The following is a 72,089-nucleotide window of genomic DNA, read 5'->3' on the forward strand; positions in this document are numbered from 1 at the left end:
AATGTGTCATTTAAAGCTTGTGTGTCTTTATTTATTTTCTGTTTGGATGATCTGTCCATTGATGTAAGTGGGGTGTTCAAGTCTCCCACTATTATTGTGTTCCTGTCGATGTCCCCTTTTATAGCTGTTAGCATTTGCCTTATGTATTGAGGTGCTCCTATATTGGGGGCATAGATATTTACCATTGTGATATGTTCTTCTTGGATGGATCCCTTGATCATTATGTAGTGTCCTTCCTTGTCTCTTGTAATAGTCTTTACTTTCAAGTCTAATTTGTCTGATATGAGTATTGCTACTCCAGCTTTCTTTTGACTTCCATTTGCATGGAATATCTTTTTCCATCCCTTTACTTTCAGTCTATATGTATCCCTTGGTCTGAAGTGGGTTTCTTGTAGGCAGCCTATAGAAGGGTCTTGTTTTTGGATCCATTCAGCCAGTCTGTGTCTTTTGGTTGGAGCATTTAATCCATTGACATTTAAAGTGATTATTGACATCTGTGTTCCAATGACCATTTTCTTAATTGTTTTGAGTTTGTATTTGTAGGTGTTTTACTTTTCTTGTGTTTCCTACTTAGAGAAGTTCCTTTAGCACTTGTTGTAAGGCTGGTTTGGTGGTGCTGAATTCTCTTCACTTTTGCTTGTCTGGAAAGCTTTTGATTTCTCCCTCAAATCTGAATGAGATTCTTGCTGGGTAGAGTATTCTTGGCTATAGGTTTCTCTCTTTCAGGACTTTCAGGATATCCTGCCATTCCCTTCTGGCCTGCAGAGTTTCTGTGGAAAGGTCAGCTGTTATCCTGATGGGTTTTCCCTTATATGTTGTTTGTTGCTTTTCTCTTGCTGCTTTTAATATTTTTTCTTTGTGTTTAGTTGTCGTTAGTTTGATTAATATGTGTCTCGGTGTATTTCTCCTTGGGTTTATTCTGTATGGGACTCTCTGTGCTTCTTGGACTTGGTGAATTATTTCCTTTCCCATGTTGGGGAAGTTTTCCACTATAACCTCTTCAAATATTTTCTCAGACCCTTTCTTGTTTTCTTCTTCTTCTGGGATGCCTATAATTCGAATGTTGGTACGCTTAATGTTATCAGTGAGGTCTCTGAGACTGCCTTCTAATCTTTTTATTATTTTTTCTTTTTCCTGCTCTGTGGCAGTTATTTCCCCCATTCTATCTTCCAACTCACTTATTCGTTCTTCTGCCTCAGTCATTCTGCTGGTTATAGCATCTAGAGTATTTTTAATTTCCGTTATTTTGTTATCCTTTGCTGTTTGTTTTTCTGAGTTCTTATGAACTGTTTCTTGTACTTTCTCTATTTTGTTATCGAGATTTTGTATCATTTTTACTATCATTACTCTAAATTCTTTTTCAGGCATTTTTCCTATATCCTCCTCATTTATTTGGTCTTGTGGGTTTTTTTCCTGCTCCTTTGCCTGCATGGTGTTTCTTTGTTTCCTCATGGTTTTCCAAACTTTTGGGGTTGCTTGTCCTTGGGTTTTTTTGCATTATTCTGTGACCAGCAGAGGTTCCTTTATTGTTCGTCTGTAAGCGTCGGTGTGTGGGGAGGGAGAGGGTACAATAGTGGCTCCTTCTCCTGGGAGGGAGTGAGCAGTGGCGCACTGATGTCTCAGTCAGGCTTGGAGGTGCCTGTTGCAGAGGGCAACGGTGGCTCAGGCGTAAACAGAAAGTCTTAGAGTTGGGCCTCTCTCGGGGGTTTTTTTCTTTTCTTTTTTTTTTTCCTCTCGGCAGCCTCCCTGCTGCTGGCGTTGCAAAGGGTTTTAATCTAGTCCCACCCGAGTGCCTGAGGGTACTTGTTATCCCTGAGCGCCTTAGGTGGCCCGCAGGGGGTCTCTCCACTGCCTGTTGCAGAGGTGCGGAAAGAGAGGGAGAGGCTATGCGCGTGGCTCCTCCCAGCCGCCAGTGAGCCTGCAGCCTCCAGCCGCCATCATGGCCGGGCAGCTCTCAGGAACGGGCACTCCTCTCCGCGGGCCTCCTCCCTCCTGTCCTCTCGGTCCGTCACCCTACCGGCAACAATGTTTCCTACACTGAACCAGCTCTCCTGCTCCCACACTCCCGCTCTTGGACCCTCTGTTCAGCCGCGGATCGATGTTTCGGTCGGGGAACGCTGAGCTCCGCTGCGGACCCTCTGTATGTTTCTCACTCCCTCCCGTCTGCCACAGCTCCGCCGCTTCACCCTCTTTCAGCCCTCGTAGATGCCTCCCTACCGGCTATGTCGGGCTCCCCGCAGTCCCATCCGGTGTCCGAGGCCGTCTGCTGGTGTTCAGCTGGTTCTCTGTGAGAATTACTGCGTCCTTCCGTGCATTCCCAATGCATCTGTGGGGAGGGATGCACTCCACGTCTCTCTACTTCGCCGCCATCTTTTCAAGTTCCAATGTATGTTCTTTTTAGGCATGGCTCAAAGTAAAGAAGAAGGAGAAAAAAGGAGAAATATCCATGACATTTGCGCAAGGTTGTGACCTTCAACTTGCTGACACATCTGCTGAAGTCATAGCTTGACATGTAGGCTTAGCTTCATTGACTACACCCATGACCATCCTCTAGAGTCCTTAAAAGGTAACTTCTAGAAAACTATAACTTTCCTTGCAAAATCATAAACATTAATAATAATATCAATAAGTACTATGGTCAGTTGGTTTCATAGATAGCTTGATTCAATTTTCTAACATGTTGTGTTCTTTTATCTTAAATTTCTGACTTCCTAGAAATAAGACTATCTTATGCATTTATTTTCCAGGTAACATCATGCGGACATACCATTGTCTAAAAACTGATATTTTTATTTTTAAGCTTCATAAGCTTCCTAAACATTATAAGTCTTCTCTGAATTACTGTTTTATAAATGTCCTAGCTATTTGTTCCCTGTATTACAGCCCTTGTTAATATTTAATACTGAGTTTATGTAGTAGTAAAGGGATTAGGATAAAGAGTGTCAGCTATTTCAGGCAAGGCATGAAATGTTTTGAAATCGCCATAACCAGAATTTGTTCTCAATTATTAAATAACAAAATATAATTTTCTTACTCAACCCAGAGGTAATCTCACTTTAGAATGCTAACTCCCACTAACTAACCTCACAAAAGGCTGATAGACATGACTCAATGTTAATTACTAACTTACATTGAAAAATATAAAGATATAAGTATTATGAAATTTAAAAATAGATTGAGATAAATTCCAAGCTAAGCATTACTAGAGTATAGCTAATATAATGACTGTAACTTGCTCAATTTTAATACACATCTAAGGCAAGATTTTGGTCATACTAACACAATTCTGTATCTGCACATACAAACTCATAAGAGATGTGAATTCCTATTTATTATGTTTATAGAGAATATTCAAGATTTTATATTCAAGTATAAAGAGGTTGTTCTGTATCTAATCTTTAAATCTTTTCTGGAAAACTTATCATTGAAGTTATGCCCTGAAGGGTTTTGAAATCCTTCAGGTTTAGGTACAGTTGTGCCCGTTATCTTCACCACATTTGCAGGACATCTTTATGATATCCTAAAAGTATTGGACAATTGCTTCCCAATTGGATATGTGGAGTATGTAGAGAATAACAGCACAGTCCCCTAGGAATTTTTTCAAAATATACATATTCCTCATTCCCAGGTAGCAATATGTAACTATCATAATCCCTGGGGTTGCAGAAGATATATATTTATTTTGGGAAATACATGCAGATTGTTCTGATTTTCTATTTCTTCCCAGTTGAAAACCAGTTTATTTGATTGAATTATAGATGCTCAAATGCCCACAAATGACATCATTTGCTCATGTCAGAAAAGGAAGAGAAGTGAGAGAGAGAGAGTCAAAAAAGAAGGAAAGAGGGAAGAGGAGGATAGAAAGAGGGAGGGGAAGAGGAGAGAGGGTGAGAGAGAGAAGAGAGGAAAGGGAAGACAAGGGAAGAAGGACTTAAGGAAGGACAGGGGAAAGTAAAGCAAGCAACGGTGTGTTCTTCCAATTTTAAAATACTTCAGCCATCAATAAAAATAAATTTTGTAACAGAGATACTGAATAAGAGAATTTAAATTGTATCATACAATATATCTCATCTTTATTATGTATATCTGAATTTTTCAGATAACCACTGGGCTATTTACTCATTTAATGTAAATCTTTTCCTTTATATCACAATGCATATTAACATGATGGCACTAAGTAAAAAAGAGTAGTGGCATTACAGCTTCCTGGAAATTGGCATACACTTGTTACGATAAAATGATTAAAAATGCATAAAGATGCATTATTTCTTGAACATTCTGAACTACAAACGTTCTGAAAGCTAAGAACAATAGAAACAACCAAAAAACTTTATTTTGCCAATTTAGCCTTTCTATATCTCTATGATATAATGTCTTTAAATAAAATAAAAATTATTTTGTGAACAATATGTTGCCTGGCAAGCTGAAGGCCCCTGTCATATTAACAGTTCTGTCAGAACTTCTGCTAAAAGTGTTTCTGACTTTTACAGCATCAAAGAGTATTTGAAAGAACACTGCACATCTAAATATATATCCAAAAGTGCTTCCAGTTTGAAATTAAGATATCACCTGTATTAGTTCAGAATTTACATCGTTAATATTTAATTTGACATTTGTAGAGGAGATGTGCTGAGTTTTTTGTTATATATTTAGGTAAAGGAGTCAGCAAACCACAGACAGACAACTCTCTCTTGGCTGTATCTCTATATTTATTTCAGATAAGCTTCTTTCATATCAAATTAATACCAAAAATAGATAACACATTTTTAAAGTCATTATATTTTTCTTTACTTGTCATAATATTTGTTTAATGTTACTTTTGCGATATTAAAATGGTGATAATATTACAGCAGTCAGTCTTCAAAAAGTAGTTTTACTTAGGCATACACTAACCTAAATTGTTCATTTTTCTCAAGCAGTACCTTACAGTAATAATGACGACAAACAATGTACATTTACTAATTGTAAATTCACAATTAGTTCAAACTTGAGTATGAGCTTCTGATTTATATAAAGTTTTTCTTTTTTGGAATCTAAAACATTTATCTGAGTTCTGTCATACATGTTCCGCTCAGAACGTGTGTTTCTCCCATTACCTTTGTGATGAATTTTAAGCTGAAATAAATATACTAAATACTATCCATGCACTTTACTAGAAAGAAAGAATAAAGGAAAAACCAATGACGGTCAAAACTTAGAAGAGAATGGACAGATACACGTCTTGAATGTAAAGGAGCAAGAAACATACAGAATCTCATAGTTTAATATAAAATGTACCAGACATTTAGCCCAAAATATAATTTTTATATTCTTCAGATGTCTATGTCATTTTGGTAAATTTTTAGCCTTTTATTCCCACCAGAGTATGTTATTATGTAGCCCCATATTTCCTATAATAAAAACATACTCAAGTGAAATGGGTAATTTATTTGCAAAAATTTGAACCGTACCTAGAACGGGTTTCCATGAAGTAGAAGAATATATTGAAATCTGCATGTAAGAATTGAAAGAGTGTATTTCCAGCCCATCATTGGATTGGCTATGAAAACTTTGAATTGCTTTTTGTACCGTGAAATTAGAAACTTTGTTTTTCCTTTCTTTTTTTCCCTTCTTCTTTGAGTCTGGGAAAGTTTATTACTAAGAATTTAAGAAATAACGCAGCTTTCAATTTTGATACTGAATAGCAAGTTTTATCAATCATTTTAAGGTACGACGTAGCCATTTCACTGATTTAAATAGATGGCTTGTTTTTACTGAGCTTTAAACAAAAGAGATATATTGATTTTGAACAAGAATTTAAAGGGGAAAAAGTATATTTTAATACAAAGTTGACAAGTGTAACTTTCAAAATCTTTTGTCAAGGGGTGTCATGGTTAGGAGACTGGACTCTGAAACCAGGCTGTCTGGGTTCAAATCCCTGCAATGTCCCTTGCGAGGGGATATATGGAAAGGCTCCTTAACCTCTCTGCTTATTTCTGTATCTGTAAATATTGTGTTGAAAGTGAAAGTTTGCATGAAGAATGTCTGGTATGTAACATATATGCAATGAGTGCTCATTACTGGGAAATACCAAAAGTGTGTCTGTGCTTGTGTGTGTGTGTGTGTGTGTGGGTGGTAAAATAGGATGTGTGGAAGAATAATATCTGAGAATCGCTTTTCCATTTTTCCAATGTATGAGCAGATATTAATTAAATAATCATGCAAATTGTGAAGGGATAGTTCTTTTTAGATGTATAAACCCAGTGACTGTAATTTGATCTCTGTACACTTAGATACATACTCATTACATACATATGAATGGCCTGGCATTTTTTTCCCAGAAGGGTATTATTTCAAATAATGGAAAAACATCTTTCAGGAGCTTTGAGATCCTATAATGAAATGTTTTGTGTATTTTCAAATGGTCTTACACAAAAGGAAACAAATTTTGCAAAACATTTTGCTTTTGTGGAGATAAGCACAAAAAAACCCTTTGTTTGCTTTATACCAATTTTTAATTTAAATTGTATGGAGAATACTATTAAAATTTGAAAGTTAGAGAAACTGTATTCATTATGAAGTGTTTTTCATATTAAAATGTAAAAACATTAAAAAGAAATGAAACAATGAAGCAAGTATTGCCTTTTTGTGCAAAATTAACTACCCAGATTTTACCTTTTTTTTAGAACTTATAAAAACTAATATAATGTTAATAGTGAGTTTAAATGAATTTGATTCTCTCTCTATATATGAATAACAAGATAATGAATTACATACTGACTTTTTAATTAATGAGTTACATATTGATTTCTTAATATAATGTTGAAAATAACATTATATTATGCAAATTCTTTGTCCTTCTAACATTGAGGATTGGCACCTGTTTAAAAATATCAATTTTTTTAGGAGAAAAGTCATTACTGCACATTAGAGTAATTTCAGCCACAGTAAATATTTGTATATTTTATAGAATATTTTTATGAACATATTTATATTAGAGTGCATATATTTTGAAAAAAATACAGATTTTTCTACTTTATAATTGCATGTATCTGAAATAAGCCCTCAGCTGATACAATTCATAAAGCAAAAGCTCAGTAGCTTAACTGCAGCAAGTTATTTATACCCCAAAAAGCCAAATGACAGTGATTGCAAGCAGATAATTGATGAGTTAAATGAGTTTTATGTTCGCAAAACAATTTTAAAGCTGAGTAACCCAAATTTATTGGCCATATCCAGATGGAATATAAAGTCAATATATTGCTGTTTATGTATCAAGTCAGAGAAAATTATTAAGGATGATTTCAGCCATGGATGGTTAGGGTGGGAGACCTTGGTTAAATTCTGAGGCTATAATTCAAGGAAATTTTGGTAGCTTCAAAGCTAGTGTAACAAATAAGATAACTGTGCAGTAATAGACTTTAGCTGAATTATTTTCTTGACTTAAAAAATGTACAACAGAAGTTGAAGTAGCAACTCCATAAAATATTTCAAAATATACTGTTGCAAAGAAGTATTTTATTCAGGCTTATTAGCAAATAAGATTTCACATTCATGGAACTTGTAAAAATTATATATAAACAGATATTTTTAAACAACTAAAATAGAAATGAGCTATTGGCAAGTACTTAAAAATGATTCTGTTTTAGCGCCATTTTATCATAGGAAATTGGAAAGATATTTTTTCCAGAATGATGAAGCACTAAATGGCTTTAGCTGAAAATAATAGTATGCATCTTGATCATTAATAATCATATAAACATGAATATAATCCTGGAATATCAAAAGATATTAAAGGGTATATGCAAAGGAATATTAAAAATACATCTTTTCATAGACGCAGGTTTTTCCTTCTAGTTTTAAATGATATTAAATAGAATACATGGGAATCAGCCCCCCAAATTATTCACTGTAATTGTGGAGAAGATACTTAAATCCTCCAGACAGTACATTCAAGCATATTTTACCTCAAACCATACTTGCATAGTCCATTAGTATGTAATTGTCAAGAAACGTGAAGATTTGAGATTTTATCCTATAGTAAGGTAACAAGTTATCTTGCAAGGGTTTCATGAATATTTGGAGAACGTATGAGACTCCGGGGTCAGAAAGGAAGGACCGTGTTACATAGAGCACTGCAGGCAGCATTAACATCAGCATATTCGTGTCGGTTTCCTTTGCTCCCCAATTCCACAAAGACAAAGCAGATGGGCCCCGATGGATGTCTTCACATACAATGGGCTGTGTTTTAGGAAAAGAATCCTGAGCATAAGCATGTCTATCTTATACTCTGGAGAGAAAATTATTTTAATATACGAGACAAAAATCATGTCTCCCCTTTGCTTCAAAGGAAGACACTATCTTCAAAGGCTGTTGACTATACAAACAGCCTTGAAAAGATATCCAGAACAAAATGGCAGCCAATGTCTAATGCAAGATATGCAGAAATGTGAGAGAACCGTGAAAGTGTGTCTTCCAACAGTAATAAGTACCATTCATTTATTCAAAAAATATTATGGAGTACTGTATCTAGACACTATTCTAGGAATTCACAATACAGCGATAGACAGACCAGGTCTCTGCTCTCATGAAGGTCCCTTGCTCTCATGCCTTAAGCAAGGCAGAGAATTTCAGTAAGTGTTTAGATTAATGGCACTACAGAACACCCAGTGTCTGTAAGAAAATCATATAATGGGGTCAGAAAAGACTTTTTTGAGATTGCTTTTGAGTTGAGACCTAGATTATAAGATCTAGGGAAATAAGAATCATGACAGATGGAAAAGTGAGAAAAAAAAAGGCCTTGAGAATTGAATAAAAATAAAGATGGTTATGTTAAAGTTTGAAATTAGACATACAAATTTCTACAAAAATATATTTTTACCTTTTTCAAGATGAAATATAAAGCATAAATACCCCATAGCCATTGAAGAAATTTGTTCAGTATTTTTAAAATTTTCTCACAGAGTAAATATGTTTGACAGGCAAGTTTTAGAAAATATATAATCAACAAATATATCTGAGAATTCTAATATCATAGAAACTTCTGAAAATAAGGGATAAAAAGAGAAAGAAACATTTCCCCATACAGTATACAAGCCTGGTGTAAATTTAATACCTAAATCAGAGGAAGAGAGTGTGAAAAGGATATTAATGGCCAATCCCTATTCAGGAACAGAGAACCAAAAACTATAAATAAAATATTAGTAAATAAAGAAGAGACTTTCTAAAAGAGAAAGTGGCCAGCTTGTTTTGCATACTGTTGAGAGCTCATGATTCACGATCAAAATTCTCAGTAATTTGTTTCCTCGTGACCTTAACCAAGAGTGTTTTCAATGAAAAGATTGAGAAGAAAGCCCAATTAAGGTGGGTTGAGGAGGAAACAAGAGTATCAAGTGAGATCATGTATATCAAACCAGTTCTTTTATTTTAAAGTGTTAAGATGCAGCTCAAATATCTCCTCTCTGAAACCTTTCTTAACTCTTCAAACTGAAGAAAATGTCTATACTTTGAATTTTAGTGCATATCTTGTTTGTGGTTAATGAGGTGTCACTCCATAGATGTTGAGCGTATTTCTCATCTCTTCTTTCTTCTTTTTCCATCAAAACAAATCTTTGTATGTTGAAAGTGATTGGTAGAAGTTTTGCTAAGTCAAGTTGAATTGAATTGAAATGTAAGGTAATACTAAAATTTGTTGAGTTTAATAATTGTGCATATCTTAAAGAGAAGATTCACATTATTCTTAATAAGACCTAGATTCATTCATAACCAGTAATACTGTAACAGTATGCCAGCTACTCCAAATATTTGGGGGAAGATATCACACCACATTTAGATATGTGTTCAAATGCAAGTACATGAGTTAAGCTCACCATTGTGATGTTTTCCTAAAGATCATGTATTACTTGGAAGCTATTTAAGCTGTCAAAGCAAGGCAGCGGGAGACTGTGTTTTCACACTACTTAGAAGTGTTAAAAATATAGCGTATGTGGGGCTAAGCGTGTAAACAACTTTAAATAATAACATTTTCTCTGAACTTTATTTAAGCTTGCATTGCAACTTGAAGCAAAACTAAATATAGAACTGAATGTGACTTTTTCTGTCATCAATAGCATGCTTTCTCTGAAACTACATTTTTCAATTTGGCTTCTCTAGAATAATGGTTGATGAGACTACTTGTTCTTGCTTCCTCATTTGGATGATAAAACATACATCTCTGGAGATGTGTGGTTTTGTTTATATTTTATTTTGATTCCCAATAATACTCTTTTGGCAAGACCACGGGATGTTTATGAAGTGAAAATGAATATAGTTTTTGTTTGACTATCCTCTCTTCTTTACATGCCTGAACAAAGCTCCATGAAAGTGTAATATTTGATACGTATGAAAGTGTGATTAAAAGTTGATTTAAAGAGCCCTATCTCATAAATAATTTCTATTCTTTATATATTTTTATTTTACTATATTCATATCAAATATAAAACTTTGAAGATGGTTTGCTTGTAAAGGCGATTGCAAAGGAATGCAAAACATTTCTGTAGGCAATCTAGGGAAATATTTTTTATATGTATGCCTTGCTACAGTATCTTCTGTAAAATATCTGAGAGAAATTGAATAGGTGCTACCTGATCTGTGCTTCCATTTCATAGTTAGTTAGCCTTGAGGTACTGGGCTAGTTTAAAATCAGACATTCAGGAAAAATTATTGAAAAGATATGTATATACTTGAAAATGTCTCAGCTTTTATAAAAGTTGAGGTCTTTGTTAATAAAGATGAATGCAAATCAATCAAGCAATGGTTTGCAGATGCTAATTCAACTCAGATATATAGATACTCCAATTAAAGTTTGGGAATTCTGACTCACTGGAAGGAAATGCTGAGATTCACAGTGACTGAAGTCATTTTTCCTTCAGTCTCACTCCTCCTTCTGTTTTCTGCCCCACACCTTCCTCCTTTTTCAGCTAACCTTCTCAGTTTTCTATTTCCAAAATATCTTCTCATTCAGATATGATTTTCATTCCACCACTACCTGAAAGGGTGATTACATCTACTCTGCCTACTCCCACTGCCGTTTCTCAGTCCCCTCCTCTGACTCACTAGCAACATTTTGAAACCCCTTTATCTTTGAAACATTATCTCTGCTTGTCTTCCAAATCCATATTTTCCTGCTTTTCTTTCTCTCCTTACTGGGCTGCTCCTGTCATTCTCTTTTAGTGGTTTTATGTCATCTCCCAAAATCATAATGCCTCAGCAATGAGACCTTTAATCTCTTCTCTTTTCCATCCTCGTTCAAGCCCTTAGTGATATCGTCCAATTTTATCATTTTAAATAGCATTTTATGGTAATGACACCTATGTTCATATCTCTACAATTCTCTCCTGAACTTTAGATTCATATTCACCTAATTAATCACTGTTTGGGCTTTGATTCTTACAGACATTTTAAACTTAAAATCCCTAAAGCTGAATTTTCAATCACTAACCATCCCTCCCCATCACCACTACTCAAACTGTCTCTTCCCAGAAAACTGCATTTTATTAATGGCAGCCTTATCCTTTAACTACTCAAGCCAAAATCTCGGGTAGCCCTTCAAGTCTCTTTCTTTCCACCTCGTTTCCAATTTCCAGAAAACCTGTTAGTGTTTTCTTCAAAATATAGGCAGAATCCTACCACTTTTTACTGTCTCTACTGCTACGTCTCTGGCCCAGGTCACCAACATTTCTCTCACGATTATTGTGATTTCCTTGAAACTGGTCTTCTTCTGTCTTCCGTGACCACATTTCCAGCTGCTTGGCCACTTAGCAGTAAGATAATCCTGTTAAAATGTAATTCATAAAACATAGAACCCTTTCGTAGGCCTCTGTTTCACTCCGAGTATGTGTCAAAGATTTTAGAGACGTGTATAAGCCAAATATAAGATTCCCACTCCCACCAGCACCAACACCTTTCTAACTTAATTACCTGTTAACAGATATTTCGGCCAAACTCACATCCCTGCTGTTCTGGACTCACCCCAGGCATGCATCTGAGCCACTCCTGCTCTACCTGGAATTCTCCTGCCCTGAATATCTACATGGCTTGACATTTAATTTCTCCAGGTCTTTACTCAAATGCCATTTGACTTAGTGAAGCTTTTCTTTGCTATTCTACTAAAATGGCAATTTACTCCTTTCTTTGTTTTGATTTTTCTTCATAACGTTTATCACCATATAATGAATGATTTATTTTACTTACATATTCTGTTATTTTCTGTTTCACTTCACTAAAATGTCAGCTCATAAATGACATTTCCGTAAAATTGTGATTTTGAACATTTCAAAATTTTTTTTTTGTTATTCTGATACTATTTGATTTCAATAAGTAACAAAGCAGACTTTACCTCATTACTTGATACTGATTAGTTTTTTTTCTGTTTACTCTCTCCTTCTTGAAATTAAGAAAAATCAATGTCTTAATGTGGAATATGAATACATTCTATTATAAATTTGAAACTAATGTGCTTCATGATTTCTTTTTGAAAATACAGAAAATATATTTTGGACATGAAAATTATTTTCTCTGGCAAGTACTTTGATTACATATTCTACCTTTTTTTCATAAAATTATATAATCATCCTTGTTGAATTAGAACTCTTACACTATCTCTTCAACACATATTCAATCCTCAGACAGTATAAGTAGAAGAGAATAACTTCTAACTTAGCCTTGATATATTTTAGAAGAAATCCTTCCAGATTTAAATTACTTATCTTAAATCAGCCAGTTCCTTGCTCTTAGACTCTTTTAATTAATGATTTGAGGTGTCAGACAATTATGACATAGTAAAAGCAAAAAGCACATACTGGCATAATCATTATTAAAAAGCACTGTAGGGATAATGTAGGTTAAAGGGCCTGCTGGTCTCACTGTTCCTTCTGTCCGGTGTGTCACTGACATTTCACCCTTCTCCTTATTTGTGGCAGTTAGTTTGCTTTTGCATTGTATGGAATATACTCTAATTTGGGAAGTCGTACCCACTTTTGCACAGACGTGGTGATGAATGACACTAAGCATAATACAGTTGCTTGGATCAGTAAGGAATAGGGAAAACAGGAAATCACAGGAGCAAAGCTATCAGGAACAAAGATTTAAGTAATTTTTAGTGCTTTGGTTATTAAATGGAAAAATAATATATTATTCAGATGAAATGCAAAAGCAGGAAAATGACATTGATATAAAGATTAGGATAAAAGCTACTGAATATAAAGGTAGAAAATTTAAGTGAAAATAACTCAAGATCTCTTCTTCTACCGATGAAGACCCAAATATTTCAGCAAATTAGATATAAATGAAGAGGGAATGAGACCTATCCATGATCTTATTCTTTCATTTACTTAAATATTCCTATGTGTATAGAATACAATGTTTTTGAATATTTTAAGAATGAATGCAATTATAAGGAAGAGATATCACTAGTGTTTAGGGACCTAAATAATGAATGTTGCTTTCTTGGACATTTTTGTTTCACTATGGAACCTTAGAAGATGACATTAATATTTATTTCTCTCTATGCTTGGGTCTAATTAAACATAATCAACTATGCCAGATTGTCTTTGATTAACAATGTCTCAATTCCCTTAATTATAAATACTTATAATAACCTTCTGCCTTAGAGGAATATTGTGCTATTTACTACAATATTCCAAAGAAATCCCAAGAGAATTGATTTACTAGGACAGAAGTCAAAATACTAGGTAGAAATATGTATTGAATAATTTTGTATGAATGTCACTGTTTCCCTGCAACCGTTATGTTTTAACTTTATTCCAGACTAAGGAGACATCTTATAATGATATTGAAACTTCTCGTAAAATTTTCTTTCTTTTGGTTAGACAACAGTTTTATTTAATGTAAATACAAAGATGTTTCCAAAATCAGAAATTGAAAGAAAAATATGTATTTAATATTTAATGCAACCTGTCAGCTGAGGAAAAATATAGGTGCAGAATGATCCCAATCATCCTATACACTCATTGCAATTCTGTTTACACATCCCTGCTGTGATCATGCTGTATCCAGTGGGAAAAACTATACTAACCTCAACACACACACATCGCTCCAACTTGCCCATTCTTATTACTGGCAGCAGTGACACGAAAAGGGATGAAACCTGGAAACAAAGTGAAAATGGGTGAGGAGATCAAAAGAAAGAAAGTTGTTTGGGAAAATATCTAAAAGTGACAGAGGAAAATCTAATGCACCAAGAGAAGCCATGGAAGTACTTTTCTCACAGTAGAGTTTTATGACTAAAACAGGAAGTAATGAATAAGCAGACCAACAATATTAAATACAAAGTTGTATAAAGTCTAACGGCTAAAGAAATCAACAATTAGAGAAATAAAGATGTATGATTTAAAAAAGATGGACCCAGGACTTCATAGGTGGTGCAGTGGTTAAGAATCTGCCAGCCAATGCAGGGGACACGGGTTCAAGCCCTGCTCTGGGAAGATTCCACATGCCACAGAGCAACTAAGCCTGTGCATCACAACTATTGAGCCTGTGCTCTAGAGTCTGTGAGCCACAACTATTGAGCCCATGAGCCACAAGTACTGAAGCCCATGTGCCTAGAGCCCATGTTCCACAACAAGAGAAGCCACTACAATGAGGAGCCCCCGCTCGCAGCAACTAGAGAAAGCCTGTGTGCAGCAACGAAGACCCAATGCAGCCAATAAACAAAATAAATAAAAAAAGATGGACCCAGCAAAATAATTTTCATGTGAAATTTCACATGAAATTTTCAAAGTGTAGGCAACAGTAACCAAGGAAAAATAGAGAAAAGACATTGATAAAGATTTTATCATATGTATGAGTGAAAGGGTCTCAGTATTCCTCCAGTGTGGAAAAGGTTTAAGTGATCTCAAAAAGTTAGAAAACTAGTTCCGGACCTCTGTATCTCTGGCAGTAGTTTGAGTCAGAATAAAGAGTAGCAAGTAAGTGACACAGTTTGGTATGTCATTTAAATGTTCCATTTTTCATCTGTAAATTAATGCTATGGGTAATATTTTGCTATTTTAATTGGGATTTTGATGACTTCTATAAATTGCGCATACTTTTTACCCACTGATTATCCATCTGCATTTATCCATTTGTGAGCCACCTGTTGAAGTCCTTTGTCCAATTATCACTTAAAGTTTTTACTATTCCCTCATTGACTTGTAAGAATTTTTATATGTTCTAGATACTAGTCTCACATGAATTTAAAATGTTGCAAATAATCTCTGCACAACATACTTTCTCTTCTATTTTTGTCAATGTGTAGAATTTTATATCAATTTTTACCTTATGGTTGGTGCCAGTTGAATACTATTCAACCCATCACCGCCCTAAGGTCCTATTTCTCTCCTACTTTCTATTTTATTAACTTTCTAGTTATCTTTGTCCTATTTTGGTCTTTAGCCCAGCAGAAATCCACTTATACACAATTTTGTTTTTCTCCTTAAAAGGTTTCAAAACACTACTTACTACACAATTAATTCTTCCCCTATTAATTAATGGTACTATCTTTATGATATATAAGTTTTCCAAATATGCAAGTGTCCATCTTTGAAGTCTTTACCTTGTACGATTGGTCTTGACTTTTCTAGTAATATTAACAGCAAGTTTTACTACAGTGGTCCTATATTTATTTTACTACCTGACAGGGCAAGTTCTTCCCTATACCCTCCACTTTGCACTTCTCTCTCAGAGTTGACTTAACTGTCTGAGGACTTTATTGTCCTACATTTGTCTTAGAACATGTTTTAGAATAATCAGAATAACTTTAGAATTAACTCAAAATAATCTATCCACAGAATTTGATTGGAATTACAATAAGTTTAAGTAATACTTCTAAAAAATTGACATTTCAAAAATGTCAAATCATCTTGCCTAGGAGTAGGAAGTATCTTAATCTGTGTCTTTTAATAAAATTTAATCACTTTTCTCAATTGGAGTTCTTATATATTCTTTTCAAGGTAATAATTACAAGTTACACTACAGTTCCTGGGATTCTGGAAATTATATCTTATTTTTGCATTTAATTTTCGTTTTCAATTTATTACTGTTGATATAAGTAAATACAATTAATTTTTGCAATCTACTTACTAGAATCACTCAGTAAAGTGTTAAAAATCACTGGGAGCTGAAACTTTCCAGTTATGGTTAGCAGATTTAGCAAGTAAAAATACAGCCAAATTGTGATATCAGATAAAAAACGAATAATGTTTTAGAATAAGTATATCCCATGCAAAAATAGGGACTAAGAAAGTTATTCATTGTTTATCTAAAATTCACATTTCACTGGAAGTCCTGTATGTTATCTGGCAACCTGTCCCCAAGGGATTCTCTTTCATAGGCAGTACTGAGAATGACTCATGCAGCTGATTATATTGCCTACAACTAATAACAATTTTATTGCTTGCCTTCAAATCATTACACTTCATTCAGTTTCAAGTAATTAATAAATTTCCTTGTGATTCGTTAAGCCAATGGAAGTGTGTAAGATGCTTATTGGAAATGTGCTGGTCTGTTCCATTAATTTTGGCTCATGCATTACAGATGATTCAGTTAGGTGTCCATTTTTAGGGTGATCATCCTCTTTTGTGTATAGCTCCTTTCTCACGTGAATTCCTTCTGAGACATCGACCTACCTGTTTGTAATGTCAGACTCCATCTAAGTATCTCCTGTGGAAATTTGGAACCATATTCTGGGTGTGCTCACTGCTATCCTGCTTCAGATGTTTAGAACAATGCTCATACTAGATGTGAATTGTGAATGAACACTAATTAGTCCATATTTGCTCACTTGCCTTGTTTGTGTTTGTTTTCAATTTCAGAAAAATTTACAGCTTTATGTAAAACTGAGAGGAGAACTCAGCAGAGAGAGAAACAAATTGCATCAGAGAAGAAAAAATTAGTTTTTGCATTAAATTAAAATGTGCTAAAATACCATTTCACTAATTGATGGAAACAGGCAGCTGTAGTTAGGGACTGCATCACATTCCCCAAAGTGAGATTAGGATTGCAGTGTATTATGCAGTAAAATGGAGTGTGTATCTCAGCTCCCCAGAGGTTTCAAGCTGGGGATGAGGCTGGAGATCTGAGAGCATGGTGGCAAAGCTTTCTAATAAAATTTAGTTCTGTGTAATATTCAAACTTTCACTGATTGTAGGTATTATAAAAACTATTAATATTAGTAAAGAACGAAATATCTCCTTTATAAACTGATTGAAGAGAGAGAGAGAGAGAGACATAATACCTTTGTCTGCCAGAAAGCATGAGTTGATTTTCAAAATCAAATTGTTTGAATTGCAAAAACTCTATTTTGAAAACTGAACACAAATAAGAGTGAGATTAAAATGGGATAAGAAAAACTGCAAGCTATTGTTAACAAACTAATACTATTGAAAATATTTACTTTAAATATACTTAAATTATACCCCCAGAGGTCACTACTAAAGATATTATATATTTGAATATGCTGCTAAGTTGATAAAAGCAAACATTTCGAAATATAATATTTTCCCAAAAAGATCATGTGTAAAGAGGAAAAAATAAAAATTAAGATAAAAGTTGAACATTGCTAATGTTAGAAAATTACATATGTGCCAGCTGCTTCCATTCTGACACAGGCCTTATTTTGCTGTCTCTTCTATACCAATATGAGGTTTACTCCGACAAGACATTTACCTAAACAATAGGACTTACTGTATGAAATCAAACCGAACTCAGTGTGACTTTTACAAAAGCTAAGTAGTCACGTACATGTATAGATATTGTAGACTGACTGACTTCTAAATGTGAACCTTGGCTCTATTTCTAATTAGCTAAGCAGGCTAGAGTTAAGTGACTACTCATCCCAGATCTTTAGTGTTCTTATATGTAAAGTAAGAATACACATAAGATACCTTGGGGATAATCCAAAGTTATGACTCTTATTGATGTCCCCTGTCCACCCTGTTCCTGTCCCTCATTTCCTTGATCTCCAAAGCCTTCCATGGCACCACTGTCCTTTATGACTTGTCCCTAATATTTCATGTGTCTTGCTTCAACAAAAACTTTGAGGGCATTTTATTCTTCCATTCTTATGCTGCTATCTCTTCAGATACATTTTTCTAAGTGTTTGTTCTTTATCTTTGCAAAGAGCAGAAGAATGTATACAAGTAGAGAGGCAAAGGTATTATGGGAGCTTAGGTGGAGACACTAGTGTATAAGGTTTATCTCACAACATTTTTCATTATCCTCCTTTTTCCTTCATTTCATTATCGACATCACCATGATCTTAATTCAGGTATAATTACACTATTTTTTCCGTACCCAAATGAGCTGTCCAGAAGTTGCACAGCCAGTTGAGCACAATAATGTATTCTCTTCGGTCCTGCCTCTCCTTCTTTCTTCATACTGGGTTGAGTTCTGCAGGGAAGCCAATCAATTTTCGTTAATACACTATTACAAACCTTGAACAAAGGCCATAAATAGTGACTATACCCAAAACACAGAACATAATCCAGTTTGAGTTTGTCAGTACAATAGTGTTGTTAAAATCCCTAATTCTGGAATAAAACTGACCTGAGTCTGAATCTCATTTCTGCCACAGGGTGGCTCTGACTTTGGATAGGTTACCCAATTCTATGAGACTCGTTGACACGTGCAAGATGAAAGTAAAAATGACACTTACTGTATTGTTTGTGGTAAAATTGGAACTGGAATTTGAAAATTTTGTATGTGCTGTCTGTGACCGATTTAACATCCTGATTTCACAATTTCTTGACTTCTCAAATTTTATTCCAGACAAAATTTCTATATTTTTATCTGTAAAGCATTCCTACAACCAAGCTCTAAAATTTTTCAATACCTAATATTTACCTTTAAAATTTTTTCTACTCAGTATTTTTCTCTTGATACAATGCATGATCCTTTCAGCTTTTAAAACTCTTGTTTCTAGTTATCTTTAATTTCATCAAGACCATCCATTCCATTATCATTCCCGTCCTTTACAAAATATCCACCTTCTTATGATAGATTCACCCAAATCTGAATATTTCAAAAATCTAATTTCTAAGCTCTTACTCTGGCATGCAAAAGCATACTAAGAAAATGAGCTACGGTTATAAAACTGTGCCAATACAAATGCCATCCCAACAGTACTGCAGAACTTCATGCTAGTCCTACTTCAAGACTATCATCTGTCCCTTATGTCAATTCTCTGTCTAGTCTCCAAAATCCATGTCTTCTCATCTCTGGTCTCTCTTCAGGTATACCCTTCTGTCATTTCTCCCACACTCTTGGTAGGAGACCTTGCCTCAAACTTCCCTGGAAATTAACAAGTCAATTCTGTCACATGGAAATCCTCCCCAATTATTTTTCTTATCCTGCCAGTTACATTGTGCTCTCTGTGCCCAGTGGAGCCATGTGCCCTTATCTTGGTTACGGTTATTGTTTTCTTATGCTTTGGGTTTCAAACCCAAGATTACTTCAGGGCTCTTGAGCCATCAATCATTTCTATCTCTTCTTATCTTCAAATCCTTACTCCCATAATATAAAGCATAGTCAAATCACTTTTTATAAAGAAAAGCACAAAAATTTTTCAGAGTCCACACGTTGCCATCCTCTCCTTTATACCAGACTTTCTGAGGAAATACAAAATCTGTGTTACCTTTAAGGCATGACTTTCCATTCACTCCTCCAAATCCAATACGTGGCATCACTCTCACTACTGCTTGGAAACTGCTCGTGCCAGGTTCAAAACAGCACCTATGGTGCCAAACATAATGGGAACTTATTTTACTTTTCTTGACCACTGTGTACATTTGGTGCTAATGACCGTAAAACCCAACTTAGGATTTCTTTTTTCCTTTGGCCTCTGTCACTTCTGGTTTTTTGTTTTCTTCTTGTCTTCTTCTTTCTTCTTCTCCTTCTCCCTCTCCTTCTTCTCCTGCTGCTCCTTCTTCTCCTTCTCCTTCTTCTTCTTTTTCTGAGACTCCATCTCAGCCACCATTTTGGACTATTTGTCCCTTGTCCTGAAACACAATATGACTTAACTAAACTCTTCACCTTCAGCTCTTTTCTCTTTAAATGTTTTCTTTTGGTGAGGTCATCCAGCCTATAGATTTAATAAGGAAAACTTAATCTGTTTATTTAACAAATATTGTTATGGAACTGTGATACCCCAAGCGCTCTTTTAGGCAATGGGAACATAATGGAGAACAAAATTGAATATAATCTCTTTATAGAGTTTAGATTCCAGTGAAGGAAATAGATAACACATATAAAATACTTCTATCTGCTACAGAAAACAGTGAAGCAAGGTGAAAGTGATAGTCGGTGTCAGGGGCAGGAAGCAGGGGCTGGTGTTTGATAGAGGTTTGTAAGGGAGAAACTTTAAATCATGTTTATATCCCAGTAGTCTAGTTGTGGTCTCTGGCTCCTATATTACGTCCTGTGCCTTAGGTTGTCTTTGTTGCTAACTCAGCCTGACATCTAGTGTGCCCAATGTCAATGAAGAGAAAACCGTGGCAATCAATGAAACCGCACACTGTTAAAAAGTAGGGTAGGCAATGTGATGTGTTAAATTTGTGAGATCAATGTCAGCTCACAACCAGGAAGGAAATATTTTTCAAGCTCTTTCACTCATAGAATTGCCTCACTAGCAGCAGTAGGGGCAGAACACTTACCCACCACCAGGTCATCAGTGAGCCTTCAGCCCTCTGCTAATATCCTCCAGCAAAGGAAACCAAGACTCCTTTGAAGGTGCCCAGTTTCCCGCCTTGGGACAAATAAAATGAGGAAGAGTTGACAATATTCTGTTGCCAAAAATGCTAGAGGAATGAGTGAAAGGATAAGAAGTCAATGTAAAGGGGCTCCTGCTAGCCAAATTTGTACAATTTAAGCATTTAGAAATAATATTACTTGTTATTTCACTATTATTAATTTGAAACAAATTGAATCTGAGAAAGCTTATAAGTGTATCCAAAACAGTTATTATGGTCAATAAAATGTATGCTGTATAAAAGAAAAGGCAGAGTTATAGAGAGTGATATTTATTTATCTTTTTAAAATATGGAATCTAAGTGTATTTTATTGTAATTTATTAAAAGCTTGTTTATAAAGCATAGCTATATACTTGTTTTGATCTGTATAAACAAAAATTACAACTCCTAATTATACCTTTCCTGTTTCCAAGTCCTACCCAAGATGTTAGGAAATTAAACACTGACACCTCAGAATTTTTTTTGCATACATTCATTCATTTGACAAATAGTTATTAAGTGAGACTATTTGACAGACACTCTAAGGCACTGGAGATGTAATAATATACAAAACAATACAAACTCCATGACCTTATGCAGTTTTCATTCGTGGAAGAGAAATCAAATCAACAGATTAAAAAGTGAAATATATATTAGGTGATGTTATGAAATATTTAATAAAATTTACATTCTTAGAACTCCTTATGCAGTCACAGTGCTCTAAAGGACATTCTGTCTGACATTTTTAGAGGGTATTCAGTTGAGCAGTGGTCATATATACTCTTGAAAGAAAACAAACACAAATCAATTTGGGAGCTGCTATTTCATCAAGATTTGCTATTAAATCAAAAAACCCTAGATATGTATATATATTTTGGTAGTAACATTTAAACTATCCTACTTTGGTTTCTACAGTGGTCTCCTAAGATCTTAGGGTATCATAGTAATCAGACTTTTGTGTATATATCTATAAATATAGGCAACATTTTATAAAATATTGACACCAGTTTATCAGCCAGCAAATTAAACCATCTTCATGACCATCACATATATAATGTGAATAAATTACTCTAGAAATAAAGGAGAATGCGAAGAGATAAAAAAAAGGAGCAGAAATCATTCTGGGGTCACAGTCAGCGTTGTCAGTTTGCAATACATTTGAAGCCAACTAACATTGCTCACCATCGCCAGAAATTCCTCTAGTCATTGCTGAGCGTAACATGGGTCCCTCTCATTGGAATACTCTGTAAATGGAAAAAAATATACAAAAGTCTACAGCAGTGAAGTTAAATGACTTCCAAATCATTAAACACAAGCGAGATGGAGAACTGAAAATAGACCTCAGATATCCAGGGTCATAATTGCATCACTAAGCCACATTCTCCTTTTGACAAAAGCCTTAGAATGATTAATAAGCTTATGGGTTAAAGTGCACAGGAGAAACTTCCTTTGTAGACCAACAATAAGGAGATGTATTCTCATTTTATTTTAATATCTTAGCAAACCACAGATAAATATATTAAAATCACATTATGCTGGATGATAAAGCGCTTTCAGAAATAAGAGATTTGTTGCTGACTTTTACTTCAACAGGTTTTAATAGAACAGTCCTTTAGAGTTCTTGGCTTAAATGCTGATGTTGTTGATTATATTTGATTTGACTTAGCTTACCCACTAGAATTATGTAGACTATTTGCCTAGAAAATTTGAAAAATTATAAAATAATGAGATGTCCTTGTCACTTCCATCCACAGGAATCAAATGATTAACATAATATATGAGGTTTAATGTGTTCCAGTGAAATATACTTTTTTGCACATGGCCCACAGTAAAAAATAAATTTTACATTGCGATTCTTCAACTCCTAATTTGGAGATATATTACTGAAAGTTGTTATTTACTACTTGCAGTGTATTTTGCTATTTTCTGTTTCATTCAATAACATCTGCTTTTTTTTTTTAATGCTGAACAAAACATAGATTTTAGGACCAAGTTCAGTTTGGTCTATCCATACAGTCTCATTAGAATGACTTCAAATTGTGTAAAAGATGTATACATGTATTCTTTCCACTGATATAACTATTATACTGTGGATAATAGGGTATTGTAAGAAAGATGCTGGTCAACTGCTTTTCAAATTCCTGAGCAGAAAACACACAAAACTATGTTTCATCTCCTTCTGTACTATTAGAATACAAGAAATTTTTCTTTGTATCATTTCTTCCCACTAACTCTAAAACCAACCATGATTTCACTCTTGCCTTGATCATTTCAATAAAAGAGTTCTCACCAGGGATACAAACTACTTTATACCAACCATTCAATTGACACAGTTTCAATCCTGATCTTATTTTTCCTTTCATCCATACGTGTCAGTGTTGACCATCTCTTCTAAATCCATCTTTTCTTTGATCTGTCCTTACACCATGACTTAGCCTTTCTCATTCTCACTTCATATTTTCTAGTCTTAATCTTGAGCACAGCTTACATTACAAAATTTATAAATTTATGTCTCCAGCTCAGACATTTCTTTCCCGTTTCAAACCAGTTATCGTCAACTTTATAGTTGACATCTCTCCTACTTATTTTCACCCTTATTTAATAGTGAAAACCATATTTGATATGTTAATGAAGACTCTTCACATTCAACCTATCCATAATCAAATGTTATCAAACACCCCAATCTGGCAGTTTGTTCTTTTCCAGTATTACCTGTTTCAGTGAATGTCACCAATATACATTCAGTTGTATATGTTAGAAAATCTCTGTTTCCCTTAATCCTCATCCAGCCCTATTAATTTTATCATTTAAATATCCCCTTAATCTTTTTGGTTTCTACCCACCATGCCACTACACACAGAAACCATTGTCTCTTACTTGGTCTGTTATAATATAACAGTTTTCTAAGATTTCTTTCTGGACCTACTCTTGCCCTCATCTTAATCATTCTCCGCCCTGCAGCCAGCGTATATTATTTTTTAAAAAACATGTATATGATAATGTGAATTCCTGGAAAAAAATCCTTCATGGTGTCCTATTGCTCTTAAGATAAAAAGTCCTAACTTCTCAGAGAGGCATAGAAACCTAACATGGCCCAACCTTTCTGAAGGCCTTCATTTCCATGTATGCACTCTCACCCCAAGCCCTTGTCCTTTGTTCCTCCTTGCTTTTATGCCAAAGCCACAAGGGAATTTTTGCGATTCATCAGAGGTACTTTGTTTCCTCCCATCCCTTTATATCTATCATTTAAAATACTGACAATGAATTTTAATATTTATTTAGTTTAGCTAATTTTTATTCAAATGTATTTTGCCTCAGTTATCACTACATCCAGTCCCTTAGCATATTTCCATAAGTCTATGCTTCTTTCTTTCAACATTTCTCACAGGTATAATATTTTAATTAAAGTCTGATTATCCCTATTCAGCTATAAGCTCTATGAGAGCATGATCTGTGTCTATTTTTCCTTAGCATTGGGTCTCTGGCATATATAAGAGGTATTCACTATATATTATTGTTTAATATATGAACAAACTCTATGAAAGAGTTAAGTTAAGGAGTAGATTTCAACTGTTATAAGAAGTGTATTACACGTTAAAAGAGTATTTTAACAATAATTGGTAAACAAAGTGATGTAAATAAATATGTCTATGAAATTTGTTTCTTTGGGAAATTGTCATCAATTAGATAGGAACCCACATATATGGTAGGATAAAATCTCTTTTAGGAATTTTTCTAGTTATAAATACTGTAAAAGACTATAATTACATAATTTAGCTAAAATTACATGATTACATTTTACAACTATAGCTAGGGTCCAAAATTAAAATAATTTAAGCTCATAAAATTTTATTAATTAATTGTGATAACTAGAACCTATTCAAGAATTTTAGTAACTACCAAATAGTCCTAAAATAACTAATTTGCATGCACTCACATTTTGTGCCAGATTTACTTGGCATCACATCCAATAAAATAGTAATAAGATGTGTATAACATGCAAAACTTGGATACACATGCACAAAATGCACACAAAATGACAGTGTTTATTGCTGTATCTGTTTGTTCTCTTTGAAAATGAATGGTGAAAACATGTATTTTAAAAATTTGTATAATACACTATATATTTACAAAATATCTCCAGATTTACAACATAATGTCTCACCATGCCCAAATTATTTGGCAAGAAAATTAGAAGATTAAGACTGTTGCCTAATTATATATGATGCCAAGATAAAAGATTTTGAATAATAAATATCTTAATCATAAAAATATGGTTAATTTAAGATACTTTGCCAATTCAAACTAACAATTGTCCAACTTATTTGAGTGACATGCTTCAGAATTTAAATATGGCTCTTGAGGTATCTACTAAATGATTCAAAATAAGTGAAACTTAAGTGTCCCCAGGCCTCACCACCCAGTGAAATAAAATGAAGTTGCATTAGTGACAATTACCTAACATATATTTTACTATTACTATTACCTCTTGCATATGTAATGCAGGCCACTCAATTCTTCTTCCTCTTCTAATGATGACCCCTCATGTTTGTTTCTGAAAATCTCAAAAGGAAGCCTTATATGAGATCAAAAAAAAAATCATTTGATTATTTTAACCAAGATACATCTACCACCTTATTCCTATTCATCTTCAACCTTTACGCAATAAGTGTTCCCTTCCTGTGGAAACCTTGAACTTACCTCACAGACGTCATTGGCTTAACAAAGGCATTGTCTTCTACTGGTTATGGTGAAAGTGACTAAGTGATGCTGGTTTCAGTGCAAAAATAAAGAGATAGTATCACCTAACTCCATGCCATTCTTAGTCATTTGGCACTTAAAGAAGCACTCTTGTCCCCAAACAATAATCTGTCCTAACATCAGCTTTTTAATCATATCTTCTCTCTTCACATAGAGGCTCCAGACTAGTCAAAGTGTTTGGCTGAGTGCAGATGGCTCCTCATCCCACCCACTGTACACTCTTTGTTTTCTTCCCTTTATTTTTCTCTTTGTGGTTCACAAATACACTTTCACATACACAAGCAAAAGGCTTGCACTAAAATAAAAGGCTCTGTGGATTGCAAATGCCTCAAATAGATGCTTGGGCATAGGGTATCAGTTAATGGAACTAACAAGATGGAAGAAAGACATGGGAATACCCTGAGTATTTTTAGTATATTATTTTAGACTAGTGTCAAGCAACTAAATGGCATTATGAGTAAAAATGTTTTATGTTTTCAGATTTTGTTCATTTTGTTTTAAACCACTATCCAGTTGACAGTGAGACCTTAAAATGTACTGAATATGTTTTTTTTAATACATTCTTGTAGACCAGTGACATACAACAGGTAATGTGAAGTTGAGTGAAATGTGTTTTTTGTTTTGTTTTTAACTGGTGGAACAAAAGAAACAGAAAAGATTTGACTTCTTCCATGGAAATAAATTCCTCATGTTAGCAAAAATTAACATAATATTTTGGTATGTTTACATTTACACCATCTAATATACATTATTTTGTAGAAATAATCTGGTTTACTTGCTACATCTTAGAGATCATCAGCATCTAAGAGATACATAAATATTGTGACCCTATAAGAGGCATTTATAAAAATAAATCATGATACAGCATTGTTAGTGTCTCTGATAGTTGTTCTTCGGTGTTCCCAAGGGATTGGTTCCAGGACCCCCCAGGATACCATAATCTGGAGATGTTCAAATCTCATATAAAATGGTTCAGTAAAGTTGGCCCTCCATATAGATCAAAATTTGATCAGCTGTTGGTTGAATCTGTGGATGTGGAAGCCACAGACAAAGAAGGTGAACTATATTTCCTATTATTTCCAAGTTTAAAGGTCCCCAAGTATAAAACGTATATAATAACTTTCCCAAATCATGGACCATCTCTATTGTACAATGTTCAACACGGGCTCTGGAGTCAGAATGGCTGGCTCCAAGTCCTAGCCTCCTCTACTTCCTAGACCTGTGCCTTAAAGTAAAATGCTTCACCATGGGTTATGCCATTTGTAAAATGGAGAGTAATAATATCTGTTTCTGTGGGTGTGTATTGAAGAGTGAATGAGTCCATTAATAGGAAATGCATAGAATAGTGCTTGGCAAACTGTTACTTATTCTTCTATTATCTGAGACCTTCATTATGTAAATGAGAAAAATGAAGCCAACCAAAATTCTCTCATGAAATTATGATGGGTTTGTGATGCTATTTATTCATTTTTATTTTTTTCATATTTCCTTCTTTCTGTCCCTAAATACTCTTTGGATACCCACTTTTGGATACCCATTAGATAGTGCACTAATATAGTTCTCTCTGCTAGGTCCTTTAATGTTCTGTTGCTAGGAAATCATTTAGTATGTCCTGCTGGAGTATAAATGGCAATGTACCAGAGAAAATGTGTCACCCAGGTCCTTTGCCTCCTGCCTTAAAGACCTAGTATCATGTTTTATTATTTCAAAACTAAACACTAATGTACAATTAATCTATTAAACTTTTTAAAAAGTATATTGCACTGCAAATTTTAGGACAATCTCATGTGGAAAATAAAAATATATATAGGTGGTATGCCAGACTTCTCTGTTTAATCTTATTGACTCTAATTTCTTTACTCACATGCTACCTAATGTAGTAGAATAATAACTTCAACCTCTGAAGTTACAACCATTCATAGTTAAAAGTTGCCTCTGTAATATAAATGCTCACTCTATAATTTTGAACAGAAGAGTTGATGGCAGTGATTTTTAAAATTTCTTTCAAGTTTTTTCTTTAAATATCACTAATAATTTTGCTTTTAATTCCTCTTTGAGTAAATTATTCCATTTCCTCAATAACTGAATCACTAGGAAAATTTAAATGAATATGCAACCAAAATTTTCCATTTTGCAATATCAGAGTCTTTATTTCACTTACTGACTTAAAATATGTTTTTTTTCTTTATTTTTACAACTTCCAAGAAGATATTGTGCATTTTACAAATGCATTATCTCCTATTAAAGGCTACATATCCATTGCATGTTCATATTTTATTTCCATAGAAAATATTCTCTGCTTATGAACTTTGTTTATAAGATTTTTAAACCTTCTAAATATTTCAGGTCTCCTTTAAAAAGTGCTGGTTTATTACTTACTTTTTAGTAAGAGTAATGGAACTGAGAAAAAATGCCTCCCCAGCTGATTATAATTGAAGTGAGAAAATTGATATTTGGTCCAAGTGTTCGAATCAGGAGACTGGTTTTAATTTTGAAGGATTATGCCTTGTCAAGTGTGGAGGCCATCCTGGTCCTTTGGAAGTTAGACGGTAGAAGCACTCATGTTCTGATACCATTAGAGTTCAGTATAAACTAATTCCCTTCGTTTGATTCAGAGTTTGCTAAGCAGCATTTTAATGATAAGCTGTCTTCCCATACTGACGAGAAATTTGGGAATTCATGAAACTACACATCATTTCTTGTGCGTTCAACAGTCTGTGATCACCCTGAGAGAGGAATTAATTCTCAGGGTAATTATCAAATCTGATTCTGGTTCTACTCTGACAAAATGATAGTTCAAGGAAAATGCTGCCTTGTGAGGTGGTAGCTGAGCTGGGCACTCACCCTCAGGTAGAAATACATTCTATATCTCTAACAGTGTGCACTTCATTTAAAGCATCTACTGACAAAATTATTTCTATGGCCAATCTAGGGGAAATAGTTGGATGACCAATCTGTGTATTACTGTTCTGTATTATGTAGAATGTCCATTAAAATAAGAACAATTTGTTTTGCAGTGTCACACTCCTGCTATGCACCTGGGATTTCTCATAATTTGTCTGCTCTGTTATAAAAATACATCGAAGTCTTAATAAATGAAGAAATTAGAACTCAGCAAGGTTAACTATTATGTTGATATCATACCACGAGTGTAAGATCTGCTATGAATCCAAGAACCAAGCTGCCTCCACAATGCCTGGCAAAAGTTTTGAGTAAGGGAGCCCCTACTGGGTAAATTCATGAGCTCTCAGGGAATAACTTTGAAGGACAACATTCCAACATTATAGCCAGAATCCGAGAGCATGCTGTTATAGTTCTTTCTTCTGACTCCTAAGTGAACAGATGAAGGAAATGGTATTTTATATATACACAGGACTTTCAGCTCCCTCTGACATCACTTCCAATTTTAATGAAATCTTTCTTTTCATTCCTCATTATGTTTGTTTTCCTTAGAGATTATTTTGGTTAACAGATTCTGAATTTATTATAAAAGTTTTTTTAAAATGTAACACACATACATCTCACATAGAAATCACTTAGTTATATTGAGGGTCCAAGAGAAAAGTGGACCAAATATCCAAAGGTCTCTCATTATCAAGTTTTAATTAAGAGTTACAGCTAAAAGAGCAGAGGTAACTCATCATTAGTAAATGTGTGTGCATGTGTGCACATAGGTAGCGGTGACTTGGGGGTGGTGATGGATGGTTTCTTTTGTCCTGGTGGTATAAAATGAAGGTAACACATGAGATCAAAGAATCTTATAACAAAAGTAAAATGACATGTCAAATCCATGTTCTGAGACTGTATTCGCTTAAATATATATCATTTCTTTTTTGGTTCTCATTTTTCTCTTGTAGTATAAAATATAGACACTGAAATTAAAATTTTCACAGGTACAAATATTTTCAATGTATACAAATTAGAATTTTTTAAATGAAGGACTTTCCTAATGCTTATTTCTCTGAGATTATTTTTTAACATCATTGTTCAAAAATATTAACAAAATGATATATTAAATGCCAGGGAAATAACAGATAATGATTTATTATCTTCTGAATATAAATCACCCCCACAAAATAAAGGGAAAGAAACATGCCATCCAGAAGCAACTATAAATATGTGCTGAAAAGAAAAGCATTCAAATAAATATTGAGGAAACACATGAAGGAAAATTTCCCAAGAGAAAAACATAGATGAGACATTCTATGTAACAAGGATAAAAAGAGTAAATTCCAAAATGAAAGCTACTAGACGAAATTCCTATTAATGTGCTTGTGTCCATATCAGGTGTGTCAGATATTTTAATTGTGGTACCAAAGGATCAAGCTTTTACTTTTGGGGATTAAATAGTAATATTTAATCTGATTAAAGGTTAACCAGATCACTGATCTATACAGCAACTGTGGGCTGAATATTCCTCTGGGCTTCATTAAGCCATGGGTTGGTTTGAGTAAAGGGAATTAAAGTAGAACTCTTCCTCAAGAAAAAAATAAATAAACTCAGAACATTAACAGTGGAGTGCAATGTATTATATATTAACTGGAGGCAGTAACAAGAAAGTCAGTGAGCCTCAAAGTCAGAGGCAGTCTTCTCTAGGATTTAAACCACATGACTAAAGCACACTGAATCTTTGCCTATATAAAACAATACAACTAAAAATAATGTAAAGCAGTAGTAGACTTTTTTCTTAAATATACATCACCTTTATTTTGCTAAATGACAAAATTCTTTTTAGTGTTGAACATTAAAACTTTTCGTAAGTAGCGGAGTATGAAAAATTGTAATCTTCCAGCATGCTACTTTAAATAACAATCTATTCAGTTAGTATAACACTGAAACCAAAATTTCCTGTCCAACTTATATTTCTTGAAAATCTCAGTTTTATAGGGTTGGCTAACTTTTCTGTAAAGCTGGCTAGAACTTAAATTTCTCCGTTGGCCCTCACTTGGCCCTAATCAAATATCCATATACAATCACCAAAAGCGTGTCCCTCCAGGCCCCTCATCTCAGTAGGACACTGGATCATGTCTGAGATCCCATGAATCACAACCAGCTATAAAATCCAGTTTGATTTTCTGTTTCTTTGAGGATTCTCTCCTAGGATGTTCTCTCATTTTCTCTCCCCATTTATTAATAAATGAATGAGTGAATTCAAGCAAATACTTATAGACTAATTACTAGTAGTACACTCTGTAGGGCTAGGCATAAAAAAATGGATCCGACAAAGACTCTGTCTCAATTGCTTAGAGCAGTGTGTGCTTATAAAGAAAATTTAGATAGTGTAAGAGTTGGCACCAGGTACTGTTTTTAATAAGGTGGTCAGTGAGGGCCCCTTTGAAGAGGTGCCCTGAATAAAGTGAGGATGTGAGCCATGTGCAGATCCCAGGGCGGAGCTTTCCAGATGAAAAAGGCATGCAAAAGCACTTTAAAGGTAGTATATCCAAGAAGAAAACATTTGATTCTGTCTCCTTGAATCCATTTCCCCATCCACACACAGACCAAACATGACCCATTTTAGTATATGACAGTTGTCTGTGATATGAGTGTTGGGAGTACTGGGCTTCACTGGGTTGTTTTGAAGATGAAATAAATTTATATAAAAAATTATTTAGCATGGTGATGTAGAGATAGTGAATGTTATTAAATAATAGTTGATTTTGCTATTATTATTATTATTATTATTATTATTCAATATTTATTTGCTAAAATTTCCAAATGCTTGTAGTCTCTTGTTTGTGTCCTCTCTGTTTAGACATACGTAGTGTTTCCTGGTATCATTATTTTTTCTTTGCAATTACTTTTTAGGTTTGCTTGCTATGGTTAGAGATTATGGTCTTTGTGATTGTAAATTACACCTATATGCATGTAAGCACAGACATACATATATTTTAGGTATCTTTATTCTTTAGTTTTCAGTCAGTTTGTTAAATGTTGTTCAGAGCCTTGAAAAAATCTTGTAATTTCTATTTGTAGAAAAAAAGTTAAAAATAAACAGTATAACTTTATTATTCTATGGAGTGCCATGTGTTAAATTTTCCTCTTTCTCTCATATTATCAGTGTTTACTTATAGTTTTTAATTTTTTTGCTTTTTACCATATTGCTTTGCACATAAGGATTAGTGGGTTTAGCTTTTTTCGTTATAATATTAACCTATTAATCCCAATGAATAGTAAGTATTTCTTAGAATTTTGTTTTCTGATATTTTATCATAATAACAGGTACTATTTCTCACTGAATTTCTTCAGCTATATATTTTTAAACTTTCTTAGGTCTTCTTCCTCTCTTAAAGGTAATTTTTAAATTCACCTTTGATAGAAAAAAAAAATTTAAACTGTAATACTTAATGAAGTTTCAGATGTATATTTCTATCCCCATATTATAGATTTTCTTCCTTTTCTCATGCTTTGCTAAATTTTTACTTGGCTTGTTTGTGCTTGTTGTAAGGGATCTGCCTCTTGCTTTTAAACCTGCGGGGCAGAGGCTGTCAAGCAACCGAGATTTGCCCTCCAGGGGATGTTTGGCATTGCTTGGAGCTACTTTTGTTTAGCACATCTCAGAGGGGTGAAGAAGGGCACTTTGCTACTGTCATCTACTGGATAGAGATTAGGTATGTTCCCAAACATCCTGTAATGCAAAGCCCAAATTATAAACAGTGTTAATGTTGAAAACTCTGCTATAGAGTATAGAAGGTGACTCTATTTATGAACATAATTTCAGACTCCTCATAAACTACAGAAAACACAGTCGAAGTTTTACTTTTAATTACACTACAAGTCATCTTTTAATTAATCAACTATATCCTTGAACTTATAGTCCTCAAATTATAATAACTCTAAAAATAAGCAGTTTTCTGTGGTGTCTGTTCACAATCTTACTTTATAGATTTTGTTAATTTGTCCTGAAATTTTAATATGTATTTTTATTTTTAAATTTTATTAAGTTGTAAGTCATCTTACTTGAGAATTGCTTATTATTTCATCATCAATTTATAGATATCTCTATAATATTAGTATTAAAAAAGGGACATTGAATCTAACAGTTTGAGAATAAACAACCTGGGGTAACACTGTGTGCCTTCCCGACTCAGGAATCTCAGCCTTTGGGGGGAAATAAAACAACCTAAAGCACTTTTTAGTCTCTTTAACCATTTCTGACATATCAAAAACCTACATCTTTCCTTCCGTAATAGTCATAGGCTCTATGACTGTTTACTGCCTTCACCCCTCCCCCCATACACACACACACACACGGACACAGAGAACATTTTCTGAAGTTCTACATATTCTATGATCAAATGCATTGAGACCCATTTTCCTCTTCTCTGTTCTGCTTGCTGACTAGAGTTGTAGTTTTTGAGTAGATACTGAAAGAAAAATCAGAGGGGACATAGGAGAAAGAAGAAATGATTTGTCTCAAAAGTGAAAGTGTGGAGTGAGCATCCCGGGGTTTAGGGTTGCAGCCCACACTGCTGCATACATTGCTACTTTTATATTAGCCTTGACTGTGCCTCTCATGCAAGCCACATCGCTGTTGTGGTCCGTAGAATTTCCTCCCAAATGGACAGATATTACATGTTTACCCTTACTTTCATGGGTCATTGCAAATTTTGTCTTTTTAACATTCCATGTTTAATAGGACTCTGAGAGAGGTAGCATGCAGGTTCAACAGTCTCTCTTTATCAAAATTTTTTAATTAATTTATTTATTTATTTTATTGGTTGTGTTGGGTCTTCATTGCTGCACACAGACTTTCTCTAGTTGTGGCGAGTGGGGGCTACTCTTCGTTGTGGTGCAGGGGCTTCTCATTGCGGTGGCCTCTCTTGTTGCAGAGCACAGGCTCTAGGCACATGGGCTTCAGTAGTTGCAGCACATGGGCTCAATAGTTGTGGCTCATGGGCTCTAGAGCACAGGCTCAATAGTTGTGCTGCACGGGCTTTGTTGCTCTGTGGCATGTAGGATCTTCCTGGGGCGGGCATCGAACCCATGTCCCCTGCATTGGCAGGCGTATTCTTACCCACTGCACCACCTAGGAAGTCCTATCAAAATATCTTACAGTATTTTTTTCCGAATTTGTCCATGTGTCTTCTATGAGAAGGGCTTCAGCATCATCTCTGTGTAGAGAGAGGCCCCATTTTCTGGATTCTAGATTCCTTCCCCTTTTTTAGGCTGCCAAGATGAACTTCATTCCATTTATGTCCCTGGATGGAACTAAGAAGTCAATGGGAGTTATGTCTGTACACAGATAGCCCTGATTTTCATGGATATCCTTTGTGTTGCAGCTCGACAATGTACTCTGTGAAAGTGGCTTAATCTGAGCCCAAGTCGTTATTCTGACTGGTCTTCAAACTATGACAGGCTCCATATGGATGCACCCCTTTTGCAAAATTCTGGGTACATCATTCATATTGTATTCTGTGTTGTATGAATGTTTGCTTTAAAGTTCAGTATATTAGTAATTATACAGCATGTTAGACATATAGAGAAAAATCAAGCAAGATGGAGGACGGAGATAGGTGGCAATAGGAGTTGAATTTTAAGTAAAATGTCAGTTTCACTGGCAAGCTCACATGAGCAAACCTGCAAGGATGCAGGCAAGAGGGAGTTTCAGTGGAAAGAGAGCACAGATCTAAACTCGCACAGGAAACTTTGTTTATAATGTTATCCGACTCATGCCCCTTATGTGTTCACATATGTTGTGACCATTACATATTATGCAATTTAGAGCAGATTTTATTTCACTATTAATATTTTAAAAAATTAAACCTGAGATTTTTAGAGTCCAGGAGAATTTAAAGATACACTAGTCTCATTTCTCAGTCCTACCAAAGGGCCGGTTGAGACCAGGAAAGTGAGAATGCTTTGGTCAAGGTCTCAGGTGGTTAATTTGGGAGATGGAGTTAAATTTAGGGCCCTTCATGGTCTTGTTATCCTATACATTTTCCACTATGCAGATATTTCAATTTTGATTGTCTGTAGAAAACATACATGAAAATTAAAATCAAACAATACATATGTTAAAGAAGGATGTAAAATAAGTAGATACTGGTTTTAGGTACTTTGAAATGCATGGTGACTAACAACTTATCTTTCTTTTGCATCTACAAAATAATTATTCCCTCGCATTTTATATTAATATAAACCTCATCACTGTATTACCATCCTCTAGGCTTGTAAATTTACTCCTTTTCCTCTAAAAACAATTTTTATTTCTTCAATAGTGAGCATTACTGTGTCACTTTCTAGAAAACAGTGAATGAACTTGTTGAGTATATAGTGTTCAGGTGAAGAAGTATTGAAATTGGTGTTTTGAGGTGTAGCTGTGAGGGAGGAAAATAGGTGGGTGAAAGTTTTGAGCACAGATTAGTTTGTATATGATACGATAAAAATAGTCATTATATGTCCTCTTGCAGAGACTGGCCTGATAAAGTGACATTAAATGAAGATTGTTCTAATACTTGAGTTGGATGAAACCAGTATTGGCAAACCTTTCATGGTTGGGAAAGGGATACGGGCTATAGCTCATTGTTTTCATAAAAGCTTTGGGATAACGAGTAGCCTTACAACACCAATTGATCTATTTGCCGACATGAAATAAAATGTGTCCACCATATTGTTATAATAAATTGGACACATTATCTTTATCTGTGAGAGAATCTCTCACATTCTGCTGAATGAATAAAAGTCTTTCAAGACAGCCCAGTTTTCATTTCCCATACCTGTTCTCTTCTACCTACAGTGACTCTTTTTCTATGACTTAACTCTGTTAGCTTAATCTTGGTCCTAAATTCTGGGATATGATGAAGGCCAGGGTACCTTTCATTTTAGAATAATATGTAATATTAACGATCTGAGAGTTAACTTTTATAATACTCAGAAGAATAATTTCTTAATATGTAATTCTCCAGTAGAGATGTTTTTGGATTGATTGTTTATTCCAGCCCCTGTTTGGGGAACATTTTGAGAGCAGTGCTGCATGGGTTGGCTGGTCAATATAACAATGCAATAATCTGGAAGCTCAAATACCATCTATGAAGAAATAAACTTTTGTTTATAAAAATAACTCTAATAGCTATAGGACCAAAATGTCTGTGTACCCTTCAAAATGTTTTAGTGCACAACAGACCATTTAATACTTATTAAATAAAAGCGGAGGCATCCAAAATTTTGACCTTTTAAATCTAATAGGTTTTGCCATGGAAATAACTATATTAGATAAGAGAGACAATTCTTTGGCAGTAAATTGATATCTGATTGAAATTCAAGTTATCACACTCATTCAACAAAGACCAAGTATTTTCCCAAGGACTGCTCTTATACAGTTTGTGAAACTGTGAAAATAGCTTCTTCAAATTTGCAGTCAGTTCTTGTAGAGTAGTAAGTGTTTGCAGACTTCACACATAGATCTCTTTAGTGCACAACACAGTTCCTGCAATATGATTCTCACTTAGTATCTCTTTAGTTCTCATTTTAAAGACTTTAGGTCAGAGTCAGTCTCTTAGAGAACCCTGTGCAATTTACATTTGAATATACGCATGTGCAGAAACCTCTATGGTGATATAAATGTATAAGTTTTATGCTATGATTATTTTTAAAGTTATGTATGAGATTCAACTAAAATTTGAACTTTTAAGAAAAATGCTATTGATAGTCTCATTTTAAAGTTATTCAGTGGCTATGGCTTAACATTTTGTATCAATGGGTATATGTCATTGTTTTCTCTGTCACCTCCCTTCTAAGTCTGCCATATTAGCAAAAATCAATAAAAAATTGAAAAAAAGAAAGAAACAAAGAAAGAAAGTCTGATGAAGGTTTGCTAATTCTGTAAACACTAAACTAGAGGCAATTTCTATAGCTTGTGACCAAGATCTTTGACTAACCATCTCTCCAATTCCAGGTCATTCTTAGAGACCTTACAAAGAACACTTGTCTATGACATACTTCCCTCATTGTCCCTAATATTTATAGCTTTCATCTGAATGATCTTGAGCAATTGTTTTTAATACCTTAACTTTAGTACATGTGATAGTCTAACTGGTATTACAGTCCTCTTTAGAGTGATTTGTCTGTATACATAAGTTCTGGGTAACTTGACAACCATGAATCTTTGCATCCCAGTGAACAAGCACAAGACCGAGTCCTCAGTGTAGGTTTTCTGAACTGAACTGAAATAGGAGATTTGATTGTATTTCTATATTCGCAGTAGTTCTGTTATTTTATGAATACCTAGTCATCTTTTTTTTCCAGATTTCTTTTAAATACCTTCACATACACTAATGAGAGAGCTTTATAGTAGTGAGTAGGTACAATGACAAGAGAAAGGAAGGAACGAAGGAAGGAAAAGGGAGATAGATATCATTTTTATAGTGAGACTCAACACACAAGCTTGGTTACATGAACATCAGAATCTACCCAGTTAATCAGTCATGGAAAGATGCAGAGGTTTAAAAGTCAATAATCAAATAAATCCCAAGCTGTTGGCTTGCACACATAGGTATGCCTAAATGTAAGCCCTTAAAACTGTGCCTCTGGGTAAAAGGAAAAGAAGATTTAATAAAGATCTAAATCCCTGTCTGTACAGCTTTAGATTCTAGTTTGTGAAGTAACTAAAATGAAAAAGAGTGAATGCTTCCAATGTGTATGTAGACAAAAGGTAGAGCCTCAGAGGATAGTGTGTTCAAGGTGCACAAGTTCAGTTCACACATTTGCAGCGTGTGTGGCTTCAGGTATCAGAGCAGAGTCTCCCTCCTTAAGCTGTGCATACAGTGTTCAAGGCATCAGTCACTACTATGTAGTACATAGTTTGATATATCACTGTGTGTAACTTGAGACACCCATATTCCCAGGGTTTGATGCTTTAGACGTCGTTGCACACAATGAACACAGTTTAGAGTTCGAGGGTATAAAATTTATATAACTTTAGATGCCAGAATTTATATGTTTGTATCTAGAATATGTACCTGCATTCACTAGTGGATACAGCTTCATATGCTTGAGTAATTCCAACCAAAAATTTTCTGCTTGGAGAAATGGAGGTTAAGAAGGGAATTTTACAAATAATATGCATATAGTTCTATTATCAGTCTTTTTTTAATAAAGGTTCTCCCTCAAATTATCCATTCAAAATGTTATACTACATGCAGACTAAATGCATAGTGCCTTTTAGGCATAATTTCATACAGTTTAGAATGTTCTTCCATAATTCATGAAATTCCAAAAATAAAGCAAAACAATTGCAATCTAGTACACCATGAGAACATTGAGTGCTGTGATATTTAAAATGACTGTGTTACTTAAAGTTTTAAATTTTCTTTTTAAATTGGTAGCTTCTGTTTCATCTATAAAGGAAATCCTGCTAATTCACAATGAAGCCACATGGCAAGAGAAAAATGAATATAAAGTCATAGAGGAACAGATATCATTGCTGTCATGATGCTATTATTATGGGCTTCTGTTAGACCCAGATGTATGAATATGTTAGAGAAGAGAATAGGTAGGGTTCATGCAGCCTTTACCTGAGAGGATAAAATTTATCTTATTGTAATATATTGAAGACTTGTACAAACATATAAAAAGATACACACATATTTAGAGATACAGTATATCTATATACATATATATCTATATATAAATATAATGTATATATATTAATTTTTTTCTTACACATACTCTTTGGGGAGCAGGGTAAGCTTGCCACTTGTTTGACGTGACTTCTTCCCTGGAGACTTGTGAAGATGGGTGTACCTCCTCTGCCAAACTCCACAAATGATGTGAAGAATAAATACCCAATTCTTACTGTTAAGGTTTGATGTGGAATTACAGATGCAGTGATAGGGACAGATAGATAGATGATAGATAGATAGATGATAGATAGATAGAAAGATGGATAGATATAGATATAGATGATATAGATATAGATAATATATATATTATCAATGTTTGGTTAGTCTTAAATAAAGTCTACACTATTGATATGATCCATACAATACTGTGAACCATACAGAGAGAAATAAATTCTTTTAATATTTATCTGATATTTATTGCATACCTAGTAAGTTTTAGATACTACCAGCAGTATGTTACATGTTGTATTAGTTTCCTAGGGCTACTTTAGCAAAGTACCATGAACTGGATGGCTTAAAATAACAGAAACTTATTGTCTCACAGTTCTGAAAGCAAGAAGTCCAAGATCAAGGTGTCAGCAAGGCTCTGCTCCCTCTGAAACCCGTGGAGGAATCCTTCCTTGACTTGTCCTAGCTTCTGATGGTTTGCCAGCAATCTTTGGCACTCCTTGCCTTGCAGCTGCAGGCTCTAATTTCTTCCCTCTCTGTCACATGATGCTCTCCCCTGTGTCTTGCTTTCTTCATGTAGCAGTCTTTTTATAAAGACACAAGTCATCTTAACTAATTACATCTTCAGCAACTCTATTTTCAAATAACACCGCATTCTGAGGTTCTGGGGATTAAGACTTCAACATATCGTTTTTTAGAAGGGACACGATTCAACCCTTATCACATAGGTTCTCTAATTTCATTCTGTTTAGTCTTATTTTTTTGTCTTAAGATTTTCAATAGTTTACAGATATGAAGAGCTCTAAGTCAAAGATATTTAATGAACTTCCAACTAGTAATTGGAAGAATTGACATTTGATCTTCATCTTTCCAATCACAAAACCAATGAGGAAATTCTCTTGAAAAATACCGAACTAAAATACAAGATGTAGTTAAATCAATGCCACTAAATACAGTAGAGGCCAAAGGAGTAATTAATTACTTCTGACTAAAGAGATCATGAAAGGCTTACTATAGGTTATTACTATTGAGTTCAACTTTAATGGGTGTGTTGGAATTTATTAGGGAAAGCAGAAATGTTTAAAGACTGGGAGGGCTTTGAAAAAGTATGGAAAGATTTGGTATTTAAACCAATTGTCCCTCAGTTGCAAGTAACAAGTCTCACTACACTTCACTCAATTTCTCTAAAACAAAAAGGAAATTTATTACTTCATGTAATTCAAAGTCCAGAAATAGTACCGGATTCACAATTAGTTTAATTCAGTAGCGTCAGGTCTACGGATTAGATGTGAATTTCCCTTAGCTATGCGCTCCTCCTGCAGATTTTCTTCTCAGGTGTTTGCCTTATAATGACAATAGCAACTACCACTTCTCTGTACACCAAGATTTCCAAGGAAAGAAGTTTTGTTCTCTCCTGGAATTACAAGAAAGTGTCCTGTGATTCTCACTCATTGCACACATGTCTACCCCTGATGCAGTGACTGCATGACATAAGTTAGAGCTAAATGTAAAAAATTTAGAAGAGTGTATGGAATCATTAGTGTTATACGTGTGTTAGTTGCTGTTACTAGATGTCCATTCTTAGTGACCCAAAGAACCCAGCTTATCCCTCTATCATTATCCCAAGTGTTTCCCTCTCTATTTTGAACTTAATAATGAGCTACCATCTTTTACGCATCTTATATCCCCAATGACTATTTTATAGCATATGTTTAAAAGTTTGTTAAATGAAAGAATGCTATATAAATGTAAACATTTATTGAAAATACAAAATATGACCAGACTGTCTTTTATAAGAATTAGGAAATAGAATAAATTCACCACTATATTTACCCCTTTAAATATATAAATATATACTAATATTCTTAAAAGACCAAGAAAAATTGTACTGATATATTGCTTTGAATAACTTGTTACCTCCGTGGACTCCAGGAATTTTGGTGGTGATGTGAAGTTTCGCTCTTCTTAGAGAAACAAAATATTAATTAGAAAGTACTAGGGATTCACCATTTAATTCAACAAATGTCTGTTAATCATCAATTATATATGACACTAACTGTCACCTGACATAGGAGGAAAAGTATTGAATCAGTCATTGTCCTAAAAATATTTATGGATAAAAAGTATCCCAGTTAAGTAAACATGTCATGTCCGTGATTTCAAATGTTTTTATTAAGGTTCCAGAGAAGCATCAGCTTTCTGGAAACTATATATTCTGGGTGTTATCACCAGAAATATACATACACATAATATGTACATTATGTATGTTATGGTTTTGCTGATGAAATTGATCCTATTTTATCAGTTGTTATGTGAATACAACTGTCTACTCTCTGATTCTTCTCTTTCTAGGAGAAAAGGATTTCAAATATAGGATTTGAAATACAATTTTTCTAGTAACATCTGTTGTTTCTCTTTCACAGGAAACCCCATTTGCATCCTATAACAAACAAACATTTAAAAACTAGGACCATATTTTGAACAGAAAAAATACATAGTCAAATCTTTAATAATCACCATTCACTCAAACCATTCTATTTAACACAAGACATTATTTTTGTCATTACTTTATGATTTTTTTGTACTTCATTATGAAAATGGCTAATGTGAAGTTTTCACTGATTCTCTTTTTTGTTAATCCCAATAACAGATTTTCTTTGTAATATAAATTTTAACATTGATTTTCTGAATATTTATGAGCATACAAATTGTTTACTAGAAATATCTTTCTCTCAGGTATTGTTTCCCTCAAACAATGATATTGAGGAAAAACCTTCATGTTAAAACCATTAGCTTAGTCCTGTCAGTTCTCTTATGAAATGGTAGCAGAACTGAGTTTGGGGCACTCATTGCTGTCACCTCAGCATTGAATTAGAAGGAAATTTATTGGGTGTTTTGTTTTTGTTTGTGCTTTTGCTTCTGTAAAATGCAAATCCATCAAAATTTTAGCAAAGATTTAGCAGGGACTAGTGGACCAGCAGGACCCAGCAACTTTCCTTTTTGGTGTTCATTCACATTCAATATCCCTTTATCCAGTTCCAAAAGTTATGAGGCTCCCTTTTAAAGATCAAGCTCAAATGCAGACAAAATCACCTTTGCTTAGCTCCTTTAAAACTGAATTTTCATAATGATCTTTTAAAGATGTTATAAAATTTTAAAATAGAAAAAAAGAAAAATTTACACATACATACGTTTTCATCATAGTTGTCTCATTTGTTACTTTTTCTCCAAAATATCAGCTGTTTTACACATCAATGAGTGGGTGTCACTTCAGCGATAATGCACCTGGCTTCCTCCTATCAAAATGCAGAATTCCATCTTGTTTTTCATAGGAAAGAATCTTTTCTTAACAACTTGAACCTTTTAAAGTCAAATTCAGTGCATCTAGTTTTAACCCTTGATGGCATATTTTGGAATTCCTTCAGAATGCTATTTCATGAGTTAAAGAACACTTTTCTCTTAAATAAATAACTGAAAGGTAATTGTTAATGCTAGATGCCCTCTTTAGGATATTTTTAGACAATAATAAGAGCTACATATAACAAGTTTCCCTTGACAATGGTAGGAAGACTTTTATAGCTTATTAGAAGTTTTAGCAGAGAAAGTCAAGGGAGAGCACTACTTTGACAATTGATCTTGTCTCAGAAGAGAAGATGAAGTCTGGACATTCATGAGATTTTTATCAGGCGAATTGCTGATCTGTTTCATTTAGTTCTTTTTCAGAAGTTTTGTCTTATCTTCTGGTTGGAACATATTCCCCTGTTTCTTCATTTTACCTAATTCTCCATGTGTTTCTATGTATAAAGTAAATCAGCGATGTCTCTCAGTCTTGAAACAGTGGCTTTATTTAGGAAATGTCCTACGGGGCTCAGAGGTGCAATCCCTTCTGGCCACCACAGCCAGGCACCCAAGTGGTATCCCCTTTGTGCGCTGTGTATGCTTTCCTGTTGTGGTGAGGCCACAGCCACTGCTGCCGTGCACTGGTGGGCAGGGCTGTGGCTCAGCTGGCTGTGAGGTGTGGCCGAGGCACAGGGGTGGGCAGGACTCTCTGCAGGTCACGCCTACTGATGCCAACAGGTTAGGTGGAGAATTTCAAAATGGCTCCTGTCAGTGTCTCCGTCCCCAGGGAGTGTCCCAACTGGTTCCTGCCACTCTGGCAGATGCTTCAAGATTAGTAAGTGGGTCTCCTTCACCTGTGACCCATGTGCTTTTCAGTCTGGTGTTTGTGCGCTGGTTTTTGTGATCAAGTGAGTCTGCTTGAGAGCCCCTTTATGTTTGGTTCTAAGTTCCCTGCAGTTGTGTGATTTTCCTGGATGTGTTCCCCATTGGTTTTCAAAGCCAGGTGTTTTGGTGGTTTGTCTCTTTTGGGCAGGATCTAGGGGTTGGTGTGCCCCATGGGGAGCTCAAAGCCCTCTCTCCTCAGGGAAGAGATTTGTGCATCTGTAATCCTTCCCAGTTGTGGATTGCTGCTGCTGGGTGTGGTTTTTCTTATTGGTGACACTATCTTTCTGTCTTTCCTACCCATTTAATGCTGTGCTTTTACCCTGTGCTGTGGAGGCTCTGTTTTCAGGTCCCTTTCTGAGAGAATTATTACATATGTAGTTGTAGATTTGCTGTGTTCGTGGCAGAAGGTGAGCTCAGGATCTTCTCATGATGCCATTTTGAAATGTCTCTCAAGCAAACTTTTTAAAAACCTTTATAATGATTAAAAATTAGTGAAATAATAATTGTTGATAGATATTTACATACTTCAGTTTCTGACCCTAATTCTAAGGTGTCATAAATACTTTTCTAAAGAATATTCTTTTATTATAGCATTTTAATTTCTTTTATAATGTTGCCTACAATCTTCAGAGTTGAATTTGATAATTAATAAATTATAATAGTTATATTATAACTATTACCATCAATTACCTCTTCTTTGAAGACCATGTTTTTTGCTGTTTTTTTGTTTGTTTTATTGAGACCGTGTTATTTTTAATCGAGGAAATACTGTGTTTGGGGATGTCAGGATACCTCCTAAATGGAGGCTCTTCTCTTTTTATTTTTTAAATAGAGGTAGATAATATTTTCAGAGGTATAGTCTTTTGATCTCTTTTAGGTCACCTTTCTTCAACACCTTTTTCAAGACAAGCTGTCTCTAGTTGTGATTATTTTGACTACTGACAACAAATTTAAACGCTTTAGAATGGTAGGTTGTAATTTTATCCCATTTCAGTATAGAGTATAAATATATACAATAAAATAGAAAAGCCATAAAGTTCTTTCTACAAATCATGATATTGCAAAGTACAATTATATAATCAAAAATTCAATTTTATACACCCCATGAGCTCACATAATTTGATTTATTCAGTACAACTCTTGTCTTTATAGAGCTCAATTTCAATGTTTTCCTGTTTGCAAATTTTGTAGTTAATAACTATAGGTCAGTAAACCTTGAAAAATGAGGAAATTTCGCCTCTCCATTTTTGAAATACTTTATTCAAATTTTCTAAATGCATTAGAAAAGGATTCAAACAAAATATAGAGGACTAATGCATTTAAAAGTTAGTTAGTACTGTAGGGCATTTAGGTTGATTAACAAAATAGTTCTTCAAAGGGCTAAACATCTCTAAAATTTGATTGATGACATGCAGCAAAGCAAGAAAACACATAGTGTTATGCTATGCTATATGTATATATATGAGCTCTCAGCTACCTTGCAAAAATACTGTAGTTCAGTTACTCTAGCTTCATATACATGTACATACACACACTCACACACACACACACACACACACAAATATTTGGAAGTTATGACAAGTACATCTCTTTACATTTGGAAAATAATTGAGGTTGTTCATAGTCAATCATGAATTATGCATGTATCACAGCTGATTTCAAGTATATTTTAACTCCATTCTTATTTTTACTTATTTTAGTAAAAATATCATTTCTACCGTGATTCTTTGCTTTACCAAAATCTACACTTTTAATTGGGAAGTAAATTACTTTTATCTTCAATGTTGAGTTTCGATTGGGTTTAAAATAACACTAGTAATAATATCAAATGTCACATTAACTTTCAGTAGCCTTACTTTGATTCCAAGAATTGGAGGAAAATAATTTGAACCATTACTGGATTTAACTTTTCTGGTTTCTATTTTAAATTTCATCTTCAAATAACATCATTTAACTTTTTGTGATATGATTTGTCTTCTAAAGGACCAATACTAGCAGATCTCATTTCAAGCAGAAGAAAGCTTGTCATTGAAAATAATAACGGTCAATTTAGGAAAAGCTATATGATCTAAATGAAAACTCAAACTTCACACAATGATATGTAAATGCCTTTCTGGAACTCTGTGTGATAAATCCTCATCATAGAGCACATTCTAATTAAGCTAACAGCAATGTTTTAAATAGATCCGAAAACCTATTGAGCAGATTCGCAATGGATATTAGCAGATGATAAGGGCTGATGTTTTTCAACATATTCTGAAAAAGTTAAATAAAATACTTTTTTTCATTACACATGGACTTTTTATCTCATTGCTACAGAAAAGCACCATGGCAAAATAAAGCATTTCAAGTAGAGATATAAATAGCTGTAAATTATGTCATACAATATATTGCAAAAGCACTAGAGTGAGAATATTTGAACTACGCTCTATAATCTCTTTAAACTCTATGGTAGGGCCGCTCATTATTTATTACCCACATGTTTCACATTCACAAAGATACAATTTTTACTGCCCACTGATCCCGCTGACTGGCATTCTGGTGGCTTCATGCATTTGTCAGGCTTCGCACCCTCCATGGTGGCCTAGCTGCATAGTTAGGTTCTTAGCGAACTTGGCTATTATCCAAGCACCTTCATTTTATCAGCAACTGTCCTAAATGCTGAGCTTGAAAGAGAGTTGGGAGTTGAGACCGAAGTAGTCCAAGGAAAGAAAGAAAGGGAATGTGTTATTACTGACAATCTTTTCATTTTTAACCACACATTAAAGTAAGAACTCTGTGCTTTGCACGTGTCTCGCATGTGTCGACGGAAAAAAAAAAAAGCACAACGTGTGAGTTCTGAGTTAAGTTTTATTTGGGGCAAAATGGGAACTATAGCCCTGGAGACATTTTCTCAGATAGCTCTGAGCAACTGCTCTGAAGAGGTGGGAGGGAGGGGAGTCAGTATATATATGTGATTTTGGTGAAGGGGGACTACATGAAATCAAGCACACATTTTGGCAGAAGGTTACCCCTAGTCACGAGGAGGCTGCTGCTAGTCACAAGGTGCAGAGGTCTCCATTTATGATTTTTGTGCTTTTCTAGGTATGAAAAGATGCAAGAATTTGGGCTCAGGCCAGTTTTTCCAGAGCACAGAGTGCTTCATTCCTGATTTCTACCTTTAACTTTCAGGGTATGTTGAAGGTCAGCAGCTGCAGTGGCTAGTGACTTAATCCTCGCAGAGGCAATTGGCAAACGACAATTCTTAGTTGGCACATCACACAAGAAGATATGGCAGAAGCTGGAAGTAGCAAACAGGAGTCCACCAACATCATGTAGCTTTAGGTAGCTATTAATACTTATAGTGTGTTTAAAGAAAATGAAAAAAATCCAGAAAAATGCTAAACCAGGTAGACAGGATACCTGAACAATAGAAATCAACCAGAACTGTCTGTGTCAAATCAGGCTACTTTACTCATAAGTTTCTCATATGATTCGGTACATTCTTAAGTCTTATGCTGACATTCCTTTTAATTACTACTTATTTGTTCAATTTATTGATTATTGTTTGGCAGGGCTTTTCCTTTTTAAAATAAATTGCTTTAAAGTTATTTTAGTAATGATTTAATGTTTTGCTTCGTTTTCCACTGTGACAATGTTCTGTTTCATAATTCAGACATTTTGAAATATGTCGTTGAAAGATTTAACAGTGCTTTAGATAGTATGAAGTGAAAAAGCCAAACAGTCTGATCATTTTAGTGCTTCTCTTCCTATTTCTACAGCATTAAAGTTAAAATTTTGAACTCAGGAGCTGGACAAACCAAGTTCAGGTGCCAATCCTACTACCTTGGGCAAATTAGATACTTAATCCCTCTGTGCTCCGTATCTTCATTTGTATCTTATGAGGTACATTTTCCATGGGGATTGAGTTAATAAAAGTAAATTGCTTAGAAGATACCAGGCTTACTCAATGTTTGCTATAAGCATTGTCCTGAGGCTACAGCTTCATTTCTATTCTGTTATTAGTTGCTTTGCCTCTATTTTTTCTTTTACTATTGTTATTTCTCAACTTGTGGGCTGTAGATACCTACGTTTACACAACCCAAACACTCTAAAAATGTTCACCCAAGACCTATCCCAAACTGGCTTGAATTTTGCTTTAAAATTTGAATGTTTTTTCAAGAAGAAAGGGCAAACCACTTAGCACATTGTTTGGCCCCTACAAGGGTTCAAGAAATTGACACTGCTATTGTCATCATGGCTGCATGGTGAAATTAGTCGTGGCATTACTACTGCTGAGGTCATTATAACTACTTCATATTATTATTTGGGAGTTTTATTATTGCCATGTATTAGAATCCAAAAGATGAGGGATTTGATGTGTACTAACAATTTGTCAATATACAGAAGAATTATCAATAGTATGTCTTCAGTTAATTTTAACAGAAAGAGAAAAGGGCAAATCAGCAGCTACTTTGTTCAAGTTAGAAACCAAATTATGAGGTTATTGTTTCTTTGCTTTACATTTTTGACTGGGCAGGAAATAATGATCTTTTAAAGTATGAATCAATGAAATATTAATTTGTTTTTACTTCAAGCAGACTAAATTATACCAACATGAAAACTTCTGTTGGGAGTCTTTAGTTATGAATGCATTTTATTATAGTTCGGTCTGCTTTCTCCACAATTGCTGCTTCACAGTAAAATCGATGGTTTTCTAATCCTTTCAAAATGATGTGAATTAAAAAAAAGTCCGCCTTCATAATTTAAGACCCTTTAGTACCACAGCAAACCCCCCCCCCTTTTTTTTTAACTTTTATTTTTAATGTGGATTACTCCATATCTTTACTGGGAAAAAAATCCTATTGGTCTATGACCTGACATTTATGCTTTGAAATCCATCTTTATCTTTGCAATAAAATAACTAATTTGTTAAGAGATATAGAATGTGTTTGCTCTGTGGAAATCACAGAAATAAACAGAGTAAAGTGACATTTTCAGAAGTGTGCTTTTCTTAAAAAAACAGTCTTACTGTAGATAAATAATCTTCAAAATCATGTAATAAATTCTGGTGATAAGGAAACATGTGACCATTATTTTTTTCTTGCTTCAATGCACTTAATCTATATATTAAGAAGAATAGATCTTTTAAAATGGTTTTAGACACAGAAGGAAGCAACTTTATGTGTTGGTTAAATAATTCTATGTAACAAACTACCCCAAACTCAAAAATTTAAATATGCATTTATTTTACTCCTTAAAATTATTGACATTTGGATTTCTAAGTGCTTACCTGAAACTTCACAACCACAAACAATTCTAATACTAAAGTGAATTAATGTATTAGCTATTCTGCTATTATTTACATAATGCGGGTGATATTAATAAGTAACTCAAAACTTCATTTATTTTCATGTCCACTGCATTAATAAAGTCTGCTTCTTTTTCTGTTCTTCTGTGTTGCCTGTGAATCAGCAAATCAGCTGAGATCAGCTGATGTAGGTAGGCTCTGCTAGCTTCAATGAGCCTTGCTCATGCATCTATAGGTCAGCTAGGGACTCTGCTCTAAACTGGACACTTGACTAGGACATCTTAACTGGGCAGCATTGGTCCACATGTCCAGGCATGGTCTTACAGTGATAATGAAATGACAGAAGAGTGAGTAGAAATCCATAATGCCTCTCAGGCCTTATCGTGGAACTAGCATAGTGGCACTTTCTCCTCATTCTGTGTAAAAACACATCTTGTAGCAGATCCAAAAGTATAGGGGTGGGGAAATATGATAGTCTTCTTATTGGAAGGAACTAGAAAGTAATGTGACAAAGAGCTTTAATGTTGGCAGGAGTAAAAATGTAAGGTCAACAATGCATTTCACTCCATTTTTCTTTCTCCTTTAATCTGAAGCACTGATTTTTTTTTCCCCTCAAATTTCAGCTTCACATTTCATAGAAGAAAGCATGTTTTTTTGTTTGTTTGTTTACTTTAGAGTTAGTTTGGAACTACTGTCACTATAGACAGTGCACAACTAAAATAAGCTTATTAGTGGCACCCTAAAAGCAGTTTAGCCTCATAAGGTAGCAGTAAGATTTCTATGATCCAATTAAGTATGGACTTTCTGTTTTCCCACAAACAATCATGAAAAAATACTGAGAGCTTCCTTCCATGGCTTTATGGCAACTCATTTCTTCCTTTAATTGGAAGTTTGGTGTTTCTAAGTGTTTGTCTATGAATTTATAATTGCAAGCAATTAAAGTCCTAAAGGGAATTAATATATCAGTTACTCTGCTATTGTCTACACTAAGACACCCCTGTTAGTATTGTATAATTGAAAGCTCTGTTTCTATGTTCAATGTTAACTTGGTCTGTCTCTTTGGACCTGTATTCTCTAAAGAATGGCACTGTATATTGACAGTCACCTTGTGAAATAAAACCAGTGTTTGTTAAGATTGTAAAAATAGTCAGCTTAACGGACATATTAGAAAAAGTTCTAATTATAAAATGGAAATGACCTGATCTTTTTATGTTTAGTAGTGTATAGATATATAATAAATCCATATTTGCTTATTTTTCCAAAATGCAGGCATTTACATTAACAGATTAAGGTTATGAGCATTTACATTAACGGATTAAGGTTAACATTTCAAATGTTTATGGAATAGAATGGAAAGAAATAGAACCAAAAGGAAAGTATTAACTGCAATGCATACAGTTATAGTAAGAACTGTTTTGTGAATCTCTCCTTTCTGGGATGTGTGTGTGTGTGTGTATGTTGTGTGTGTGTGAGTGCTATGGATCAAAGAAGTTTGACGACTGGTAATCTAAATTGTGATATCATAGCAAGTTTCTGAGAAATTCTTTGGTTCATCCCTCTTTCACAAACTGAAAAAAAAATTGTGTGAGTTAAATAAAATTATACAAAAAGTACAGTCTCACAAAAAAGCAAATTGATTAAAAAATGGGCAGGAGACATTAATATACATTTTCCAAAAAAGATATACAAATGGCCATCAGGTACTGAAAAGATACTTAATATCACTAATCATCAGAGAAATGCAAACAAAACCACAATGAAATATTACCTCACACCTGTCAGAATGGCGCTCCATAAAAATCTGCAAATAACAAATGTTGAAAAGGATGCAGAGAATGTAAATTGGTGCAACCATTATGGAAAATAGTATGGCGGTTCCTCAAAAAACTGAAAATAGAACTACCATATGATTCAGCAATTCCACACCTGTGTATATATCCAAAGAAAATGAAAACACTAATTCAAAAAGATACATGCACGCTAATGTTCATAGCAGCCTTATTTACAATAGCCAAGATATGAAAGCAACCTAAGTGTTCATCAATAGATGGATGGGTAAAGAAGATGTATAGATATACGATGGAATGTTGCTCAGTCATAAAATATGAAACTCTGATATTTTCAACAATGTGGAGACTATTATGCTTAGTGAAATAAATCAGAGAAAGACAAATAAGTATGTTATCACTTATATGTGTGGAACCTAAAAAATAAAACAAATGAATATAACGAAACAGAAACAGACTCACACACATAGAGATAAAATTAGTGGTAGCAGTGGGGAGAAAGGAAGAGGTAGAGAATTAAGGGGCACAAACAACTATATAAAATAAATAAGCTGTAAGGGTATATCATACAGCACAGGAAATATAGCCAATATTTTATGATAACTTTAAATGGAGTATAATCTATAAAAATATTGAATCACTATGTTGTCTATCTGAAACTAATATAATGTAAATCGACTATACTTCAATAAAAAAGAAAAGAAAATCTCAAATATTTTTCTTATTTTATTTTCTCCATTAGGATATTTCAATGACTATGATTCCCAATACTGCTTAGTATTTTTAAAGCCTAACTTAAATCTTTCTTGCTATATGAAACTTCAGACCAGTTCTGAAGTAAATAACTTTTTGTGTACAAGATATTTGTGGAATAGATATTGAAATGTGTCACCAAATTATAGATAACTTGCCATACAGAACAGCTGAAAGCACGACTTCTATCCCATCAAGTGTTTTATAGAGTTGTAGGGTTTTAGATGGCCACCTGAAAGTTCATCCAGCTTAGAGAATTATACAAAAGAGCATTCTCTAGACAGATTCGTTTAGAGAAACTCTTTGGAGTAGTGAAAAGATAACAGGGCTGGGAGTCACTGAGTCCTCTTGCAGACTCCAGATTTGCTGCTTGGGTCTCAATGTTTTAACCTGTACAATGTACACAATACAGCGTTCATCATACGATCATTGTGACACTCAAAACCATCTATGGGAACATCTTTTGTAAATTCTAGAGTACTTTTAAAAATTATTTGAAGATAACAATTTTGGTATTGAATGTATTATGAAAGCAAGCATATTGAAACAAAGTTCTGCCCACAGCAGTGACTGAGAACATTAAGTTTGACAAATACTTTCTTTCCCTACATAAGCCTAACAGTAGACATGAAATGGTCATGCTGGAGGAATAACTCCTTCCAAGGTAATCTGGAAATCCCAGATATGGATATAAACTAGATTATTCCAAATGTAGCTCTTGCTTAATTGCAAACACACACACACACACAGAGATACACATGCCCGTGCATGCACACACACAGATGGGGAAATATTAATTATTTAGACTTGAGGAGTTGTTCTTGATAAGTAATGAATTTTATTTAAGGATCAGTATGACAATTTAAACTAAACAATTCATATTACTTTGGTTTGACCTCCACGTAGAAAGCAACATCCTAAAAAAAAGTCTAGTTTTCTGTTTCTTGCGACTAAGGGATTGAAAATCTGACTTACAGTTTTATTCATTTTAGTTCATTTGCGTTAGCCTTAAAATATTTCCTATATGATATCATCATAATAATCTTGGAGAGAATATTCCATAGCAAGGGAAACTTAGAAACTCTTCTCTCTTTCAGAATGGTATCGGAGGCATATCTGAGAGGCCTATTAGAGCACGCCCCATAATCCAGGTACTCTGTATCATCACATATATTGAAACCTACAGATAACTGGATATTAAAAGTAATATCAATATTTCATGGTATTATACAATGAACAATGTCCCTCCCTCCTTTACCACTTTCAGTATAATCTCAGTACAAATTAGCAGTTACTATAAAGGTCATTGGAGAATAAATGCTTCAAGTTGTAGTTCTATTTAGCCTCTTGGAGAGGAATGGGCTTCCGTTGAGGTAACTATTTTTCAAGTTATAAGACAGGTAGGAAAGTAAATGAGTGAGTGCATATTTAGTGATAGAAATAACTTCAAGACCTATAGGTAAGTATCACTTTGCATTCTCCATGCCTTCTCCCTGCACTATGGCTTTTTCTCTGGTTAATATCTACTGTCCTTCCCACATCTCACCCAGGGTCTCACTCATGTGCTACCCTTTCATTCATTCATTACACAACAGAGATTATTGTGACTCAGAAATTCTAGATTTGAAATATGGACATGGTTTTCATCTCATCTGTAGTTTATCTTTCTTTTTCAGGCATAGAAGAAGGCACTATTCCATTAATATTTCCACTAGACTAAATGACTATATAGTAGTTATATGATAGAATACAATCTATCTGAGAGTCAGTGATTGAGTCCAATTATAGGTGAAACTGGAGGCTATTCACTCAAGTAATCTACCAGTAAGTAGGATACCAAATTAATTTTCTTTGCATTTGATGAGACTCTGCTCTGTGTTTTTGTGTGCATCATTTTATATATTAGTCAGAGTTTGAAGGGAAGTACAGCACCAAATTTATGGTAATAGCAGTTTTCTTTAAAGCATATCAGCAAAGATGAATTGGCAGATTCTGGCTTCACCATCTTTTATACAATATTGCCCTCTATGGGAACCTAAAATATTGAAGATTTTAGTAGAGTGGTAAGCATATTTTTTGATACACTTCCACACTCATCACATGCTTTTTCTCCCTCTCTAAATTTAATTACTGCTCCCTTCTTCACCTTCTAACAGACATAAACAGCTGAACTGGCAAACAAATTTATCATTCCTTCATTATGTAGTTGGTTTACAGTACCATTTTACTTTATTCATTACAGAATTCATTTTAATTAATTTATTTTATATTGCATTTAATTATTTGTTTTGTTTTGTTTTGGTAAAATATCTTTATCTTCAGAACCATATTTATTCCCAGTTATCTATAATTATTTCATATATGATAATTTCTATTCAGAAAGGGGGAACATCAATTAAAGCACTAAAATAAAATGATACTCATAAAAGATAGACAGATCATATTATATGATGGAGCATTTAGAAATCATAATGTCATTCCGTTGATTCTATAAATACAGATCAAATATATATATATATTTAAACTATTTAAAGAAGAAATGAAGACTTTATTCTTACTAAAATTGTTTTATTCATGAGTAATATTAAGGATATTTAAATGACATGGCTTCTGAAAGGAAAACGAATCTGGGTTTTCTTATCCATGGGAAAAATTGCTTTATAATGCATTTTTGTGGCTTCATCTTAAAATGAGTTGTTGCTTCTATTTGTGGAATATGGGACTGGTGCAATGATTGCACTGAAAATATATTTGTATGTAAATATTAGCGCACCCCCTCCCCATTTCCTGGCTCTAAGTTGCTACTATTCATTCATTCATTCATTCATTCATTCTTAAGTTTAATTTTTAAAAAAAGTACAAATATCTACTCTATGCCATGACACTACTCCAACTATTGAGGATACAACTAAAAAAAACATATGATTTCTGTCTTCAAAAAACAAAAACTCCATTGCTTGGATTATGACTGGGGACTCAAAATTAGTGTGTTTCTCTAAGACACATAATGGTAGCAATATAGTGCTATGTATCCAATATAGTGCTGTATATCCAATCACTAGCTGGTCACAGAAGGCAACACTGGGCTTACAGGTGGAGTACAGTCTGACCCTGGTCATATATCTCATGTGTTTATTTGTATCACCTCTCAAACATACAGGAGACTTTCAACCGTTGCTGGCTAACCTTCAAACTTTATATACTTATTCCATTGCTCACAGCTCAACCCTTTCAGCTGCCCCCAACACACACACACCACTATACTGAAACCAGATAGGAGAAAGAGTGATAGCATCCAGTGAATTGTCCCAGAGTGATGGGAACGTAGAGTGAGGCACTGGAGCTAACAGAACAGAAACCGATTTAGGAAGGCTTGGTGAAACATTAAGATTTCCCATGCTGATCAGAACATTAGCAGGAGGAGCTCATAAGTGAGATGCTTTTCCCCAAAGGACTAGAACAGACAGAAAACAAATGATATTGGGATACCTAAGGTAAAAGGAATTTGCTAACAGATGAAACAAAATACCCTTTAGGACAGAGAGTTTTTACAAATTTATCACCATGATCCTAGGATTCTGGCCTGCAAGATGGTTTCTCATGTTGAGCACTTTGGACTTTAAATTAGAGGATTTAAAATGACTTGACTTGTAAGGCCTAACTCGAAAGGAAATTGCCACTAAACCATAATGAAATTTTGGCAAACACATTACAAAGAAAAGAAAGAGGAATGAAGAAACAAAGTGAAACTCCCTATTGTAGGTCCCCTATTCATACTGAAGCAGTTTGCAGTATTTAAAGATTCTCCTCTGATAAGAGGCTCCCAATGGAGTTGTGACCTAATTAATGTACTTTATGAACTCTAACCACTTTTATTTAGCCTCAAAAGTGAAAAACACTGAAAATTCTCATAACAGGGATCGGACAACGGACTAATCATAAAGTCAATTCCTACTATCCTCCCCTCCTTCACCAGGGGTCTCACTTGTGTGCTATCTTTTCAATATACAACAAAGATTTTTGTGATTCAATAATGCTTTGGCCAACATCTGCTATTTATTAAAAATCATGTTCCTTTAGGCTGCTGTCAGCCAAACTGGAATTGGACTGTTTAGTCTGTTTGTTTCCTCACTTGGCCTTTCAAGCTTTGCATCTTCAAAGGATTTATTTGAAGCATTAACATGGTGATTTGTCTCTTGCTAAAATAACACACTACAGTGATACTGGCAAGAAGATTCTTTCTTCCAACTTGTGGCTCCCATTTTTTTCCTCTCTCAATAACTTGCTAACCAGAGATCCAGATGTGTAATAAGATACCACTTAAGTCTGTGACTGGAATACTTGTTGTATAATTAATGCTACACGGCACTAATTTTTCTCACCGTGTGTATGATTCTAATGGAGCAAAGCTGACTTTATGCTCTTTCTTTGTCACATGATTTCTTATCTGAGTAATTATTAGCAGAAGGTTTTTCCCTTAAAAAAAAAAAAAAGTTTTTGTATTAGTCACTCACAGCCCAATTAGAGGCTTTTCCCCTCGAAGGCATAAACTTTGAACATAAATTACTTATATTCATGCTTTTTTCTTTAAAAAAAAGTTAAAAGAGCTTTCTTGTGTTACTTGGGACAACTGGGAAGTTGCTCATGATTTTAAAAAAAAGTAATAATTAAGAGGAGAGGGGACAGAAAGTGGTACCATGGTATAGAATCCTGCATACATAAGATTTAGTAGTTTAAATTGTAAAATACATTAATATTTAAATTGTAGTTATTCAAAATCGTCATTTTTGCAGTAGAATTAAGGAAGAGAAATGAAACTTGGGAAGATAAAAATGTGTATTTAAAGTTATACTGTCTTCTATTTATAACCCGTACATGCATGTGCAGGATGTTTAAAAAGTAGAAATTACAAGGTACTTGTAAATAATTATTCGGCATTTTCTTTGCAAATTTCTGTTTATTTTAGATGCATGGATTTAAAACTTGCCCTTAGTACTGATAAACAGAAAAAAGCTAATGAGAAAAAAATAATGAATGGAAATTTTGGAATTTGTTAAGTTTTCTGAATTTTTCTGAACTCTTCTATTATTTCTGTTAGTAGATATACTTACCCTCTTTCACTGTAAAAAATGAATTGACATATAAGCCAAACAATGAGTTTCTTTCTTTATGAGATGTGTTTGGTTTGGTTTCTGTTTCTTCTACTGAATAAATAGGCACCGATATATTCTTTATATAAATTTTAAATGTGTATTATAAAGTATTTTCAAAGTTTTTTTTAATTTTTACAACTTAAAAACCATGTATATGATACATTTTTTGATCTTTCAAGGAAATTCAGTTGAAAAAGAGGTTTTGATAGCAATAGAATAAAAAATATGTGAAGCTCCAAAAACTTATTAGTTCAACAAATTCAATTCAATTTAATAAAGATCCATTGAGGACTTAGTATATGTCTGCACCTGGACCTATGTCTTAATAGATAAAGAAAAAATTATATTCCACTTCATGAGATTTCAAAAGAAAATAATAGAATTCAACTATGAGCAGGTGGGCAGATGCTTAGCATAATGTGTATTATTACAAGCTAACTGGATAGATGCTACATCTGACTTAAATGCAAGGCCTATAAATTGTGGAACACAGGTTGAGTGATTAAAAAACACTTGGAGAAAATAATTCTTCCTATCTTCTCTTGCATATTACATGTTTCTTCTTCGCAACATTCAAGGTCATTTACTTCCTTTCCCCATCCTAACATATTGGTAAATGATAAAAGTTAAAATTTTCACAAAGTTTTTTTTTAATGACTGGAAAATACAATACACAAAGGAAATTATAAGAACACTATTCAAGGTGCTTTTAGGATTATTTTATTTTTATTGTTTAGTATGGACACCACAAATTTCTCCAGCTTTCCCCAGGAGTAGCAAAAAAAGCACTTTTTGGTTGGCTCCCATCATTTATACACGGTATATCTGGTGGGACTCTCTTTCCCCAAGACTATGTTTTTTTCTGACTAAACAATGAGAAGAGCACAGACAATTGCTTTTCTTCCCCATTTCGCACTAGGAAGTCGAACTCAGAAATTTGGAATTTTTTGATTTTAAAGTTAGTGTTTAACAGATATTTTAAAGTATTTTGTGTTAATATATCTTCCATTAACATTGTATATAACACTTTTGCATCATCAAAGTGCTTTCACTCTATTATTCATTTCACTCCAAATAATAATACTGTTTCTTTAGCTAAAAGCATTGTAGCTAAAGAAACAATATTATAGACTAATACTGGATTAAAAAAGTATCAACAACTTTTAGTTGTAATCAATTCATACTAACTACGGTTATCACCAGAGCTAAGGATATAAATCCTCCTCCATGTTTTAATGCTATGGCTTTGTGGTCAAAATCACTCTGTTGTCATTTAGTTTTAGTAACTGAAATTACCCTGATAAAGTAGCATTCTTTATAGAGCTGTGAAATAGAAATATATCAATAGGATACAAAAATTGAGTTATTTTAAGATGTTTATTTTCATTTTTGTATATGTAAGACAAAAAATGATGACTAAACTTGAAAAAATAAAAAGACATTATTAGTATGAGAAATTCCATAAAATGGAAAAATCTTCAATCAGCTTTTTTATTTATTTTATTTTGTTTCTTAGCAGTTAGTGTTTGGCTTGATGTTCTAATAATTATTATTTTATTAAGATATTATTGAACTATTTAGCTGCAATTTATTTATCCATTTTGTATTTTGATGTGAGTCACTATGGAAATTCTTGACTTGATCTTCATATGCATCTTTGCCTCCCAAAGATTCTTAAAAGGTAGTAAGTAGTTCCTTGTGTCTTTGAGGATTTTCAAAATACAAATTTTTCTTTTAATATACTTTTAGCTTGTGTGCCTGAAAACATAACAGACTCACGATCCATGATCTATTAGTGATAGTATTGTTAGGTTAGGAAATAACTGGTAGATAATCTTTGTAATTTACCAGATTTTTTTTCTACCCTCTGCTTAGCATATGCCTACAGTTTGCTGACCCTCAAAACCTTGTGCAGCATAATAACACTAGTAACCCTGAGTGCATTAAAATGATTCACCCAAAGACCACATTATCCAAAAATGCTGTGTTTTGAGGGACAACTCCCCTCTACCTGCAGGTTACTGAAAGAGTCACTGACACCACCTCAGCAATTCTAGCAGAGTTCTTTCTCACCAAAGACACAAACATACCAGAAGAGAACTTTGGGTCTGAGAAAAGTTTGCAGCTCTGTTCTCTAACCTATAAGGGGTCTTGGGCTGAACTGTCACTAAAACATTTTATTCCAGTAAATGAAAGTGTGAAGACTAAAGAATGTATCGAAACTGTAAGAGCCCAGGGAATCAGATAGCCTGGGATGAAGAAATACACTTGAAAAAACTTTACTGTTATCTTGTATGTATTTGAATGCAGAAGTTCAAAGAACTTTACATAAGGTAAATAAATGCAATCTATAATATCTTTATGAGTTAATATGAGTTAGTAGAGAAAAAAGAGCAGGTAATCCTCATCCCATATTGCCAAGTAGAAAATGAGAACTGGAGACAATTTTTGTCCATGCTGGGAATAGAAGAGAACTTTCCCATAATAATCCAGTAATTTACCTGAATGAAACCATTTATACACTAAACACACACACACACACACACACACACACACCCCTACTCATTTTTTTCTTTCTAGCATTTATTATGATCTAAAATATTATTGTTAATTTCGGGACTATGTAGGTCACTAGCATTTCTCCAAGTTTCCTCCTGCTCATCCTTGGCTTTTGTTGAGTTCATAACTCCTGCTTGACTAGCACACATTTACCACAGAAAACCCTGTCATGAACTTTTCTTTTTTTCACCCAATAGAATCTTTTGCTACACTGTCATAGCTGCAAAGTGGAATTTTACTCTCGAATTTCGTAGGAAATAGTCCCACTGTACAATGAAAGATTATGCAAATCCTCAAGGAGCATCTAATCAATCACCGTGGTGTGAGAGGAATGCAGCTGATCGCTGAATTAGGTTCTGTTGGAATGTATTCATGTGTAACATCCCACTGACTGGATGACATCACAACAGCTCCAGGTCCTTGAAAGTCTAGAGGATGATTAGCTGAAGGAATTGGCTGTTTCTGCCAATCATAATCCTGCAGAGCTGCCTTTATAGTTCTGGAGATGTGAGAGAAAGAGGGAGGGAGGGAAAGACCGACTCCAGCTAAACAAGAAGCACAGCAGCAGTAGCAAGAGCAGAGCCGGAGCAGCTGGTATTCCGGTGATTAAATAGTTCTCATAGCCTTTTTGCTGTACTCGGTCCGCTCCCTGGTGTAATTCTCGTGTACAAGAAGGAAGCTGCATTTTAACGGTGTGCTGAACAGAGGTTTGAATCATTCCAGCTGGCTGCTTGTTTTGAAAAGGACAATGTGTGTATAAATAAAAAGAGACTCTGCTGGAAGAGTTCAGATACTAGGACTGGAGCTAAAGAGTGCTCTCGGAATATTAAGGCAGATTGTGTGAACTGAAAGCTCCTTCTAATTAACCTGGAGCCAAGTGAATCTGAATACTGGATATCTGATTTTCTAACTCGGGATAAATTCAAGTTAGGAAAAGAAAAAAAATTTGAAATGCTTCTCTAGGTAAGTTATTGCTTAATTTGCTGAAACCGAGGTGTGTGCATTAAATGAATATATGTTGCTTAGCTATGTAAACAAGTTGAACACAATAAAGTTTTATTTGTGAAAGATTTATGCAGAAGCAGATTGTAGTTTTAACCAAATGCAGTCTCCCTTTTCAACATATGTGTGCTTACCTGTCATTACGCTTTGTAGAAGTTATATTTGCACTGTAAATGGAAAATACAGTCTTACCTAAAAAAAGATAGAACTTAAAATGTTGTAAACTGTTGCCAGAACATTTGCATAATAAAGACCTCACTTGATGACAATTTTAGGCTTTTCATATTGAAATGCCAATATTCCAAACTTAACAGCCGAACTGTGGGGTTATAAATGTTTCCCTGAGAAGTGTTAGTGATAACATGGCATTCAAATTACTCAAGATGGGAACTCTTCTCTTTGGGACCTGAGATTTATAGCCACGTTTTGTCCTAATGGTTTGCTTTAGAGAAACAGCTGTCATAGACATTTGAAATTGTATGATACAGTCATCAATTGCTTTTAAAGAAATAGATGCTATCATCCTAGGTCCTATTAGGAAAGCAAAATAAATTCTTAGAACAATATATGCCATATGCCATAAGTACAGATTCCCAGGAGGATAAAAACAGCTTTATGTTATACCTGTGAATACCTCCAAATTCCTCATGCACAGAATAAGTTGAAATATAAGAAATGTTATTTAAATATGGTTTTCATTCATCTCTTCCAATATCTCTGATTAGAGAAAACTAAATAAAAAGGAAACCTTAAACCTGTATTTTCCTTGTAATTTGTCCTCGTTAATAAGATACTGTATTTTTCAGAGTTACTATCAAGAGTATTTTCAAGTGACAATATATTTTCTTTGTTATGATAGTTTATACTGTGAGTTCTAATATAGCTCTGAAAAAGTTTTGATAGTTTATACTTTATTATATCTTTTTCACACTCGCCTTTTCTTGCTTTCATGGTGTTGTCTATCAGAATATTTTTCATCAACTCAAGATCATAAATATTTTAAAGTAAATTCCATACAAAGATAGTGATGTGTTGTCTTAATTATCAATATTTTAGTTATTCACTTTTTCACCTACTTCATGGTTCAAATCCTGTGAGTTTCTTTACACAAATGAGAATAGATGAAAACAAAAGTTGTTGTAATTTGTTGAATGTCTCCCAAACTAGGAGGAAATTTTTCCCCACAAAGATTTAAAAAGTCTTTTTTATATCAAAATAATAATTTTAATCTCTTCTATTAAAATATTCCAGCTAGTTACATCTAGATGCCAAGTAGGTGCTATGTTGGTCATGGCTTTTTCATGAAGCAAATGTATGTAGAGAATGTAAAGTCCACTGATTAAAACAGTCTGTCTTTAACTGGAATTCATAAAAAATGAGTGATTAATAAGCAAAGTGTATTCACTGCGTACATTTATCTCTATGCAAAAATGAGAATTTAACATAATTTAACACCTGCTGTGATTGTTGATATTGTTATAATAAGAATCCTGTGAATATATATCTTATAATGATCAATATCACACACTTCCTACATTTAATAGAAGTCTCATGATAAGCTAATGGAGATTTTCAGAAATTGAACACTAAACAGAATCATCTTTTTTTTTTACTCCATCTTAATAGCAATTGGTCAGCACAAAGATTGATGCTTAGAGAATGCTTTGAAAAAATTATAATTTTTATGACTTATTAACTGTAACACGAAATTCACCCTTAGAGGGAAAATATAAACGCAATTTAGAAACTCAGGCATCATTCTTAAATAAAAAAGGTAAAACTTCATAAGGATTTTAATATTTGTTTTCCTTTCTATAAACTTGCAAATGTATGTAAATTACATTTTTTTTTCTCCAGCTGAAGTTATTATCTAAGAAACATGTCCATCTAAAGGATTTTCCTTAAATACAAAAAGAAAGTAAATGGAGGCTATTTTATATATAAATATATAAAATCATAATTTGGAATTTCTGTATTTGGTAGCCAAAATAGAAATACATGTTTATATATGTATGCAGCTCAAAAAAGGACAATCTTTTATATTTTATCTGAATGTTCAAACTATTGTGTCTATTCTTTCCTACCCCCCCCCCAAAAAGCATTCTTAAAATAAATGTAGTTTCTTAATTCAAGTGGTAACCTTACTTCTTAAAGATGCTAAATAAATGCTTCTAACTCAGTAAATATTTGCACCCAATACGTCTAATGTTGATATGATCCTCTAGCACATTCTGTTTGAGTGGGAAAGATGCCATTGAGAACAAAATCCAAAAATCAAACTTTCTGTGCTTTGTATAGTTGCAGCTACTCAGGGAGAAGAACAGAGAAACATTTAGCAAACTAGAAGATTCTAGCTGCTGCTGCCTCCCCAGATTTGGAAAGCAGCTGGGGAAACTTATAAAATAAAGCTAGAATATCAGCCCTGGCTGGAGGCCAAGGCAGAGAAGCTGTGCACCCAGAAGGCTAATTCTTTCTGGACTGAAATTCATTGATAATGCATTATGCTTAAAGTCTAACCTGAAGTGTTACTTTTTCTCTCATACAAGCTTTGGGATATTTAAGGAACAAATATATTTTCTAAGCAGAGTAAAAATAACAAAGTTGTCTTCTTTATTAAAGCTTGCTCTGATGAAAAGTGTTAATAGTCTAGCTGAAACTCCTATAAAATATAGTTATTCAGGCGCAGAAAGAGAAATAACAATGAGATGCATTGTCTAACCATTATCTTGGAGATGGCAGAGGGGTCATAAAGACCACATATGAATGCACACCCAAGAAGTGTGAAGATTTTCTGAAAGTAACTGGCCTGGCAATATTTACAATAGAAGTAGACTTACTAAAACTGTGGTGGTGTGAAGCTAGGCAACAAAAGAGAAAGTTAACTCTCATCCATTATGTACTCCAAATCTCTAGGAAAAAGGGAAACCATGTTGTCTGTTGATTTATCTTCAGTTTATGAAGTGAGAGAAATGGGTCAGGTGGCAGATGTAATGCTGCTGCCTTCAGCCATCAGGGAATAACATTTAGTCAACCTTTTCTTTAACACTTCAGGAAACTTTCGGATATACTGTTACAGAGTGTCAAATGCCCTCTTTTTTTAAGTTATTTTCAGCAAGCTTCAGCAAGCTTTAGAGGTGTCAATGGCAGTGTAGAACTTTTATAAATACAGTCTTATTTCCAAGTTTTCTTTATCTCAGTTTTCTAAGGAATGCTATCACATTCTAGAGTTGACAAATTTAAAATTTCTTTTAGAATACTATGGAATTGATAACAGATTTTCCCCAAATCCAAAAGAGTTTGATAATGATATCCAAACATATCAATGGCTCCCAGCGTTTCAAGACAAATAGCTTTTTTAAAAAATGTGAATAGTAACTTATTCTCCATTCCTACTGGTGAAAATGTTTGCCGATATAAATGGATATATTTACTTCTTTTGTCTTCTTATAATTTGTCTATATTCGTAAATATCCATGTGGATTATAACAAAACAGCCTGTATATGACAAACTAAATATTGGCTTTCAAGTGGCTCATTGAGGAAATTTGCATACATAGACCACCTTCAAAATATTTCTTCAAGAGATATACTTGATACTTTCTGAAATTTAAATGATAATCACTACTCATTAACTGGAATTAAGGAAATGAGAAAAAATTGAAGGGTTAAAAAAGACAATGCTTGAGAACTTAATGTTGTGATGTACTCAGGGTATTTGAGAAAACAAAACTGATGATTCTATTAAGTTCTGAAATAGAAATTTCTGTGACAAACTTAACGTTTACACTTCTTAGAAACTAATGTTTTAAATACTTGAAGAGTTCCGTAAGAAGGCAAGTTTTAGCAAGCTGACACACACGTGCATGTACGCAACACAAAGAGTTATTTTCCCCAGATTAAAAGAATTTCCCCCATTTTGGACCTTCCACCATCAGATGAACTTGAGTTGTGCTTTATTTCAAATATTTAGCCTCCTCATTAAAAGTCTCTAATGGAATTTATCTTCCACCATAACCTTATGGAAGTTGAAAGCTGGGCAGGTTCAGTATGTTCAAGCAAAATTCTTGCTTAAATCTCTCTTTTCACTCACTTGTTTCTTCGTTTCTTTCTTTTCCTCCTTTTCTTCTTTCTTTTTTCTTCCTCTCTTCCCTTCTGTTTTCCTCCTTTCTTCCCATTCTTTCCTCCCTCCCATCTTTCTTCCTTTTCTTGCATTCCTTACCTCTTTCCCTCCCTCCCTCCCTTCCTTCCTTCCTCACTCCCTCCCTGTCTCCATCCCTCCTTTCCTTCCTCATTCCCTCCTTTCTTTTCTCTCTTTACATTTGCCTCAGCTTAAAGGCTCTCTTGCAAATTTGGGGAGTACCCCACTCACGTTTAGCATGGCAGCTATTATTTATCTAATGGCCAGGTCTGAACATGGAAGAGGGTGGGAAAAAATGCACGGAAAAGGGGGGTAAAGGACACTAAACGATAAAAGGAAGGTAAGATAGGATGGGAAATTCACGTCAGAGAAGTAGTGACGTCAACTTTAAAATATTGACTGTCCTCCTACCTATGAATTTCTCTTTAATCAGCTAAACTCTTGAAGTAGAACCCCTTGCTCCCTCTCCATACACTTCCCTTTCACTGTCAGTGGAATTTTTTCATGTAGCAAATTCAGCTTGGTGGCAAAAATAAAATAATAATAAAGGTAAATAATCCTTATCCTGGTATTTTAAACCCTCATAAATCATTTTTATATTTAATAGTTTAAAGATAGTAACATTCATATGCAGCCTGAAGGCCGACTGCCATACTAATGGAAGAAAAAGAGGGAAGGGAAAGCTATTTTGCACATCAAGATGCTTTGGCTTGACTCCATTCCTGAATCACAAATTCAATTGTAGACTGTCTATCCACGGAATTTGTCATATTTCACCAGACATCTCAGAAGAGTTCTTCTTGATGTACTGAAGAGTCTTTCACGCCTACATAAAAATAATTTAAACCCCAGAAATAAATATAGCGACACTAAAGATTAATACAAGAAAGGAAACAGATGCAGAGATGCATATGCTTCTGTGAACACATGTAAAAGTCCTAATTCTATTCATTACTCTAAAGTGCAAATGGATAATTAGAATCAGAATTAAATTTCATTTGTTTCCCAACCAATCTTTCACTAATGGTTATGTCAATCCACTTGCGATTTCACATACTGTAATACGTAAACTCAAACACAGGCAATCATTTAAAAATGACACTTATGATTTCATTTCAAGTATGATGGCTCCTGCTGTCTGTTTGCAAAGCCACTTTCTTTGGAATAGGGCACGTTTTGAATAACCACAAAATGATGATCAAAATTGGTCAAACGAAGTTGAACTCAATTTAGTACCTAAGTTATTCTATTTCTCCATCTAGATATAGTTTCACTTTAAACAGAAAAAATAGCTTTTCACTTTTGTTCGATAATGTTCACAGGGATAATGATAAGAAATGTTACCTCTTATTTTTAACATGTGCAGACACCATTCAAGATAGTAGGGCAAACAGAACAGCTCTCAGGAGGCTTGTCTTCTGGTGGGAGAAAACAGGCTGTAAACAAAGACTCTATGAGAGGGCTATTAAGTACTGCACTATGGAGATGAATAAATCAAGGGGGTCATTTAAAGGGGGTTAAGTGAGAGCTATAGGGCTGGTCAGGAAATACCTCTGTGAAGAACTGACTCTCAGAAAATCTATTGAAGAGTCACTCGCCAAACTGGGCACATTACTTCATCTTACAGGAAAATGTGAAGAGGACGAGCATCTTCTTGTAACATGCAAGCTGACAAGCTGGGTTTTGACTCTACCGATTGATTACTATCCTTTGTTGTGTGCAGTTGTCTGGTAGAGTTTAGGATGTCTAGCATTACTTTCCCTGGGAAATAGAAAGACCAATCAATTTTAGAAAATAAAATGCTCAACTCTACTTCTCCTCTTTACAGGTCCAAAGAATGTAAAAAGTAGTGTGTGAGTACATTACCTCAAATTACTGTATTTTTTCCTGTAGCCTGAAAGTTAATGCTATTATTGAAACATAAGCAGCAGCAGAACTGGTCCCCTGTCTCATTCTCACAAATTGATGGGTGTAAGAACCAGTATTCCAAATGATCACTCAGTTGGCTGGAACAATGGAGTTAACATAATGAAATTACAGAGGGATAAATGTAATTATTGAATTTTTTTAAAACATTTCACCAATTACAAAAGTACTTCAAACTCAACAAGAGCCAAAAATATAATAAGGCAAATACAGTGCTAATGCAAACTTAAAATGAATTAACAGAATCACAGCATCAACGGCAAGAAAACAGTAATCCTGGTGAGCACAGGTCTGACATCATTTGGCCTATTCAGCAGTCTCAGGTTCATGATGCTTCATGTCAGGAGCAGTCTTTACTGTCTTCCTTTTCCCCCAGGGTGGGCCATTGTCCCTGCTTTACTCTCACAGTTGTATCACAATACCTATACCTTATGGGTGTGATTACTGTGTGTTTATCAGTGCACCCAATGTAACCAAAAAATTTAATGGCAGGAATGTTTAGAGTGTGCTTGACCTATAGGCAGATAGCAAGGGTTTGAGAAATGTAAAATGTGAGGTGACATCTAGGAAGCATGTCATGTGAACAACAATTGAAGAAACAATGATATTTAAGGAAAAAAAGACTGTGGAGAGACAGTATAGTTATCTTTATATGTTGCAGGATTTTTTCCTTAATGAAAAGCGAACTTGCTTTATATCGTGTGGTACCAGCAGACTGACATATGAAAGACATTGGGAGGTTGTTTCTGTGCAATAATAGGAGAAACTGTACATTCTGAAAATCAGTGAGATTCCAGTCAATCAAACAATCAACACAGATTGTAGTGCCACTTACCCAGAAGACTCCCATGGAGGGAATGTCTGCCATGAGTGGGAGATAAATGGGCTACAAAGGTGTCTCATGTTTTTCATTGTGTAACTATAAGGAGTGTGGATAAAGGCTTTAGCATGAACGCTCTGCCCACCCAGCACCCAGCTCTAGCATTTGAAGACTAGTCAACAACATTCAAGTAAATAATGATTGGGTACAATTACATAGCAGGAATATATGTATTAATCAGGATGTGCCCTAGACTATAAGAGCAAATTTTTATAAAAAGCCCATTTTATAAAGTGTATAATCTCTTAAAGAAAATGAAATGATAAATTTCTTAATTAAGCCAAGAATTGATTTTTTTAAAAATTTAAACATGTTGGTTTTACTCCTCTTCTGAGCCAGTCCAAGAAAGAAAATATCTAAAGATTAGATGCATAAGTAAGAAAGATACTTCTGGCTTCTATGAACTTCTACATAATAAGGAATTTAGAGATTGTTTGGCTTAATCGTGAAGTGTAAGCCTTGCTCGAGAAGAGTTGCAGTCATATAAACAAACATGAATTGATTTAAAGATGAGATCGCATCAAGGCAAGAGGTGATGTTAAATTCCTCCAAAGCTAGAATTAGAATCTTGTAATATAACCTTGAAAAAGCTAATTAACCCTTCTGTGCCTCAGATTCATGATCTGCAAATGGCAGTAGCAATTACTCCACAGAATTGCTGGGGAAGCTAAATGTGACAATATACATAAAGTTCCTAGTACAATGTTGGAACATGAGAGGTGTTAAATTAATAGAATTAAGTATTAGTTACATGCATCAGTACTCTGGCCTGCAGTGTAACATTTTGTACTGATTTAAAGAAACTCTTGAGTGATGAGTACTGACTGTTTCCAATCCTCTTCACTTGGAGGTAATGATCTAAATCGTATTTTGTACTGTCTCCACTGTATTTTCATCACATATTAGAATATTAATAATATCAAATCTAACTTAAAGGATCAAACTTCACTAACCAACATTTTAATCTGACTCATCACAGTTTTGAAAGTTAACTAACATTCAAATATCTTAAGGAAAATTAGAGCATAAAATAGGAGAAAAAACTGTCAGAAAAAAGTGCCAAATAGTTTATCTTAATTTTCTGACATGCTGGAGTAAGGAAAAACATGGGATTGGAAAAAGACAAGAAGGCAAAGTTTCAGAAACTGAAGCTGGATAGACCTAAAACAAATACACATTACTTCGTTTGCAGGTTTCTCAAGTAAAACACTAAAAAATATTTCATGTGGTGTCTATTTTGACATAATTTCTAGAATTGTTAGAAAAGATACTTACGAATGGTTTAAAAGGATGCTAGGCAGTGAACCAAAATAATTTGCTTGGGAAGCCTATTTGGTAAAAAATACTGAGATTATGAAATGTAAAACATTTTAGTGATCTTCAAAATATATTTGGGAAAAAAAGAATAGGGAAAATGAAATTTGTTTTACATGTGGAAACCATGCAAATGTGAAAATTATGCCGCTACATAATTTTCCACAGTTGTTTCCTTAATATGTATTGAGCCGTTTTTTTAAGCAGCTGCAGAGCAGGCTTAGAGGTGAGCAGAATGTCCCTTGTAGTCCCACAATGAGAACCACGAGAGACCCAGAAAACTGCTGTCTCACTTCCACTCGTGGCAGGAACCCCTTCCACAGAAGCCTTTGGACAAAAGATTGAACTACTCTAAATTACTAATGTTGACCCAGACTGAGAATAAAAAGATACAAATTATATTTCAAGTTTTGCCACCATTGTGCTGCTATCTTAAATTGAAGTTAGGGTTTTCACTTTTAAAACAAGACCACTTTCACTCTTCCTATTCTTTTCTCCCAAGGATATTTTAAAGATCAACAAAATATTTTACATTTCATAATCTCTCAGTATTTTTTTTTACCAAATAGGCTTCCTAAGTGAATTATTTTGGTAGAGAGCCTAGCATCCTTTTAAAGCATTCATAAGTAATGTTTGTAATAATTCTAGATTCCACTCATCAAGTATTAAAATAGGAGCATCTCAAGAAATGTTGCCTCTGACACGTAGCAGAATGCTTGAAATCATTCCAAGTCTCTTCTCATGAGTCTTTATCATGCTTTCTCCAAACTTTGAGAATTGTGTATCCTGGATCAGTTTTGGGTGGGAGGATGAAATTCTATATAGGATATATTCATATGTGACCAGTCATGTTATTTCTGTTGATGGCCAAGCTGGTGTTTTATTCTGCAGTATCTAAAAGTTAAAATTACATAAGCTATAAAGCAATTAGATTAAAAAAAAATAGGCACAGATCACCAATGAAACCGAATGGAGCATGTCTTTCTTTGGTAAAGGATTATCCAATTGTTTCAGGCTGTGTAAAATTAAGAATGCTCTGAAGTAAGAGAAATAAGTAAAAGATCCAAATAGTAACTATAGATACATAAAATCCACAGTTGGGAAAAAAGTCATCAACAAACTCAGTATTTTCATTTCAGTAAAGTCCTTTATAAACCTTGCTCATGGCAATGAAATTCTACTTGATATTTAAGGTGTGGATGCGGAACAGCAGTAATGGAGGAGGAGGTATGGAATCAATCAGAAAATGTGGGTTCATGTGAGCTGTGTGACATTGGACAGGTCTCTTTACTTTTCTGTGCATTAAATTCTCCATTCATTCATTCATTTCTTGAGTTGGAGTAATAATATTGATAATTGGCATTTATAGTTTTTTGTACACAGGATGAAAGTGTCCATTTGAAAAAAGTTTATTTTGCATTACAAGCAGCTCAAAGTCAGTAGTATATAATGTTACAAGATGGTATCCTGAAAGTGAGATAATATAATAAAAAACAAAATCTACTAGAACTTCCTATAAATTAGATAATAGACTTCAGTTATATTGCCCAAAAACAATTTAAATTTTCTCCAGGCATTTATGTATTGAGTCTCTTGGTAAGAAAATCAGTGGTAGATAAGTGATTGTTGAAATGAATTTTTAGAGATAGTAATCTTTTGTTACTTCTGCTGTAGGCAAATTCTACTCATAATGATTAAGTAACACCTCAATTCAAAAGGAGAATAGTTAAAATATTAAAAGTATACCTTCTGAGAGACTCTGGATTTTAATGTAACTTGTGAACATAAGTGTATCCTATTAGTAACACATTAAAGTCACAAATAACAAGCCAATTAATACAAAAGTTTAAACAACTTATACTTTAATAAATTCCTTAGTGATTTCTTGAAATTAAACTTTGATGTTAAATACTAGGCAAAATTCTATTTCTCTCTCCTCTATTCATTTACAGGTCAAGAAATACACTTCTATATTATAACTTCATTCACTCATCTCTATATCTTATAGTTCCCTTGCCTGTAAGAATATGAGAGCTAAGTGAGCATTTTATGTTTCATGGATAACTGCTTCCATGATTGTCTGCTGAGACAATTAACAAGGATGCAGATCAATACTAAATATAATAATAGTATTTAAAGAATGATTATTGAGCTAACTCAAAGCAATTATCAGTTGGTGGCAACCATTTTATTGCTGCCAGCTATCAGTTGATTTAACTAAAATGCATGTAGAAAAGCACAGAAAATTAATACTATATTGGAATTCTAAAGGCAAAATTGGTCCTGTTTGGTCCTGGATCTTGGTTTTCTCCTCTGTTTCAAATCTCTTTCCTCTCTCCTCAAAATCCAAATCATCTCATTCTTCAATAATTAGAACAATTTACTTCCCTCTCTAAATCCTCTGCTATTAAGTTCGAGTTCATAGGACTTTCTCCTTTCATTTAAATCTCATAGCATACTCTTAGAGCACTCACTTGGCAACAAATTTTGCATTTCTGTTAATTCTTTCACTTTCTTTTTCTTTTTACTTGCAGCTATTCTCAACTTGTTCACCACATACTTCCTTCTCAACTCAGTTTAATCTTCCTCTTGACTTCACTATACCACCGGACATTTTGCTAAGGTCACCAAAGTCAAGGTCAATTTTCAGTTGTACTTCTTGACTCATATGTAGTATTCAGTTCTTGATCAGACACATTCATGTCCCTTTACTTGTAGCTTCTGTGGCTCTCTTCCTCTCAGCATAATTCAAACAAAGTCAAAGGTTTTAATAGTATACCTCTATTATTTTTCTGTGCACACAGTATAGCCCTGTCACTCAATAGAATGGCTTTTCCTATGCTTTAAGTTACCATTGCAACACAGATCTTAAACACCATTATGATATGTTCAGCAGGCAGCTTGTTGGACTTTCCTTTTAAACGTTTCACAGACATCTCCAAAAAATGTATTGCAGTCTACTCATTTTCTTTTCCCACATCTTCTCTGCTTCCATATAACTTTGTACTTTCCCTATTATCACACTTATCATGTTTTATTGCAACTGGCTTTTTACTCAGATGTGTCATAGAATAGACATGCATTGCTTTTGAAAAGAAGAAGGAGCATTTAACAGGTGAATAGTGCAGCTGGTGCTTGACAAGCATTCAATAAATATTGAATGAATGAACGTGAAAGCCTGAAGTCTTTTGGTATTTTTTTTCCCTCTCTACATCCACTCAACAACCAAGTCATGACATTTCTATTTCCTATGTGACAGAATAAAAATAATTCATATGAGAATATTCACAACTTTTCCCCCTCAACAAAGTGTAGAACATCCACCCTTTCCATGTCCTTCCACAAAGAGAAGGATAACTTGCTTTCTGAGTGTGAGATTAATTGATCACTATAATAGGGTCTTAAAGAAAACAGGTAAGAGGAGAGGGAAAAGAAAATAATAGTGAATCAGATGGCAGTATGGAAATTTTGTCATGTGAGGATTTCCAAAGTAGCTTTGGGGTACAGGGAAATTGAAAGTAGGAAAACCAACATTTTAGAAGTGACTTTTTTTTCTGAATTGAAACTCTTTAGTGCTGTTTAGAAAATGTGAGTGAAGAACATAATTTCTTTCAGATAAATTATTGTGATTCTCATATTATGCTTCTTAAATTCATCTGACTGTGCTACTCACATGGGGCTACAAATTTAGAAGGGCTAGAAAAGTATATCTAAATGTTGTGAAACTGCTTACACTTTCTTTAAAAAATAGAGTTTAATTTTTAGAGCAACAAAAATGATCAGAAAGTATAGAGTTCCCATATACCACCCCTCCCCCCCAACACATGCACAGACACAGGCTCAGCCTCCCTCATCACCACCATTCCTTGCAATTGATGATCCTACATTGACACATGATTATCATAGGGTTCACCCCTGGTGTTGTACATTCTCTGGGGTTTGACAAATGGATAAGAAGTGTATACACTGTTACAGTATCTTATGGAATAGTTTCACTGCCTAAAAATCCCTGTACTCCACCTATTCATACCTCCCTGCCTCTTCCCCAAGCTGACAACCACTGGTCTTTTCAATGTCTCCATAGTTTTGCATTTTCCAGAATGCGTTATGGTTGAAATAATACCATGTGTAAACTTTTCTGATTAGTTTCTTTCACTTAGTAACATGCATTTTAGATTTATCCATATATTTTTGTGGTTTAATACCTCAATTCTTTTTAACACAGAATAATAGTCCATTATTCCATTATTTGATACAGATGCACCAAAGTTTATTTATCCATTCACTTACTGAAGGACACCTTGGTTGTTTCCAAGTATTGGCAACTATAAATAAGCTGCTATAAATAGCTGTATGGAGTTTTTTTTCTTTGTGGATGTAAATTTTCAACTCTTTTGGGCAAATAACCAGCATCTGAATTGCTGGATCATGTGTAAGATTATGCTTAGTTTTGTAAGAAACTGTCACACTGTCTTCCAAAGTGGCTGTACCATTTTGCATTCCCAACAGCAATGAATGAGAGTTCCTGTTGTTCCACATCCTCCCCAGCAACTGAGGTTGTCATTGTTCTAAATTTTAGCCATTTTAATAGGTGGTAGTGGTATCGTTATTTTAGGATGCAATTCCCTAATGACATATAACGTGGAACATCTTTTCATATGTTTGTTTGCCATCTACATATTTTTCTTTGGTGAGAGATCTGTTCAGGTCTTTGGCCCATTTAAAAATTAGGTTATTAATTTTCTTATTGTTGAGTTTTAACAGTTTTTTTGT

This window comes from Hippopotamus amphibius, chromosome 13, assembly GCF_030028045.1.
Source record: "Hippopotamus amphibius kiboko isolate mHipAmp2 chromosome 13, mHipAmp2.hap2, whole genome shotgun sequence".
NCBI classification, from domain to species: domain Eukaryota; kingdom Metazoa; phylum Chordata; class Mammalia; order Artiodactyla; family Hippopotamidae; genus Hippopotamus; species Hippopotamus amphibius.